The 72,089-nt window shown below is 34.6% G+C and overlaps 2 protein-coding genes across 9 annotated transcripts; one reads left to right on the plus strand and one right to left on the minus strand.

Moving 5' to 3' along the window:
• The first annotated feature begins 1,394 nt into the window (after positions 1-1,394).
• LOC101266880 (uncharacterized) lies at positions 1,395-8,124 on the plus strand. Its single transcript, XM_004231515.5, has 6 exons — positions 1,395-1,779; positions 4,255-4,407; positions 4,582-4,675; positions 4,836-4,918; positions 6,749-6,902; positions 7,568-8,124. The coding sequence occupies exons 1-6, from the start codon at positions 1,573-1,575 to the stop codon at positions 7,801-7,803; spliced, it is 927 nt and encodes a 308-aa protein (XP_004231563.2). The 5' UTR covers positions 1,395-1,572; the 3' UTR covers positions 7,804-8,124.
• A 12,591-nt stretch (positions 8,125-20,715) lies between these two features.
• LOC101267172 (WPP domain-associated protein-like) lies at positions 20,716-31,034 on the minus strand. 8 transcript variants are annotated; one of them, XR_003245163.2, is made up of 8 exons: positions 30,683-30,949; positions 27,738-30,158; positions 26,536-26,662; positions 25,906-26,007; positions 25,369-25,447; positions 25,094-25,132; positions 21,731-21,818; positions 20,716-21,045 (listed from the first exon to the last, which is right to left on the minus strand). XR_003245163.2 is itself a non-coding variant. In XM_004231516.5 (6 exons), exons 2-5 carry the CDS (start codon positions 30,143-30,145, stop codon positions 25,382-25,384), a joined length of 2,703 nt encoding a protein of 900 aa, XP_004231564.2. In that variant the 5' UTR covers positions 30,146-30,158; positions 30,683-30,949; the 3' UTR covers positions 20,716-21,045; positions 25,369-25,381. The 8 variants fall into 8 exon arrangements, 1 of the variants encoding a protein (XP_004231564.2); XR_003245162.2 differs by having other exon boundaries at positions 25,094-25,185; XR_011214542.1 differs by lacking the exon at positions 25,094-25,132 and adding an exon at positions 30,521-30,551 and having other exon boundaries at positions 30,683-30,877.
• Positions 31,035-72,089: the final 41,055 nt, after the last annotated feature.

The raw sequence follows: 72,089 nt of genomic DNA on the forward strand, positions 1-72,089 counted from the left end.
ACACTCATAGGCTTATCACAAAGTATGAGACAATTTAAACATTTCAGACATGCGAAGTATTACCCGAGCCGTTTCTTTAATCATGGACTTTGTTTAATGGGTCTCTTTGGCCTAAAACTTTAGTTTATTTCCTTACATTGCTACCTATTTGCAATCTTAATCTCTAATATACGATACAAAATCATATACACCTCATATAATCATACCACGCTACACCACATATACTATGCAAGAATAGAGAAAAGGTACGGGATCTTACATAAAACACCCCCCTCCCCCACCCCCAACCCCCCCAAAAAAAAAAGCTGCTAGAACTGGACCAATCTTTCACCTAGGCCAAAACCCACCCCTCATTACTATGGAAACTCGAATTCGACCTTCCTAACCTCAAATTTTGATTTGGTGAATAATATAATATTTCTAACATCAAAACTCAAAAATCCTTCCAAAATTCATTTAAATGCCTACCCATCCTCGCAAGTCACAAATACCAAATCAAAGTTGTAGAGAGAGTTAAACTAGGAAAAACATCGAAACAAACACGAAAATGACTTAGAGGATCGTTACAATTATTTTTAACAAATAAAACATAAGGGAAACCTCTGAAATTATTAGTAACACTCCTTAATTTACGTGATATTGTTTGTCTTTACACACAATTTAAGAAAGAAATGATTTCAAAAAACAAACCTCAAATATTTGTGTGACTATCAAAGTTAAATCGTTGTTAATTATAGAAATATGAATTACTCTCTCCGTTTCAAAAAGAATGATCTCCTTTCTTTTTTAGTCCGATTTAAAAAGAATGATTTTTTTTGTAACATTTTAATTTCGACTTTTCACATGACATGTTTAAGACCACAAGATTAAAGGGTTGTTTTATACATTTTACATAACTTCAATTTATGACCACAAGATTCAATTTTTTTTTAAAATTTGGTGCTATGTCAAACCATGTCTTTTTTTTAAAATGGGATAATGCCCAAGTACCCCCTCAATCTATGCCCGAAATCCCAGAGACACACTTATACTATACTAAGGTCCTATTACCCCCTGAACTTATTTTATTAATAATTTTTTACCCCTTTTCGGCCTACGTGGCACTATCTTGTGGGTCCAACGATGGTTGCCTTTTTTTCAAACTAGTGCCACGTAGGCAAAAAAGGGTAGAAAATTACTTATAAAATAAGTTCAGGGGTAATAGGACCTTAGTATAGTATAAGTGTGTCTCTGAGATTTTGGACATAGGTTGAGGGGTAGTTATGCATTATCCCTTTTAAAATAGAGAAAGTATTATTTTATTGAAAAGTTAAATCGTTTTTAATTATGAAAACATTAATTATTATTATTTTTTGAACAAAGTAAAATAGAACTTAAATTGAGACAGCTAGAGCCTACAATGTAAGCGTAAGGAATGAAGAAAGTAATTAAAATTATGGGCATCAATACAAATTAGACTGCCATAATTGCAATTTCCCGACTTTTTGCGACGTGGCTTATTTCTCTTCGCTAAAATTTTTGGTTTTGATACGCAGAAATAGTTGAAAGAAACTGAATTCACAAATTTCTCCTATGCATTTTTCAGTTGCATACGGAAAAGAGTGTGTGTCAGATTTGGGATTCAGTAACCAAAAGATGAAGCTGAATTTTGTTACTCAGCGGGCGAAGCGGCTATATCTGAGAAGAGGCTACACATTCTCTACTTTAGCTTCCGCTGTGAGATGGGAAGGAGGCGTCTCAATGGTTCAAGGAGCTTCCAGGGGCATTGGCTTGGAGTTTGTAAGTAGAATTTTTTTTTTGTTTTTCAGAGGTTCAACTTGAGTAATTTGAGAGACTCTTCTTATTCGCATAGTTGTATTCTACATTTGAAGGAGGACTCAATTGTAAAACACATATATGATGTGGTTTGTGTTTTTGCTGTGATGTGCGTTTCATTGATGTGGTATTATTGTTGATTTAAGGGATTAATTGTTTCGTTCGGTGATTCTTTTTGATTTCTAGTAGTTTCTTTATTTGGAAGTTACACGGACCATGATCCTGTCAATTGTGGTGAAAATGATATAACTGAGGTCCAATCAGTGCAGACAGCTATTTTGCCATGTATGAACTACAGCAATATAGACAGAGATTATGGGCATTGACTAATTTGTCTAACATATCACAACATGCTATTGCTGATTAAAGAGATAATTTGGACTATGCTACAAAAGGTTCTTCTGTATCTTTATTGGGGTTAATGGGCTATTAATGGAAAGTCTCTGTTTCATTCTGAATACAGTAGTAATGCTTATTGAAAAGGTGAAAAGGGATTTCCTGATTCTGGAGTCTTTAAGTTTTAGTCCTCTTTCTTTAATTGGTGTAGTCTTTGCTTATTACTAATCAAACAATTTTGCAGCTTAACAGCAGTAGATGGGGCCTGGCTATGTATATTACTTAAAATAGATGAACAGGGTGTAACAAAAAACCATAGCATGCAACAATATTTCTAATAGGCTTCAATAATACATGCTTATGAGTGGTAAATGAAAAAACTTGGGTATGATACTTCACACAAAAACGTTGTAGAAGTGATGCCTAAAATCTTGAAAATTTGATTATTCTGTTTAACTTATCGTTCACAATATGAAAAAGTGAAGACTATTAGAAATGAGCATAGGCCATTGCTGGTTGTTGGCATGAAATTGATGAGTGAAGGGGTGCCATCTGGTTTGATTGTTATCATCTTGTGTTGTTCCTGATTCTTTATTGGGTTCAAGAGCTTTTACTCCTCTTACCTTTCTATTAAGTTTTTAATTTGTTTTGCCTTTCCTTTTCTCCCTTTTATATATGAACAGTTTAACTAGCATGTTTTAACGAAGTTACGGGACTCTTCACTTCAGTACCGTACCCGTGTCGACATGCCATGGGTGTGGGATCCGTACTAGATATGGTCAATTGATTTTGGATAATTTGACCAAAAATCAATCGAGAAATTCAAGCTGGATACAATTTAGGCATATGATTTTTTTAAAGGTAAAAGATACTTGTGTTAGATAGTTATGGATCAAACATCATGATAGAATGTACAATGAACTCAAGAAGTCTATAACAGACCTCTATATCATTTGCAATAGCCATGTTCCACTAAAAAAGAAAGTAAAGAGATGCATTCATACGTAATAATAAGTACAGATTCAGACTTGCTCTCAGAAATTCGTGCGTTTCATTTCCTTTCAAATAGTCCACTATAATTTGGCATATTTTTTATAAATAAATATATTTGGATCCGTACCCCCAAATGTTAAATTTAGATCGTCAAGGATCCAACCTCAATAGTCCACCATAATAATGCATATTTTTATAATGATATTTAGATCAGTACCCCCAAATCTTACAATTTAGATCATAAAGGATCCAACATCTAGATCAACATTCGTATTGGACACCCGCACCTGAGTCTGGCACTTAGATTTTAAATGTAAATTAGATAGCCGATTGCCTATTTGTTTTTTAGCTTTGTGATGATTGTTAAACTTATGTTTATGTTATGCTTGAATGTAAGCAGGAAGTAGTTTGTCATCTGTTTTCTTTCTTTCTCTGTTATTGGGTTTAGATCAAACCTTTGATTGGGGAAATGACTGTAGGCGTCTGGAATGAATGCTCATAAAGGACCAAGTTCCTTACTGATCCAAGACATTGAGTGTAGTGCAACCTCATCTATACAGCTAATGAAAGTAGAGACAGGATTTCCAATTTCATTCTTTATCATCATCAGCCATTCATTTTCTCTTTTCCTTTTTGTTTTCCATACTCCTCCCTTGGCCATCTCATTTTTCTTGGTTCCCATGCCACTGCCAAAATTTGCACAAATGAAGTGCAAGTATTTGCACAAATGAAGTGCAAGTATGAAACAGGCAAACATCATGAAGTTCGAAATAAAGGAATAGAAAAAGTTTCTCTATGGCCTCATCTGGTATGGCTGGCATTCACATGGAGAAGTTGGCCAAACTAAACTAATGTTAGGTTTGTATAACTGCTTATTCAATATCTGACAACATGACCTTTTGTTTTTGATGGGCTGGTCTGACTGGATGAATTTAATTTTCTTGCATTTAGAATTTGCTTATACTTTCCTGTGCACGGGAAAACATCCTCTGGCAGGATATACTAGCCTTCTGTTTTTGGTCCAATCTTTAATAGACTATGATTGTAAATCAATTATCATATTCTTGAACTGCTCAGCCAAGGTTTCCCCTGAGTTTCTGACTTGTGCAGGTTAGACAATTGTTAGAGAAAAAGGACAAAGGCTACGTTGTTGCAACATGTCGTAATCCTAGTGGAGCAGCTGGGCTTCTGGAATTGAAGAATAAGTTTCCTGAGCGCCTTGACATTCACCCGTTAGATCTGACAGTAGAAAGCACTATCGAGGTATATTGTAGTACTTATTTCTTTGCGCACATTCTCCTTTACACTTTTTGTTCATAAGTGGGAATATTATATTTGCTTTACTTGCCAAAAGAATCATTTGCGTATTTCATGGTTTCTTGTTAGTCTTGTTGGTTCATGAACCTTTTTGGTTTTTATAACAATGCTAATTTTCAGGACTCGGTCAAATCGATCGGAGACAAATATGGCTCCGTAAACCTTTTAATTAATGCATCTGGTGTTCTTTCAATACCCAATGTTCTGCAACCAGGTAGATTGTTTCTTTGTATTATGTTCATAAATTTGTCAATTGTAGCTTGGACATTGTTGCAACTTATAATGATAATTAACGGGATAAATGGTCCTTTCCTTTCTTTTAATCATGGAATTGGTGAAGTGAATTATTTATCTTCTCACTTTTTTCAGTACAGAAACAACACTGAGTAAGGTGCAGAGATCATCCTTGCTTCTTGCTTATGATATCAATGCTGTTGGTCCCATTTTGGTCATCAAGGTGCAGTCTTTTATTTTCTCTCATGTTGTAGGCTAAAATAACTTATTTTGAATCATTTCTTTTTTAGCAGCAGCTATTTCTTAGCAATCAAGGTTTTGCTCAACAATGAATATCTTGTCCTGATACTTTGACCGACAAACAAGTAATTACCCTTGTTAATATGTACATGATCAGGAATTTCTGCTCTCTCCTTGAAGGGAAGGTGCAATACGTTTTTAATACTTGACTTTGAAAAAGCTAAACAACTTAATTCAAGCAAGAATTTGCCTCTCTTATACCGAACTTTGCCAACCAATCAGATAAGAATAGAGTAGTAAGTCCCTTTTCCAAGAGACAACATTTTCGATCTTTTTGCATCAACAGTCATAAACTAGGTCTCCAAGGCTTTGGTTCAAGTAAGAGTCCGGCACGTGATGAGTTGCTAGGCGCATATTCACGAGCTTGAACTCAATCACATACAAAAAGATTGGTATTGTGTGGGACTTTGAGTCTTTCTTAAAACTTATGAGCCTTAACACATCAATTTCTAGCTCTTTGTTAGTAGTAATGTTGTATAACCTGTTCTTAACAAACTGCAAATGACAATCTAAAAGAAGAAGTGGAGAAAAGATAACCAGATGTGTTATCTTTTAATAATCTATTCTTATCTGTCTGAGATGTCTCAGATTGTAGAAATTCCTTTCTGTCATGCTGGTAGATCTTAGTTCAGAGTCTTCTAGTTTCCATCTCAGAATTTTGAGCCTTCCCTCAGAAGGTTCAAAATATCTTGTCTAACTCTTGTTTGTTCATAGATGTTACTTGATACTTCCTCCGTCCCAATTTAAGTGTCTTAGTTTGACTAGGCACAAACGAAGGGAGATTGAATGTGGTCTTAAATCAAAGCTTTGTGTAGTTCTTTAAGTCATTGTGGTCTTAAACTTGCCATGTAGGATGCTGGAATTGCAATACTTACTAAATATAATATGAGGCACTCTCTTTGGGACAGACCGAAAAGGAAAGTAAGACACTTAAATTGGGATGGAGGGAGTAGAAGTTAAGATAGAGGATAGACATCTGCTTTAGGTTTCTATAAATTTTAAACTATAAAACAGACTTATCGGAATAAAATATTTTGTCCTATCTCAATTGTATTCAACCAGCAGCATCAGATGAAGTTGGATATTGGATTAACCTGGTGAGTTTAACAAAAACTAAACAAGGTGCATAAGGAACCTCATTGTCGGAGTCGCTGTCATGCTGCTAGATCTAAATCCCGAGTTTAAGGTTTCCATTTGAACATTTTTTAGCTAGTGCTTCTTCCGTCATAGGGTTGGATAATAGCTTGTCTAACTCTTTTTTGTTTGTAAAAGTAGCTTCGTAGAAGTTGAGAAAGAGTACTACCAGTTCTCTTTGGTTTCCTGTTAATTTTGAATAATAAGATAGACTTACTTATGTCAATTGTATTGGATCACCATCATCAAACGAAGTTGGATATTTGGATTATCCTGGTGAATTAAGGGGAAATCATCATGGAGCATATAGGAACCTGATTGTTGGACTTGCACATAGAAGATCTTGTCAAAGATAGACTTATCCCCAAAAAGGAAAAAAGATCTTGCTAAAGTTAGCCGTCTACTGGTTGCTATAACGAAACTTAGAAGAATGATCCCCAAATGCTGCATTGTAAATACAAATAAAAAATCTACAGGGATGTGTTGCCAAGAGATCCTTTTATAGTATATCATGTCGAAAGTTGAGGATTCTCAAAGTTCGATTTACCTTTTTCTTTTTCATATTGAATATCTCTTACTTTTGACAATGTAACGTTTAGTTCATGTTTTGCGTGAACAGCATATGTGGCCTTTGCTGAAATCTGGAGGTGGCTCTGGAACTGACAAGGATTTTGCTATTGTTGCCAACTTAAGTGCAAGGGTGGGATCGATAGGAGACAATGCTTTGGGAGGGTGGCACTCCTATCGTGCATCTAAGACTGCACTGAATCAGTGTATGCTCTTTTAAAAAAATCTATTTACCCAATTACATATTTAACTTCTGCTGATGGATGGTAAAGTTGAATGTCTCCATGAACCTTTTTGACCAAACAATATGCCATGTAGGATAACTGAAATATGGATATCAGATGTCTTATAAAGATATCTAGCATGATCATGGAACGCAAAAAAATGAAAGCTTTCTTAGTGTACAAGGATTGAGGATTTGTTGCATGGTTAGGAAGCAACTTCTTATTTTTAAGCCAAAAGGACAAAAATAAGCCAAAAGCTATAAGCCCATCCGAATAGACTCTAAGTTAAAACTGTAAGGAAAATGAGAAGCACTCTTAAATGATCATAGAATGACCATTCCGTTCAACCAATAGCCTTTCATACATTTTATATAAGTGGGATCTGGTGCATGTTAGTTGTTGGATCGTTGGATGGAGAGCAGTTGACCATTAAGGGCTGGGAAACAGGCAAGATGAATGTGAAGAGTGAACTGTCCCAAACACGTTAGTCTCCATCTTGGTCCGATTTCAACTTCTTATGTATCAGTCTGGAGAAAAAATTTTAATTGATTATTGTTTTTTTTTACATTTTCTTTTTTAACCTTTCATCTTTGCTCGAATAATCATAGGTGAGATTGGTCCATGCTAACCATGTCTTAATGTTGTAGTAACAAAGAATGTGTCGGTGGAATTTGCACGTAGGAAGGATCCAATTATATGCATTTTGCTGCACCCAGGCACGGTGGACACTGATCTGTCTCAACCATTTCAAAAAAATGTTCCAAAAGAAAAGCTTTTTACCAAAGAGTTCTCTGTTCAGAAGCTCTTGAGTATCATGAACAACACAAAGAGATGTGATAATGGGAAGTTCTTTGCCTGGGATGGTCAAGAAATTCCTTGGTGATTTTCTGCTAAAATCCATACATGACAACTGGCTATCTTGGTAACCATTGATGATATTCTTGATTTTCTTCTCGTTGATCTTATTTTTTAGTTAATTTTTTATATGGATATGCGGCAGTTGTTATAATTAAACCATTAAATAAGAAAGAAATTACAGTTTCATTTGTATCTATGGAAGAGATTCTACAAACTCTGAATCAGGTGAATCTCTGCGCCTATAAGTTGACTGAACCTATAGTGAAATTAGTTTCTGGGAACGTGTATTGTATGTTGATTTCTAATTTTTACTTTAATTTTATATCATAAAATAGTGAATCGCAAAGATATTTTGTAGTAGAGAAAATTTAGAAACAGATTATTGGTTTCACTTTAATGTGGTTGTTTACTTGTTTTCCAAATTTCAGTCGAAAATATATCAAAACGTCATGTCATATTGAGGTTCGCACGTAGTGCCTAAAGTTTGTGCCATTTTTCGTTTTTGCCTTGTATGGCATTTGATATATATATGCTTGTTCACATAATATTACTACTTCGTGTGTCATATATTAGATGGACTTCTTACTAAAAATAATTATTTCATATTATTTAATCACTTGTTGAATCAAAAAAGAATTAATTAAATTTTCTTATTTTACACCTACAATTAATGTCTCTTAAGTTGAACAATTATGGAGTGTGGAGTTAAAAGGGTAAAAAAAATTGTCAAAAATTCCAAAAGGGCATATCAATTTTTTTTTAAAACCAAAACGGTAAAATCGCTCACGATGTAGCGATTTGTACCTTTTGAAAAAGCGAAATCGCTGCAATAGCAGCGATTTCTTAAAATTGCCTTTTTTTATAAAAAAAAAAAAATTAAACAAATCGCTCCACACGGAGCGATTTTCAAAATAAAAATAAAAAATTCTATAAGTCGCTGCAGAAGCAGCGACTTCCATAAAAATTTTTTTTATTTTTTTATTTATTTTTTGCTTTATTTAAAAGAAAAATTGATTCAATTTTTTTTAAAAAAAAAATCATTGGCAACGATTTTTAATTAGTTTTTTTTAAAAAAAATCAAATCGCTGTAAAGGCAGTGATTTACACTAAATTTATATTTTTTTAAAAAAAATCAATTAAATGCTGCAAAAAAATTAACCGATTAAATTAAGTTTTCAAAAAAATAAAAATTTAAGTGTAAAGCAAAAAATGTGTTAATTAAGAATTCATAACATAATTAAGAATTCGTATCAATTATTACTAATTAGTATTCATTTGTTCTAGTTTCCGTTGATAACTTCTCAATATTAACTTTTCAGAAGATTAGTCCTGAAATTGAATTGCCATAAAATGCTCATTCATTTATGCATGTGAATGTTAATACGAGGGGGAGATAATTAAAAATAATTGAAAAACTTTTATAAAAAGTATAAAAAACTCATTCATTCATTTGATGGAAGTCGCTGCTTCTGCAGCGACTTATAGAATTTTTTTTTTTATTTTGAAAATCGCTCCGTGTGGAGCGATTTGTTTAATTTAATTTTTTTTTTTGAAAAAAGACAATTTTAAGAAATCGCTGCTATGGCAGCGATTTCGCTTTTTCAGAAGGTACAAGTCGCTAGCGTTTTTACCGTTTTGGTTTTAAAATAAATTGATATGCCCTTTTGGAATTTTTGACAATTTTTTTTACCCTTTTAACTCCGCACTCAACAATTATGTATACTTTCTAAAATACCTTTTATAGATATTGATATGAACAAAGGGGAAAGTATTAAAATTATCAATTTTCTTAACCATCACATAAAATAGAAAGTGTAGGAGTAAGTAACATTTTCCCAACTTCTTGTGAAAACTAGTTTAAGACAAAAAGAATGTTAAGTTATCCATCTTGATTAGTGGTGACAAATAAACGGCTTGAAATGGATACACATAAATAACTTTCAAACTATTCTAGTTACTGTTATACATTAACAAAAGATATCAGGTAGTTATGATGGAAGATACTTGTGATATACAATATCTAAAACACCTAACTGTCCATATCAACAAAGTCATCAAAGGTTTGATGTTTCAGATTTTATGATCTCTTTTAAAATTGACAAATTAGTATTGAAAATGAAAAAGAAAACCAACTATACGTGATGAGCGTTGTGTGATTACACTGATCATGCACTCTTTGTTCTTTGATATTTTAAAAATAATCTTAACAAAGTGCATCAATATCAATGACAATCAAGAAAATATCTATATGATTTGTCTCATTCCATACATATCAGAGGGAAGAATATAATAAAACAGAAAACATCTTTTAATTGCACCAACTGAAGTGATTTGTATATTCTATATTTCTATTTTTCTCTGCACAAGAAAAGTTGGTAAATACGTTGAAGAAAAGTTGGTAAATATGTAATTGCAGCTCCTCTCACGGACTTGCTGAAGAAGGATCGTGATTGGAATTGGTCGGAGGCCTGCCAAACTGCCTTCGAGAGGCTGAAGGCTGCTATGACGGAAGAGCCTGTGTTGGCCTTGCCGGACTTCTCTAAGGCATTCGAAGTCCACACTGATGCATCGGACTTTGCCATCGGTGGCGTCCTAATGCAAGAGGGCCACCCGATAGCCTATGAGAGCAGAAAATTGAATGAAGCATAGCGGCGGTATTCGGCGCATGAGAAGGAGATGACAGCCGTGGTTCACTGCCTGAGAACGTGGCGCCATTACTTGCTGGGTGCGCACTTTGTCGTCAAGACGGACAACGTCGCGACGACATATTTCCAATCCCAAAAGAAGTTGTCCGCCAAGCAAGCCCGATGGCAAGACTTCCTAGCAGAATTCGACTTCACTCTGGAGTACAAACCGGGGAAAGCGAATGTAGTTGCCGACGCCCTTAGTCGCAAGACTTCTTTAGCTGCCATTGTGAGCTCGAGCTGCAGCTCACTTGTTGAAGACATAAAGGAGGGATTACAGCATGATCCCATAGCCAAACAACTTTTCGCCTTGGCCCAGCAAGGCAAAACGAAGAAGTTTTGGGAAGAAGGTGGCCTGCTTTACACAACGGGCAGGCGTGTGTACGTTCCGAAGTGGGCTAACCTTCGGCGTACATTGATTAAGGAGGGCCACGACTCTGCTTGGGATGGCCACCCGGGACAGAAGAGAACCTTGGCCTTAATTGAAGCTTCCTACTACTGGCCTCAGATGCGGGATGACGTCGAGGCGTACGTGCGAACTTGTCTCATTTGTCAACAAGACAAAGTTGAGATGAAGGTGCCGGGCGAACTGTTGGAGCCGCTGCCCATTGCCGAAAAGCCTTGGGACAGCGTCATAATGGACTTTATCACTTGCTTGCCGAACTTGGAGGGGTTTGGGATGATAATGGTCGTGGTGGTTCGCTTCTCCAAATATGCAACATTCATTGCCACGACGGCTAGCTGCAAAGCCAAAGAAGCTGCCTGGATATTTTTGCGTGATGTTGTTAAATATTGGGGCATCCCCAAGCATATCATCAGCGATAGGGATCCTCGGTTTACTGGCTCATTCTGGAGGGAATTATTCAGCTTATTGGGGTCGGAGTTGCACTTCTCGACCATCTTTCACCCTCAAACAGACGGGCAAACTGAGAGGATCAACGCACTGTTGGAGTGCTACTTGCGGCACTATGTTAGTGCCAATCAGAAGGATTGGGCAAGGCTGATGGATACTGCCCAATTCTCGTACAATTTGCAGCGAAGTGAGGCGACGAGAAGGAGCCCGTTTGAGTTAGCAACGGGGCAGCAGCCTAATACGCCCCAATCCTTGCCCGTCGACGCCGGTTTCAAAAGTCCGGGTGCTTATCAGATGGCGAAAGCCTGGGAAGAACAAGTCGACCTTGCATGGTCGTACCTTGACAAGGCTGCCCGAAAGATGAAAAAATTTGCTGATCGTAAGCGACGTCCAGTGGAGTACAGAATTGGGGATCGAGTTATGGTGAAACTCAATCCCAGGCAATTCAAGTCGCTGCGAAGCGTGAATTAGAACTTGATTCGCAAATACAAGGGGCCATTCGAGATTATTGCCAAGGCTGGCAAAATTTCTTATCGGGTTGACATGCCTCATCACTTGAAGATTCACCCTGTCTTCCACGCAAGATAATTGAAACCTTATTTCGAAGACAAGGAAGACAAGGAGCGGGGGCTGTCCGAGAGGGCCAAAATCTTCATCACGCCGCCTACCGTGGACAAACAAATTGAGGCTATCATCGATCACCAGCTTGTTCGTGGAAAAGGCTGGAACAATTCTAGTTCACAGTTCCTAGTTCACTGGAAGGGAACGGCACCGGAGGAGGAGACTTGGGAAAAGTACGAGGACTTGTGGCAGTTTCGCGACAAAGTCCATCAGTACTTGCAGTTGTGTGGCGTCGGGTCGTCGCCAATTCAGGCGGGGGAGCATGTACCGCCACGCAAGGCGGCACATTAAAATCCAACGTCTCCAACAAAGCAGCAGCACCACCTCAAAGGTTGGAGGGTCAAAAGCCTTGCCAAACTCCCTCCCAACTTTGAATTACTCCCAATCGTCAATCTGGCAAACCCCCCTCTCCATATCTGCCTTCTTCCGTCGCCACCACAGCATGGCTGTATCCGTCAAGTACATAGATGTCGTTCTGATCTTGGCAGCTTCGTTGTGCATGTCAACGTGTTCAAAATAGGCATCCATCTGCCATATGAAGTTCTCCACGTCTTGAGCACTCCTTTCCCCACGAAATTCTTTGGGTTTAGGAGCCTCAATACGGGTTTCACGAACTGTAACGGGAGGAGCAACCCCCGTCTCGGCAGCCTCATCAACCTGTCGTCTTAACGCCTCCATCTCTCTTTGAAGGGAAGAGATGGCCTCGTTGAGCTTGAGTTCAAGGGTGGACAGACCCTCCTTTTGAACATCCTAAAGCTCAACAAGGTTATTTTTCACCTCGTCCAACCCTTCAATGGCTACGGACTCGAGGGAACTGAAGTTGTTTTCAACCACAACAATCCTTCTATTCAAGGCCGACAAACCCACCTCAACTCTGACGATTCTCCCATCGAGTTGGTTGTTGTCTGCACCTTCTTCTTCTTCACCAGCAGCTCTACCAACAAGAGAAGGGTTGCAAGAAGGTTCTCTTACCTTGCTCTTGTCACGTTTCTTGGAAGGTTCCTTCCGAACTTCAGGCTCCTTGTCTTGGACAGCCTCTTCATTACGTTGTGACTTCGATGTCATGCTTCAACTGCTGCTCTGATACCACTTGTCACGGGGTCAATTTTCGCACCTCGTGGGACAGTAAAGAAGGCTTGCACGGCTCTTCTAAACTCAGTCCAACCAAACACAAACGGAACGCTAAGCAGGACAGTCCACAATGCAGCCACAAACAATTAAAGAAAGCAAGAAAGAAACCAAGTCTTTGGGAGGCCAACAAGCCAATGTTCCAATAATTTTCCAAGTGCTTGTACAAGAGAGAAATATTCAAAGTAAGAGAGACACAAAGTATGCTAAGTATGCTATGTGATAATATGTCTAAGACAATGTAAAAAGCTTCTAATTAGCTGAAAAACGTGTGGCACCAACTCTTCAAAGAAAAGGCTCCATGTGGCAGATTTTCCAAGGCTGAAAAATAGGCAGCTTTGTCTTCCCTGCTTTACTGCCACATGGCAGACTGGCTGCACAGATTTTTGTCTTCATGCTCTTGGCTGACCTGGTGAGCGTGGCAATTTCCTCCATTCTTGCAAGGAACCTCCATCAGTTGCGAGGGAGTTTGGCAAGGCTTTTGACCTTCCAATCTTTGAGGTGGTGCTGCTGCTTTGTTGGAGACGTCGGATTTTAATGTGCCGCCTTGCGGGGCGGTACACGCTCCCCCGCCTGAATTGGTGACGACCCCGACGCCACATAACTGCAAGTACTGATGGGCTTTGTCGCGAAACTGCCACAAGTCCTCGTACTTTTCCCAAGTCGCCTCCTCCGGTGCCGTTCCCTTCCAGTGAACTAGGAACTGTAAACTAGAATTGTTCCAGCCTTTTCCACGAACAAGCTGGTGATCGATGATAACCTCAATCTGTTTGTCCACGGGCAAGGATTGGGGCGTATTAGGCTGCTGCCCGGTTGCTAACTCAAACGGACTCCTTCCCGTCGCCTCACTTTGCTGCAAATTGTACGTGAGTTGGGCAATATCCAGCAGCCTTGCCCAATCCTTCTGATTGGCACTAGCATAGTGCCGCAAGTAGCACTCCAACAGTGTGTTGATCCTCTCAGTTTGCCCGTCTGTCTGAGGGTGAAAGCTGGTCGAGAAGTGCAACTCCTTGAGCTGCTTCCTTAACTCCTCCAGTTCCAGGGGCGCCATACGATAAGGCGTCATGGCAGACGGCTTTGCCCCTGGAACCAGCTCAATTTGGTGATCAACTTCCCTTCGAGGTGGCAACCGTTGGGGAAGTTCTGTTGGCATAACGTCCCTATTGTTACTAAGGACTTGTTCAATGCAAGGCAGCAATGGAACGGCCTCTGTGCAGCTTTCGGCGTCTTCAATCAGGGTAGCAAGAAAGGTTGGCTCGCCTTTGTTGAAGCCCTTGATAATCTGCATTGCCGACAAATGCATCCCATTTTGTGGTACCCGAATAAGGGGTACCATGCAAGAACCACCGGGTGCCTATCAGATGGCCAAAGCCTGGGAAGAACAAGTCGACCTTGCACGGTCGTACCTTGACAAGGCTGCCCGGAAGATGAAGAAATTTGCCGATCGGAAGCGACGTCTGGTGGATTACAGAATTGGGGATCGAGTTATGGTGAAACTCAATCCAAGGCAATTCAAGTCGCTGCGAAGCGTGAATCAGAACTTGATTCGCAAATACGAGGGGCCATTCGAGATTATTGCTAAAGCAGGCAAAATTTCTTATCGGGTTGACATGCCTCATCACTTGAAGATTCACCTTGTCTTCCATGCTAGTCAACTGAAGCCTTATTTTGAAGACAAAGAAGACAAAGACCGGGGGCAGTCCGAGAGGGCCAGAATCTTTATCACGCCACCTACCGTGGTCAAACAAATTGAGGCTATCATCGATCACCAGCTTGTTCGTGGAAAAGGCTGGAACAATTCTAGTTCACAGTTCCTAGTTCACTGGAAGGGAACGGCACCGGAGGAGACAACTTGGGAGAAATACGAGGACTTGTGGCAGTTTTGCGACAAAGTCCATCAGTACTTGCAGTTGTGTGGCGTCGGGGTCGTCGCCAATTCAGGCGGGGGAGCGTGTACCGCCCCGCAAGGTGGCACATTAAAATCCAACGTCTCCAACAAAGCAGCAGCACCACCTCAAAGATTGGAGGGTCAAAAGCCTTGCCAAACTCTCTCCCAACTGATGGAGGTTCCTTGCAAGAATAGAGGAAATTGCCACGCTCACCAGGCCAGCCAAGAGCATGAAGACCAAAATCTGTGCAGCCAGTCTGCCATGTGGCAGTAAAGTAGGGAAAACAAAGCTGCCTATTTTTCAGCCTTGGAAAATCTGCCATATGTAGCCTTTTCTTTGAAGAGTTGGTGCCACACGTTTTTTAGCTTACTTAGAAGCTTTTTACATTGTCTTAGACATATTATCACATAGCATACTTAGCATACTTTGTGTCTTTCTTACTTTGAATATTTCTCTCTTGTACAAGCACTTGGACGATTATTGGAAAATTGGCTTGTTGGCCTCCCAAAGACTTGGCTTCTTTCTTGCTTTCTTTAATTGTTTGTGGCTGCATTGTGGACTGTCCTGCTTAGCGTTCCGTTTGTGTTTGGTTGGACTGAGTTTAGAAGAGCCGTGCAAGCCTTCTCTACTATCCCACGAGGTGCGAAAATTGACCCCGTGACAAGTGGTATCAGAGCAGCAGTTGAAGCATGACATCGAAGTCACAACGTAATGAAGAGGCTGTCCAAGACAAGGAGCCTGAAGTTCGGAAGGAACCTTCCAAGAAATGTGACAAGAGCAAGGTAAGAGAACCTTCTTGCAACCCTTCTCTTGTTGGTAGAGCTGCTGGTGAAGAAGAAGAAGGTGCAGACAACAACCAACTCAATGAGAGAATCGTCGGAGTTGAGGTATGGATTGTTGTGGTTGAAAACAACTTCAGTTCCCTCGAGTCCGTAGCCATTGAAGGGCTGGACGAGGTGAAAAATAACCTTGTTGAACTTGAGGATGTTCAAAAGGAGGGTCTGTCCACCCTTGAACTCAAGCTCAATGAGGCCATCTCTTCCCTTCAAAGAGAGGTGGAGGCGTTAAGACGACAGGTTGATGAGGCTGCCGAGACGGGGGTTTCTCCTCCCGTTACAGTCCGTGAAACCCGTATTGAGGCTCCTAAACCCAAAAAATTTCGTGGGGAAAGGAGTGCTCAAGACGTGGAGAACTTCATATGGCAGATGGATGCCTATTTTGAACACGTTGACATGCACAACGAAGCTTCCAAGATCAGAACGACAGCTATGTACTTGACGGATACAGCCATGCTGTGGTGGTGACGGAAGAAGGCAGACATGGAGAGGGGGGTTTGCCAGATTGACGATTGAGAGCAGTTCAAAGTTGAGCTCAAACGGCAATTCTACCCTCAAAACGTTGTCCACGAAGCCCGTCGGAGGTTGAGGGAGTTGAAGCAGACCTCGTCCATTCGAGACTATGTTAAGGAATTTACGAAGTTAACACTTCAAATTCCAAGCCTGACGAGTGAGGACTTACTGTTTTACTTTCTAGATGGCCTTCAAAATTGGGCTAAGCAAGAGCTGCAAAGACGTCAAGTGCATGACGTAGATGAGGCGATTGTAGTGGCGGAATCGCTCAACGATTTCCGTGATGATGCGGCAAAGGTGAGGGATAACAGGAGCAAAACTATTCCTCCTAAGGTCGACAACAGCAACAGGAGCAGGAGCAGACCAAATCCCAACCGAGGCAGCGATACGAGGGGCAACTCTCGTGACCAACCTTCAAATTTTCGGAAAAATTATGAGGACCGCAAGAGGGGTGCTCCTCATCGGGAAGGTTGTTACATCTGTGGGGAGACAACCCGTGCTGCTCGGTACTGTCCGTCATTGAGAAAGCTGAGCGCTATGGTGGTTGCCGAAAAGCAGCAAGAAAAGGCTGCAACGCAAGCCGGAAGTTCTGCCGGTGAGCAACGTGGGCAAAGTAGCGGGTCAGACAAAGGCAAGAACGTTGCCGTTGGCATGTTCAATCACATGGCGCTGATCAACCACATTTCCATTACTGCTTTGGCTGCCAAACCAGCTAGCGTCAGGCCGCGAGAATCTCTATTCGTCAATGCCAAGCTAAACAGCAAAGACGTGCGGATCATGGTGGATACTAGGGCAACTCACAATTTTGTGACTGAGCAGAAGGCCAAGGAGCTTGGCCTAAGTTATGTTGCCAGCAACACAAAGTTGAAGACAGTCAACGCCACTCCTACTACCGTCCATGGCTTTGCGCCTAAAGTTCCAATTGAGTTAGGAGATTGGATGGGGCAGACTGACTTCACAATTGCCCCTATGGATGTGTTTGATGTTATTTTGGGGCTTGACTTTTGGTATGAAGTCAATGCGTTCATCTCGCCGCGTCACAACCAGCTGCACATCAGTGACACCGGTGGTTCTTGCGTGGTACCCCTTATTCGGGTACCACAAAATGGGATGCATTTGTCGGCAATGCAGATTATCAAGGGCTTCAAGAGAGGCGAGCCAACCTTTCTTGCTACCCTGATTGAAGACGCCGAAAGCTGCACAGAGGCCGTTTCATTGCCGCCTTGCATCGAACAAGACTTTAGTAACAATAGGGACGTTATGCCAACAGAACTTCCCCAACGGCTGCCACCCCGAAGGGAAGTTGATCACCAAATTGAGCTGGTTCCAGAGGCAAAGCCGCCTGCCATGACGCCTTATCGTATGGCGCCCCCGGAACTGGAGGAGTTAAGGAAGCAGCTCAAGGAGTTGCACTTCTCGACCAGCTTTCACCCTCAGACAGACGGGCAAACTGAGAGGATCAACACACTGTTGGGAGTGCTACTTACGGCACTATGTTAGTGCCAATCCGAAGGATTGGGCAAGGCTGCTGGATACTGCCCAATTCTCGTACAATTTGCAGCAAAGTGAGGCGACGGGAAGGAGTCCGTTTGAGTTAGCAACGGGGCAGCAGCCTAATACGCCCCAATCCTTGCCCGTCGATGCTGGTTTCAAAAGTCCGGGTGCCTATCAGATGGCAGTAAAGCAGGGAAGACAAAGCTACCTATTTTTCAGCCTTGGAAAATCTGCCACATGGAGCCTTTTCTTTGAAGAGTTGGTGCCACACGTTTTTTCAGCTTACTTAGAAGCCTTGCACATTGTCTTAGACAGATTATCACAAAGCATACTTAGCATACTTTGTGTCTCTCTTACTTTGAATATTTCTCTCTTGTACAAGCACTTGGAAGATTATTAGAAAATTGGCTTGTTGGCCTCCCAAAGACTTGACTTCTTTCTTGCTTTCTTTAATTGTTTGTGGCTGCATTGTGGACTGTCCGATCATATCATATTATATTATAAGTGAGAAGCTTCAAGATGTAAAGTTGAATTACCATTTTATCCCTATACTAAATAAAAATGTTATATTCATATTCGATTATTTTATTTTTGAAAAATATTGAGCAGTAAACTTTTTTTATTATTAATGAATTGAGAATTATTTGAACAGTTATGAAAATTAAATAATCTATACCATTAAAGAAAATGAAGAAACAAATGTTAGTTAATGAGAGCAAATAGGTAGAGATTTAAGTTGCACATTAACTAAAATATAGAAGCAGTTACCTTTACATTGTTAGAATCGTAAAAGTTGTAGATTTCAATACAATGAATCTCATAGTTAATATATTAATATATGTTATTTTCAATGATAAATACATGAAAAGAAGCTAAAGAGACTAATTAATCATTTAAAGTGAAAGTATTACATAAAGCCAAGAACAGTTTTAATTTTCCTCAAGTCCCCTCTCCATTTTTATGGGCTCTAAAGAAGAGTATATTATTTCTCTGAGCAGTTTATTCTCAATCAGCTATGGATGTTGTTGGATTCGTCAAAGATATTTCTTAGTGAAGAATACGCTCATGACACTTATTATTTAATTTCCTTGCTAGGGCTTAATATGTGCACAAAGCACAACATTAATTTTACTGTAAAAGATTTCTATATGTTATTGGTTTTACACATATTTCATTAACGTAGCACATAACATTTCACTTATTCATTTAAATATTGTAGTTGTATAGTTTTTTGGATTTTGGATCTTAGAAACAAAAACGCCATATAGGATGCTTATCAATTTTAAGAACATGTAATTTGCATTTTCTATTTTATAACACATAATATAACTTTAAAATATTGTTAATATACAATCTTCACAAAAAAAAATATATTTATATGGCCACACGCGGTGGCGCGTACCCAGAAACTAGTATTATTATAAGTGGAAAGAACTTAATCCCAAAGTTAATTTATTGTTTTGACCCTATAGTATTAGTTACTTATTAATTTATTAGTTAAGTATTAATTTTATTAGTTAAATATTAATTTATTAAAAAAATAAATTTGGCATAATTAAATTCTGCAGAAACGTAAAGGTTCTCCTCTACCTCCCTCGATCAGTGTAACAGTTGTATTAAATATTAAATTTTGCAGAATGATTTTAGGAGATGTGGAAGCAAGTGTAACAGCAACAGTTTGCTAGATTGATATTCCAACATGTTGTTGCATCTTCTTATGGGATTGTAGAAATATTTGTATTCATTCTCATGTGTTGCCTTGCTCTTGTATTCAATACACCAACTTGTACATCAAATATCTTAAATTTATGGGTCAAAATCTGCTAAGGAATGCCCTCCTTCTTATTTGGCAGTTTTGCTCCTGACTCGGAAGTAGATATATTAATATGTATTTTGCTGGCTACAATATCAATCATTGATTTTGCAATTTTATTTTTTAGTTTTATTCACCATTCAAAAAAAAGTATCTTGGGCAATCATACAACGTTTTGATCTTTCATTCAAACAGATACTAATTACTTCATAAAATGGAAACTCAATCAACCCCAAAAAAACAATTTATACACACACATTAATGGAATGACCCAATTGAGGAAATAACAAGTACCTGGATCTTCCATAACTCTTCTTTACTCATATCTCCAATCTAATGAACAAAAAGGGTAATCTTGAAATGAGACAAGATGAGATTTTATAGCTAACAGATCTGGAAATAAACCAAAGACAACTAAAAATCAACACAAGTGAATTTACACGCCTTTCTTCATTCTTTTTTGTTTTTCCTCATATGGGTTCTACCAAAAAAAAATACAAAGCGCAAAAATGTGAATGAAAAAAAAGATCTTGATTAGAAAGAAAAGAAAACTGAAGTGATTTAGAGAATTTAGTTCATTTTTTCAGTACATTTACAATCTCTTCGTGTTGTAATACTTTTAATAGGTTTCTTCCTTTCAACAGCAACAAAATTGGTAACGTTTCTCCAACTTGAATATATTTGCTTCAATTAACACGATATTTATACTATTGTTAGTTGAAGTTGCTTGCTTTTAAAAGTAAAAAAAAAAAGAAGAATTAGCATATGTCTGGTGAATATTATTTTCTTCAGCATCTTTATTGTTCGACCAAAAGAACACTAACTAGATAGAAAAAAATTAACATTTACGACACAAATATATATTGTATTAATATCCTAACTACTACAACCTTACAATGACAACTGTGAAAGAGCTCGAGAATCAATGCCTACCTATTAGCCAGTTGATGATATTAATTGGCAACTGATATTCGTCGACAAAGAGGTAACTCTATTTTAATATTTTATTATATTCATTACATAATATATGTAGCCCTTATTTTATCTTACAAGATAAAATTGTCACATTAATTTGATGTCTACTCATTGGTAAAAGCAATATCATATCTATACAAGTATATATATATAAAACTCATGAATGTATCTCGAGAAAGAATGTTACAACTTAGCATGGCTTGCACGTGTACATGTCTAGTATCTAAAATGCACAGCAGCAGCTATTTGGTGTTTGGTCTTCTCACCTAATTTGCACAGCAAAAAAAAATGGAGCAATATACAAGCAAAGTAAAAATGCTCTCCCCTATTCAAATTCCTATAGAAGTAACACTTGTCTTTGTTACCAACAGGATCTTCTGGCTTTACAGTGGACTTCAAATAGTGGCCAAAATTCATCTATCAGTACCAAGAAAAACAAAAATGCCCACTTTTGAACTTACCTGTTCAACAAAAGAAACAGGAACCACCACGAGGTTATTTTTTTTTTTAATTAGAAACAGTCGCAGGAAAATTAAGATATGTTTATACAGCAATATCTTTCTTAGTTCCACGGGTACCCTCTCTTAAAGTTGTACAAGTTAAACAAAGATGGACAGTCTAACATAGGTCCCCGAAAGGATCTCAGAGACTCAACAAAGTACAAAAGAAAGGTACTTTCAGAAAACGGATTCATATTCAAAGAGTGCATAACCACATGCTGAATACCCCTATCTGTAAAAAGACCTCAAGTTTCCATTAACTAAAATATGTTGATGATTGATTAATTGACTGGCAGCAGGAACAGTTGAAGCCATACCCGATCGAAAAAGGATGTTATTTATCCGTAACATATTTCAAGTAATTGTAGTAAAACTTGACAGGTTGACCTCGCAGATACTACTGCTCCTTTCAGCAGTAACGAGGGATCAATTGTGATCGCTTCAAATTGGACATAATCTTTGGGTTTTGTCATGTTATTCGATGGTATATGCATACAAAAGATACTTGATTATCAAAAGAAAGAAGAATACTACAACAACTACTAATTGCTATGCCTTTGTCTAAAACAATTGATGTGATTGGAAGGGAAGAAAAGATGTACTTTATTCTTTCCATCCAAATTCAAAGGGACTGAAAAAAGCTAACCTGGAGCAATTGAGCTTTAATCTTCCCTCTTTTTTCCCCCCTCCTCATATCCTCCTTTCACCAAACATAGCATAGAACTCACCAGCACCTACTTTTGATTTAATTTGAAAGAAAAGAGAGTTTAATGAGCTACCATATATGAGCTAAAGATATCTGTAAGCACGAATGCAGTGATGCTACAGAAAAGTGATATATTCCTATAATGACTCACTTCAAGAGTTCAATGGTAAAACTGATGGTCTTTTTTTTTTTTGAACAAGTAACATTTGTATCATAACTCAGCAAGTCAAAGTATGGCAATATAACAAAGAACCTAATCCTAGCATGACTCTTTACACTTCTAGGATATTTTCTGCATCTATAGGATGTTTTTATTTTCTGTACTTTTCTACTCCTGTCTTCGAAACACCTAGCATTTATTTCCTTCCAGATGGTCCACCATAAACAAGCTGGTATGGTTCGCCAGTAGCTCCTGTTTTTAAGCTCCTTCCCAGCTTCTTCCCAACTAGATATAGTGTTAACAATCTTGCTAGGCATTGTCCATTGTATGCCTCTATGATTAATGAAGATCTTCCATAGTTGGTCAGTTATTCAGCAATGCAAAAACAATTGGCCCAGCGTCTAAGCTGCCACACCACAAGTCAGCTTCTTTTGCTAACAACCATGAGAAACATGCCACCTTCAAAGGTTCTTTCGTTCTCTAGATCTGTTTCCATGGCCATATGAAGTTCTGGTGCCACTGTCAAGTTCAAAAGTTTGTACCCTGAACTTACTCCCCCTTGTTGTGCTCATTCCACCATAGTCTATCCATCCAATTCTTTAGACTTTGAAAAGCTTCAAGAATTTCGAAGACAATTAGTCTAGGCATTTCCCAATCATTCAAGTTTCTACTGAAATTTAACTCCCAGCCTTGGAATGCCCACATGTCAGCTACTGTTATGCGTTGGTGGATAACTAAATCAAACAGATCAGGGAACTTCTCTGCAAGATTCCAATTACCTAACCACCTATTTTTCCAGAAGATGGTTTTATACCATCACATACACTAACGGTAGAGTAATTACGTAAATCAAGCCACCAGTTTCTAATAGATCTCTAAACAGTGACATCATAAGGATAGTTTGCTTCTTCAGTCATCCACCCATCCAATTCTCCATACTTTGTTCTGATCCCCTGTTTCTTGCTTGAGATGAGTCCTTCCACCTGACTAAGTGATAACCTTCCCTGGTATTATTTTCTTGCCAAAAAAGGATCCCCTGATCTGGTCTAGACTCTAGCCTCAGTACTACCCCTGCTGGATGAGGATTGGGGAAAAGGGTAATCATGTAGGTTGAGAGAGCATATAACAAAACATTGATCAAAGTGAGTCTCCCCCCCCCCCCCCCCCCAAACACACACACAAATAGACAAGACAAGTATTGCCTCTCATATCTTTCCAGAACATCATCTCCTTGGACCTTGATTTGGTCCCCATTCTTTCTCCTTTTCTATAGTTAAATGTTTTTGTTGTGTGTGCAATGGCTCAGCTCTTCAACCTCCCTTAAATGGAGGACACTAATTTCTACTCTAGTGTAGTGCATGCAACTTCTTCTACATTTACGACTTTGGATCCTCCGTGAGATCCTTTTCTTACCAATAGGTAAGGTGATGCTTGAGTAATGTTGAAGCTACTGTAAATACAACAAGAAGCAAGACATGGAGGTGCCGGCACACGGAGGCTTCTAGATTTTGTATGAGATATTTGTGTTTTGTTGCCTGATCCTGGAGATGGGGCAATTTTTGGGGCTTTCTTTTGTCGATATATTATTAGACCTTGGTCAAAACTTCTTTTTTTTGATGATTTATATTAGGGAAAAAGGGTCAAGAATGCCCCTAACCTATTGGAAATGGTTTAAAAATACCGTCCTTTCCACCTTTTGGTCTGAAGTTACCTCATCTTTGTTTTCGGTTCAAAGATACCCTCCTTCCACCTTTTTGTTTAAAAATACTTCAACCCAAATTTAATTGAAATGAATTCTTTTACTAATTTGTTAGTTCTTTTACATAACAAAAAGACAATTATTAATTTTGTTCAAATTCTTGATATTAGCTCATTCTAAAATATTTCAAATATTTAAGTCTATCTCTTTTTCAAAAAAAAAAACATAAAATAAAATAAAAAATTTATTGTATAAAAATAAAGAATAAAATTCTTATTATTATTATCAAAATAATACAATACTAATAGAACTCATTCTTTTTTAGTCATTAAATCGTCATCACCTCTTATCATAGTCATAGTCAATGTAGCTTTTCCCCTTCAAGGATTGTAAAATAACGCTACAACATGTTGCTACACTACTGCATCTACCTCAAGTGTAAAAACTGTGTAATATCTAGTGTAGTTTAGTATATAATCTTTTCTACCGAAAAAAGGGCTTGTCAACAATCATTAATTCTTTATGTTAAAATTTAATTATATCAATAATTTATTATTATTATACATTATTTATTTAGTAAAAGTAAATTAAAGAAAAAATTAATTATTGATATGATTAAAATTTAACATGATAATATAAATATAATAAAAAAGATCAATCTAAATAAATCAAAAAAATCATTCAACAAATTAAAACATAAAAAAATAATGTATAAAACGTAAATAAGATAAAATAAAATTATCCTCTAAAAATGTATCATAAGATTTTTATTGTGTTATGTTAATAATAAAAATAAGAGTTTCATATTTCATTTGAAAACAATAAATTCTATGTTTTATTTTACGTTAGGCTTAAATATTTTGAGATGAGCTAATAATAAGAATTTGTATAAATTAAAAATTGTCTTTTAAACAAATAAAAGAATTAATTAGTAAAAGAATTCGTTATCATTAAATTTGGGATGGGAGTATTTTTAGACCAAAAGGTTGAAGGAGCGGTATCTTTGAACAAAAAACAAAGGTGGAGGATATATATTTTTTTGATGACAACGGAAGACGCTACTCTTTGGGTGCGCGTACAGGGTAAAAGCCCACTCCTAAGCAATAGCTCGCGAACCTATGAGAGGTAACCCGCACTAAGCAAGCCTGGTGCAACCAGCTCGACCCAAAAGGCAAACCCCTTGCTTTCGCTGGCAAGGGGTTTCGAACTTGAGACCTCCAACATGAAAGTCTCAAGTCCAAGCCAACCCCCGAAGGGTAAAGGTGAAGGATATTTTTAGACCAAAAGGTGGAAGGGGGTATTTTTGAACCATTTCCAATAGGTTAAGGGCATTCTTGGCCCTTTCCCCTTTATATTATGGCCTTTTGGCTAATTGTAATTTATTTATTTATTTTTAAAAAATAAAGATATAACATAAGAAGTAGCATAACTCAACAATGCTTACCAATATATAGAAGTGAATGCTCGACAAATGTTGAAGTTACTGCAGATATAATAAGCAGCACATAACTATACTTGTTTCCTTTTTCCTTACTCCTTGTGTTTGAAAGATGAAAGCAATAACTAATCAGACAACAAAAGTACAGATATGTACCCTTTTTTAATAGAAATTTCAAAATCCAGTGTTCTGATGGTCTAATTGACTGAGAGCAACCAAGCAATATTTTCTACTGCTTCCAATAACAACATACAGATTTAAATAATACTAAAAGAAATTACCTTATGTAGAAGATTACTTCACTGGTTTAGCAGAATCTCCCCACAATTCCTTTCTGATCAGCTTAAGAATTTCAATAATCTGTATTGAATGAAAGGGATATGTAAACAACATACAATGTATACCTCTTACAAAATAGGCTTCAGGGGGAACTGCAATTCGTCAAACTATTTACATCCCTAAACCCCCAATTCCTCCACCCATCCCCTGAAATTTGTTCACTAGCGGCGGGAGAAAGTCTTTTATCCTATTTGTCATTTAAATGCAGCTACTAATAGTCACCACATTGTTAACTACTACATATTTTTTCTTAATTTCTCTTCCTTGAAACCTTTGAGGCAAAAAAATCTGTCTTCAGATGCAAAGGTCAGTTTCTCAATCTTGAAAACCTTATTTGGAAATATTTGTCGTATTAGTAAACCTTAGAGATGATAATTGAACAGATTACTTACTCAAAAGTTAAATCAAGAAAACCCAAAAACACTTGTATTGAAAGGTGAAGTTAAATAAGATTTCTTCGAATAGAAGATTTGACTTACTCCAGGATAATGCTGCAAAACTGGCAAGTAGTGATCAAGTGCAATGTATATTTTTTCAAGTAGGCGCAGAAGTGTATCAACCTCATCTCCCAAAAGATCAACCTGAATATTGAGCAAAAAAATAAAAGGCTAAGTATAGAAGGATGGATGAATCAAAGCACGTTCTTAGTTATGTAATAAGCTTGTAGCTTACCCTTGATATCATTGCAGAGCTCACTAATATGAAAATGCTTTTATCAGATACTACTACGAAGATGCATAACCAAAGAGATATGCAGGAAAAACACAATATAAATGTTTCTATATCTTCATAGCTATCCAAGTGAAATGGTATGAATATACTGATTAAATAGATAACCAACTAGTTTGGGATTATGACCTAGTTGTTGTTGTATAGCATGTAAATAGTTAGAAATTGATGGAAATGGAATTTTTATCTGGATGTCCATACAATTGCTTATTTTTTCTCTGTATAATTTGATCACTTTGGCATGGATCATAACGACTAATGAGAGTTGGATTTTCAATTAACCTAACTCAGCCATCTCTTCATTAGTCTGCAGGCTACACGTACATATAACATACTCAAACTAGTCATATTCCATATACATAATCAATGCAGATCATTACCTCAGCCTCGGCCATTTGAAGGTCCGAACACCTTTTTTCAAGCCTCTGTCGGTACAATAGCACTGTTCTTCTAAGAGAATTGGTCTTCTTGACGAGAGAATTCAACTGATTTGATGAATGCTTCCACCTGAAAGTATTGGAACGATCTATTATGCTGTAGGTAAATCAACAGAGTATAACTTCAAGAATTTATCTTCTGGCTTGACCTAGGTTTATGAATAAGTTGTGCACACGTGCACACTTGTCTGTTACTTAAATAAGAATTATACATGTAGCAGTGTTTCACTGTACATCACTGTTAGTTGTTTTTTGAAACTGGTAAAGCACCGTGCATTCCACTTGTATTTGTATGTAATGATTAAGCCAATCTAAAATTAAAACATGGTGTTAATGCTTAATCAAGTTGAATATACTCCCCATTACTATACAAACCTAAGCCAGATATAATGTCTCTATACCTGATATCTGATGCCTCGAAATAAGTCAGGAGCTTAGTTGCGCGGACTCTTCACTTTTGATGCCGCACCCGTGTCAGATTCTCCAAAAATACACTACTTTTGGCGAATCCGACACGCACCCTTTGACATTTTTGAAGAGTCCGAGCAACATAATTCAGGAGCCATGAATGGAAAGTAGGATTGTAAACCACAATAAAGAAAAGCATGATGTGTTAGTGCTGAAATTACTTTGGGCACATGTTGGTGCAGTAAGCAGGTCAGTAAAGCTTGGCACAATGGGACTTAGGCATCATGTTGTAACTTGTAAGTGTTGTTCCAGTCATCAGTAAGCTCTTATTATGTTTTACATATTCAGGCTAGTTGGCTTTTTCCCCAGTTCAGACATCCACTATTTTTAGCTTCCGCATAGTACATGTTTTACTTAGTTATTTTCAGTATGTTTGATATATGCCAGACTCAGGGTTAGTTTGGGGCCACTTGTGATCCTCGGTTCCGTGCTACGTCTAGGGGTAGCCTCGGGGCGTGACATAACCATTTTGGGGTATAGGATTATTTCAAGAATCATTCATCTCTTATGACATTATAGTTATTAATATTTTAATAAGGCTTTTACCCATTTTGGAATTCTAGTATTCAGATAGAACTTTTTGGTATCTAAAAATTTTGGTAGTACATGCAAGTCCATACATGGAAAAATATTGTGTCTTAAAAAGTAATCATAAACCACCATTATGAAACACATACCTAGCATGATTTGCTTCTAGACTGCCACTCGCCTTGCATTCAAAATCTGCAAGCATTTTTGACAACTCGTGTACCCTACAAATTACTGCTTCCATATGCTTTCTTAGCTCAATTTCTTTGGTTTTATTTATTGCCAAAATGTACTGCCTCTCTTCAGAAACAGCAAGGACCATCTTTGCTTTGTCATCAGTTACTTTCAACTCCTCCTCCTTCTCTACAAGCTTTTGATTTAACTGGTGGATCGCCTCCTTCATTGCTTCAATTTGCTCCAATGCTTCTTCTAATTGACCCTTTATCACCTCTAATTCCATATTGCTCTCAGAAACTAATCTTTGCTGCGTACTTGCATGTTCTCTCACAGAATTAAGCTCTTGAGTTACCAGCTCAAATTGTTCCTTCTCCTTTGCCAGAGCAGTTGATGCATCACTTGCTAATTTTTCCTTTTCACCCACTGATCTTTCAAGCCGATAAATTATTTGTTTTAGTTTTTCCTTCTCTTCAACCTCTAATGTTAAGTCATATTCCTTCTGAATAGCTTTCATCTCAAGAAATATACGATTTTCATTTTCATTTGAATAATTGTGGTACAATTCCTTGAGCTTGTCCTGAGCATCCTTTATTCCTTCACTGAAAATCACTCCATAAAGATCTTGCATTATCAGACACTCCAACTCTGAATCTTCGAGTTCAGAATCGTAAGTACTTTCAGCAGTGATGTAAGCTTCCGTCAAAATAATACTATAAATGTCATTCATAATATGGAACTCCATGTTTGACTCATCAGCTTTACTACCTTTCTCTCTAATAAGATCCCTTAGAAAACATTTATACACTTCTTCCCTGATTGAAGCTGCTATTTGTGAATCTTCCACCACTAAATTGATATCTCCTATCTGCTTCTGCATATTTTCTTCATCCAAAGTGTGTTGCAGACTCTTCTCAGCAGCAGCAGAGACTTCGGACAACAGAAACCTAACTTCATTTTTCTTATCTCTAAGCAAGTCTCTTAGCTGACGATTTTCAGAAAGAATGGTGTCAATTCTATCCTTCAAACTATCCAAATTTGTAGGTCTTTGAGTAAATTCAGGACACTTTTCCGTCTCTACAGAGATATCTTCTAATTTCATAATAACTTCTGGGATCTTCTTTCTAAGAAAATCAAATTCCCCCTGATCCTTCTTATGCTGCACAACAGACCCCCTTCCTATAAGAGTTAGATATTCAGCTCTTAGAGAAAAGTAGTCATCAGTTTTCTTTTCCAGAACGGATTCATGTTCTCTCTTCATCTTTGTCATCATATTATTAAAATAGTCCACCATTTCCTCGTGTGACATGTGTTTCAATGTGGCAGCTTCAAACTTTTCAGGTATATCACTCTTTGAATCCTCCCACTTCCCATTTCCCTCCAAAATAGATTTTGAAGATGTCGCATGCTCACTTGACATCATGCGATGAAAGTGGTCAACATCCTGCGACCCATGTGAAGTCAGACTCTGTGTTTCTATACTAGACAATGACTTCAAAATAACCTCTAAGTCATTTTGAAGATTAGAGATCTCAGTCAGTTTCTCAATTCGAGCATCACAAGACTGACTATACTGATCCCACAATTTGTCCTCAAAACCTTCCTGCATACTCTGGATCAGATTCCGCATCACCATGGCCTCAACCTCCGCCTCAATTAAATGCTCCTCCTGCCACCACTCAACTGATGCCTTGGACAACTGTACCATTCCATCCATACGTGTAAAAATTGTATCCATGATCATTTTCAGATGCTTCACTGTTTTGTCCACATGAACCCAACTTTCAGATTCTCGCTCTCGCAAAATGCCACCGAGACCCACCAACTCTGAACCAGAGCAGATCCTCCTGATAGAACTGGAACCTCTAATCCTATCGATGCCCTTCTTCAGCTTCTTGAGTTCATCTGTAGCTAAATTTCTTAGTCCACCTAAAATCTCTCTCGTCTTTTCATGTTCCCGGAAAACATCTGATAAAGTGAAATGCTTCTGAAAATTAAAACCTTCTAGCGCATCCTGCAAGACCGGTGTCCCCAAAGATTCAGTTTTACTGAGACCCACATCATGAAATTGCAAATACTCCTTAAATTTGGTCAATTCCATCTCCTTAGTCATTATTCTCTCAGACGCCTCCTGTTCCACAGCACTTACCATTCCCTTAATAACTGAGTCACTCACCATCCTTGAAACCGTTAAGCGTTCGTTTATATCTTCCCAATACAACTCAAAGTCCTCTAAAATCTCATCACTCAATTTCTCAATTCTTTTGCCACCATTCAGTGTTCTCTCAGACCCACCATTCATTGTTCCCACATTAGCATTATCACAACATGAAGTTATACCATACTCAACTCCTCCATTCTCTAACACCTCTACAGTACCCATAATTTAAACATACCTGCACACAGCATGCAAAATTTACTCATTTCCTGTATATATTGAGCTATTGACATAATCAATGCAACTATCAGAGAAGAGAGGCTATACTATATTAGCAAGAAGCAAACCTTTTCGCTATCATTTCCAAAATATTTAGACATAAATACCAATTATAATATCTAAGACGAAACAGAAAGCAATTGATCAAATTTTAAACTTATTTACATGTAAAAAACGATTTTTTTTAAAAAAAAATAATGAGTAATTTTTTTCTACTTCACAAGTGCATATAGGGATCACATTGAGTATGTTGTCATGACATGTAAGAGAATAAAAGTAAAAAAGGAAACTAATGATGAATCATAAGAAGAAGAAAAATACCAAATTGGTTTCAGAAATAATACATACATACCTACAAAACAAAATTAGATTCCTCAGCTCTATTAACTGAAGATTGAGCTAAACAAAGATAAGGCAAGGGTGTTCACATTTTCACAAATACTAAACCAAACATACAGAAATCAAGTAATGCATAAAACTTACAAAGGAAAGATAAAGAATTTGCAAATTTTGATGGCTCGAAAATGGGATTATTGAAGAAAAAATTCCCAATTCGACCGTTTAATGCTGAATTTTGGCAACTGGTTTAGCTTTTCAGAGTCATTGATTTTTTTTTTTTAGGGTTTTTAAGGAGAGAGATAAGCGAGCTGGAGTGAAGAGAAAAGTAATTATTTAGACTGAAAAAAGACGTTATATGCAGAATTACCAGTCCTTAATTAAGGGTTTTATTCCCTTAATTAAAAAGTGGGTGAGGTTTGATAGAAACTAGAAACACTTTTTGTTCCCGAAATTGTTACGTATATTTTATAATATATCGTATTATATTATATTTTATATTATAAAATATCATGTTTAAATTATTAATATAGTATAAAGCATAACAATTGATGTGTAATACGTCAATTAATAAAAGCAGTTGTTTAGTGTAGATAAATAAAATAATGCAAATGGGGACAGTCACACTCTGGTCTCTGGGGTCTACGTATATATTATTTGTTTCCATGCAAAAATTAAATAATATTATTTCATCTCTCCTCTGTTTTGTTTTTTTTTTTTTTTAAATAAAGAAATAAATCCAAAGTTTCTAGAAATTATTAATTAGATCAATTGAGTAGGCAAGCCACTGGCCTATTCTTTGGGCGTGTTGCTAGTGAGTCGCTAGTCAAAGATCATTAATCATGAGATTAGTTATTTTGAGATAATTGATCTCATGAAATAATTTATTTTAATAAAATTTTAACTTAAAATTATTTATTCTTGTTCGTCATATTAAACAATCCCTAAATGACTTCCAAGTAGGTTTAAATATTCTCTCAAGACCAATTAGTGACATAAAATGGCGATGACTGCTGCGTCACTCAACTATAATGGATTTGTTTCCTGAATTGATTGCCTCAATATGTTTGTCCATAGCCGGTTGCGCGATGAAAATTTGAGCACGGCTGGACTGTCCTCACTTTTGCCTTTAATGTCTTCAAAGTATTATTTTAAAAAATGTTATCTAAACGAGTCTCTAAATGGGGTATATAAAAAAATGATGTGGAGTGCAAATTGAAGCCCCAGATCCGTTGGGGGTAAATCATAGAAATTGAAGCGTAAACTTTGAGAGTAAAAATGTAAGTCGTAGGCGTGAAAATGTATCTTCATTGTTAATTAATTATTATTTTTTCTGTTTGAAGCCATTTTTGCTATATATTTTTTATTATTATTATTACTAATGTAATGATATATATATTTTATGCTTCATGCATTTTCTGGTTCTAATGATATTTTCTAAAATGTATAAATAAATTATTATAGAAAATGACATTATTATAAATATTTTTGTAGATAATCATATTTGAAATTAATAGGGTAGAGTTTCCATAGCACTATGTTCATGTGATTATAATCGATAGGTCTAACTCATCGATAGCATTCTAAAGTTGACATTAATTTTTACTTTGACATTTTAAGTAGATTTTGTTCATATTAGATACTTTATTTAAGGTTCTATTGTGTCATTTTGACACTTTCTTTACAATCAACAAAAAGATATAAAGTATGTGTAATGCACTCGCGAATAACGTGTAAAGTATCCAATTAAATGATGACATTTGTCATTTGTGTCTGAAATCATTCTTAAATAATAAAATTGAGAAAATTAAAATGTAGCCAATAAGTCGATAACATGGCATTTTTGCCCACATAATTTAAAAAAGAAAAACATTTAACCAATTAACAAAAAAAAAATTGCAAACTTCTCATTGTCCTCTCCAAAATAACAATTTTGTTAAAACGTTGCGTCTCCCCCCTCCAACAAACCATTTCTCAATCATACACCAACCTTTTTATATAGAAGTATAAAGTTAAGTCATGGATTCATATTCTTCTTAATCAATAAAAAAAACAGTAAAATTGAATAGAAATAATTAAAGTTAAGTGAAAACAATGAGAAAGCACTAACAGTGGAAGCAAAGTATGAAGATCAGTAAAGAAAAAGAAAAAATCAAATCGACTTCAATATTATAAAAGTAAATTCATCCAAAAAAGAATTGCATGACTATTGCAATATTTAAATTTTGAAATAGGTCATTTCTTAAAATTTTAAAATATTCGTCATGGATAGAGTTGAACTTGAAAATTGGAGGCTAAAAATGGGGAAGAAGAAGAAGAAAAAATAATTAAAAATTGATTTAAAAAGTTTTTCACACGCAATAAACGAGTGGATCACACTCTCTTTGACATTTTTGCAAAATATCAAAATGACACAATAAAAATTTATGTAGGAATCTAAAATAAACAAAATCTAAGTAAAATGCCTAAGTGAAAATTTGTGATTACTTTTACATTGTATAATGTGTATCCTTCTTCTTCTTTAAAATATATTGAAAATAATTAGTGCAAAAATTAATTGAGGTTGGAAAGGACTAATAAATATAAAGATGGATGATGATTTCATTTTTAAAGATTATATTGGTAATATTATCATTTTTGTGTTGTTAGTTGCTAGTAGTTATCTTTCTCAAATAGTAATTATTTTTTTTTTCTATATTATTAATTATTAGTAAATTTCTCAAACAATAATTAATATTTTTCTATAGTATTGATTATTTATCAAAAATTATTATTAAAATCATTGAAAGCCTTACTTTAATCTATTTTTTAGTAATAAAATTATAAAAGTGAATTACATGAGATGTATTCCCCATATGGGACTTACTTTGTGTTTTGAGACTTACTCCTTACTTTGTACGGTACAAAATGTATTGTTTCACATTTTCATTTTTTAATCATCAAAATTTAAATTCGGCACAACTCAATAAAATAAAATAAATTTATCCTCTAAAAGATTTCTTTAGAGTAATTACTAAAGACGCAATCTAAATACTCTAGGTATATTCTTTGTGAAATTAAACTATATCATCTGACTAGTGTTGTGTCCGAGCACCCACTCATCTAGTTATTCATTCAAGAAAAGGAGAACATATTTACCCTACATATTGTGTTTATATACAATATTTATACACTGTTGTACACTTCTATACAAGGTTGATTCTTAGGTAAAATGTTTCCCTCCATGCACAATGGTATACAATATTATAATTAAGCTACGTGATGTAATGTTATATGTTGGGTCATATCTTTTTTAAAATTTTCCATTTAAGATTTAAGATTTATAAGCGTATACATTATAACAAAAATAACTTTCAGTAATAATAAATATACACATAAATAAAAAGTAATAAAATGTTTAAAAATATTATCTAATTGTCATTGAATTCAGTATCGTTATAAACTTTATAGACATTTATAAAGGATGTCAAATATCGCTAAAAATATATTTAACAATAATTAAGCTATTATTATTAATTAATTATCTCTAAACATTATTTTTATTTAGTGATAGGCACCTTCAGTTGTTGATGAATAGAATATAACATTGAATTACGAAAACACATGTACAATAATATATTGGTAATTTGTGTTGTCTTTATACCTTACTTGCTCCATTTCATATTAATTCAAACTATATTAAAAATAGTTATCTTTTGTTTATCTTATTAAATCAAGGAAACATTAATTTTACAATTACTTATTATTTAAAAGTATTCACATTTATTGTAAAATTCACAAATAATATTTTAAGGAATGAATAAGTAAATTTATTTTTTTATTCATAATTTCTTAAATATAGTACAAAATTAAAAGTTGAATTAACATTAATTATTCTTCGACGAAGACTTGCATTTAAAAAAGAAGAAAAAAGAGTAATCTATTTAATGATTATGCTCATTATGATTTATGACTCATGATGACCCACATGCTGGAAAAAAGTAAAGCCCCTTGTAATTAACACAAAATAGTACAACTAATGATTTATATATTTCTTTATTCTTTAACCCTTTTTTAGAGTGCCAGTTTAGCTGCTGACCATTAAAATAAAGCAAATTACAGCTCATATATGATTTTTAGTTTCAAATATTCTATTAATATCCCCAAAAATAAAATGCATTTACATTAAATAATTATTTGGTCAACAACGTTATCTTCTCCTTGAGTGAGTTGTCTTCAAATTGCCCAAATAAATTGTCATTACTCCTAAATCTTCATTCCTTTTTATTTAAAAAGTTGGTAAACATCATTATATTTGGACTATAAACATGTCTCATCTTATGCTCTTGTTTTATACTCCACATTGTGGACAATAGAGGGAAAAATATTTTTTTATTCTGCCTAGAGATGGTAATAGGGTGGAAAGGGACAATTATGGGACAGATTGAGTTTAATCTATAAAATTTATTCTGTTTAGCGCTCTCTCTCTCTCTCTCTCTCTCTCTCTCTCTATATATATATATATATATATATATTGTCACGATCCAAAAATGGGCGTGATGACACTCGTCTTATTCCACCAAGACAAGTCAGCCTAAAACTCAACCATTACAATAAAGTGCGGAAGTAAAATATAAGTAACTTAATAAGAACCCCAATACCTCGTAGTCACGTGTACAAGCCTCTAAGTATTACAATTGATTCAAAAGAAAACTCAAGTCTCCGATGAAGTTGTTTCTAGAATAGAACAAGATCATAATTAAGGAGAAGAAAGTCTGCTGCGATGGAAACAACTACCTGACAAATCTCCAAGAAGCCTCGGAAAAGAAGAGAATGACAAGTACAACAAAAATCCAGGCTCATAACCTACAAAAATTTGTAGAAGCAAGGGGTGAGTACCAAACTACACGGTACTCAGCAATTAAACGTCTAAACACAAGCTAAGGGGATGAAATACGGGTACCCCTACCTCCCCAACCGAACCTCCACAACTACAACCTGCATAAAATTCAGTCTAACCTAACAGTTCATATTTACATAGCACGTAACTCTACAAAAACACTTATACAAATTGCATATATATCCTCCACAACCACACTTTATCAAATTACATATCCTCAATAACAACCTCAGTATTATCAATCACAAATTCCGCAGAAAGGCAATCACAAGATCAGCAAAACACAATATCAAGTTCACCAATGATAAGTATGTGTAATGCAATGTCAAGTATAATGATGCATGTCTGACCTAGTGATACACACCCGCTGTCTCTCAGTCCGGGACACATGGGGGACATATCTGTCCATGCATCTGTCGCGGCGCGCGACACGACCCTCGATAATAGTAACCATCGCGGCGCGCGATACGTCCCTCGAAATATAGTATCCATCGCGGCGCGCGATACGTCCCTCAAAATGGTACATCCTCTTTAAGTTCTCATTCTTTCTCAATGCACATAACACTTTTCACAATCATGTCATCAAAATAATGCAATGACATGTTCATACAAAAATAAAGAGGATATCACTATTTTAATAACATTGCACAATTCACAACAACATCAACAATGATTCAACAAGCCTTTCAAATCATTCTCCATTATCAACACATCACACACAACCCATTATTCACATTGCCTTTTATTACCCTTTTGTTTTCCTCATTAGAATTAATCAATGTGGACAAGTCAACCCATCACCAAGTCCCATTACTCCCAAACATATAGTATAAGGAAATACACGCATTCCATACACTTAACAAGAGTTTAGAAATTCACTTGCCTCAAATAGTTGAACCATCACTCTGTGACTTGAGTCTTCCTCTTTTCGTTGGACTTCCAACTCAAAGCAATCTATTCATATTATTAGTCATGATAAGATTTCAAACCTAACAATACTCAAATTACTATAGGTCTAGTCTAAACACAAAAACTCACTCAGATATGTAATCAAACTCGTAATATTGATGTCAATTAACATGTCAACTCTTTTTCTTTTTTTTTTCTTTTTTAATTTCCTTCAAGTTTCAAGTCTAGGTTTAAGTTCCAATTTCTCCAACACCATAATTCTAATATTATTCATATACTATAATACACTTAATATTTAATTGTTTATCTTAACATATCAAAAGCTTAGATTATAATGTAACAATAAGCAAATAATTAAAACTAGAATCGACTGATTACGAAGAATGTTTACTAGATGTTATTCACGTATCCCAATTTCAAATTGCTAAGGCATACTGACAAATTTCTCTAATGACACTCATTGTCAATTAATACTTTTGACAGTAACAAGAATTGATGAAATAGTTTATAATATTAAAGTTGATGCATTAATTCTTAACTTTAAGTTGGAACTTCCTTTTATTTCTATCCATCATCACATACTAATTAATATATCTATATGTATAAAAAAATATTGAGTACTCAAGCATTAAACAATCAAGTTTACGAACAAAGTTCTTTTTTTTTAATGTATGAGAATTGATTACCTGTAGTTTGTTTGTTTGCCGCCGCTGCCTCACGCATGAGAGGTTAGGTTCTTCCTCTTCTTTATTTTATTTTCTGAATTAATTAGGTTCTAAAAGTGATATATTATATTAATTTTTATTTAATATATTTAAATAAAATAGTATAGAGTTTTAAATAAATTTCAGATTGCCCATTATTATTAATTAAATTAATTATTTTATAAATACTCGTCAATTAACTAATCGTAGTTAAATAAATAGTTCAAAATTTTCAAATCAACTTTATCAATTGATCAAAAGTAACTCGAGGCAACTATCGAGAGGGGTAAAAATACTTATTTTTTAAAATATTAAAAAAAATTACCTTCCGAGTCATTACATTATCCACCACTAAAAATCATGTTCGTCCTCGAACATAAACAAGAAGAAGAATATTAGCCAACGTTACCAAAACTGGGCTCATCTTCAAGACCATTCCATCAGAGTAATTATTAAGAACTAAACTTTGGAAATCAAAATTTGAAAGATTCATTAATCACGAGTGATCATAAAGCAACAAACTAACTCATGAACCCAATATAAACTGAAACCCGCTTGACCATAATCAACCATCATGACGAATCTTTTCGCACATAACTAAGAGACATTTTGACTAAATACCTACTACAATTAGATATGAACCTGAACTAACTACCACACACTCATATTGTACAAGTCATCATATATCTTATCAAAATTTTCTTTTCACAACACAATTCTTTAACGAGCTTAAGTTATATAAATCCGATCTTTAGATATTGGGTACTCATCAAGGAGAATCAAATTTATTTAAACCAAAAAAAATAATAATTAAGTAACCACCTAACGAGTGATTCTAAGCAACCATTAGGAATGGTACAACTAGACCAAATGGTCCACACACTCCATCACACATAATCATAAATACTTAATTCATCAACTCCCACATACTTCTCACAGTATCTCACTGAAGCTAACACTCTAAATACTAACAACATCATAACTACACTATCAAAGTCTTTCTTGTAAATCCATTATCATCTCTAAAAATTTCAAAATATGACTCTAAGTCACACCCAAGACTGATAGCACTAATTTCAAATCTAAAGTACTTTTCCATTGAGGTACTATAATTGAATCACACTAAATGTCAACTTCACGCAAATTTTCAAATACTATTTCGCAGCTACCATTCATACCATCATGTACCTCTCTCATGCCAAAACTCAAAGAAATTCTTGATCACCCCAATAATTCTGTATAGTATAAGCTCAAAATTCCTACTCACCATCAAATATGACACATCATAACAGTTTATGTTAAAAAAAAAATAGTAGTTTCAATCTCCTAAAAAAATCGCGATAACCCTGTAATATTATAGGCACATACTATCGCATATCCATAAAAAGTCATCTACCACTAAATAATTTAGCCCCACATAACAACACATAATCTTACAGACCTCACATTTTTTTTCACCCAAATCAAAAACCCAATATTCATAAAAATGTTGATAAATTCCTAGTGAGTCCATACTGAACCAGTTCACATCCATAGTATTATTATAACTTATATATGAAAACTCTTACATCCTTTAACTTCAAACCAAGAGTCTATATTATAGGTCTTATTCCTTCACATCTCTTAAATTCTTCCCATGACACAAATTTTATACCTTAAACTCTTCACTACACTAGATTTTTGTTCTTTCACTGACTTGCTTATCAATCTTATCATTTGATCAACATCCCATATACTGTAAACCAAATCCTTCAGAGAAATACTTTCTTCGGCCTTTAACAATCAAAATTGACAAATTCTACAGTCCAAACCTTGTACATGTTCTTTTAAATTCTCAATAACTGATGCAATCGATCAATTCTTACCTTACTTATTCATACTTCGACAAAGCACACTACCAAAAACCTAAAATCACCATGAAAAACTTGAAATTTGAACCCAACTATGTATCTATCAACATTAACTCATACCTTGAAATATTTTTTTCACCTATGAATTCACGTATCTTAGCTTATCATTGGTTGTCTCTCTATCGATCTTATGATATGCTCTACTAAAAAAATTCAACCCTACTCGTTATCAAACTCAAAATCACAAAAGAATTTATAATCATACTCGAGTTGAACATATGTACACTGCTTTCTCAAGTGTTATCCAATAGTTTTTAACCATTCTAATGAATTTGCGACACTGTTATCATAAGTAGAGCAAAATAGATTAAACCATGAGTCTCTGAACTCAATTCCCCAAATTCCCTGAAGACACATCTCTAACCCTTGTAATCAAAGTAAATATCCTACTTATCTCCTCGCTCTAAAAGTAAAACTATATACCACTAATTCTTTCCATTATGGATCTATCCCCTCTCAATTCTATTCGAGTGGTGTATCAACATCTCATACAACTTTTCACAAAAACCACACTATTTCCCTAATAGTATCTAACCATAACATAATATACTCAAAAGTCATCATTACTATACAAAATCCTTTTAACCAACAAACCTTATCATATAGTCTTATACCAACCATAATTTATCATAAAACCTTATTACCATCATGTTTAGTTAACCCTTGCCATCACCACAATTAAACCTCGTCATCGACATGACTTACCAAACCTAGCTATGTCGACCATTTAATGGATTCACTCAATTTAAATGCACTTTCTTACTAAAATTTTCAGTTAACTTGTAAAAATTATACTCGTTGGGATTTCTTTTACCTATAAACTGGTCATCCTAATTTCAATCCACTTCCATGGAGCTAACAATGAAATCACCACTCATTTTTAAATCCTCAAGATACACTTTATAACCTAATCACAGTAATATTGTACCAAAGGTCCACCACTAAAAGTTTCCTTATAAATAATGCTTAACTCAAGCGTCCACAGTAACAAACTAGTTAGTCTCTCAAATATGAATTTAACATCGAATCTCATTATACGAGCATGTGATACAACTGTTAACTCCGTAACTAGAACATATTCACGCTTATAATCAATGTATTCATTTTCATATAAATGTAGTACCACATCATTACATATTGTTAGATCCACCACCAGAACACATCATACCTATCGAGAAAATCATACCCAAATAGCCCGCAAATTCCTACCTATCGAATAACTCTAGAATATTACTAAATTCGTTCCATATCTAGCCCAAGCTATATGTATTCTTTCATACATCAGGTCGATAACAAGAGTAACACACTCCATAATTCTAACCAAGTATCTATCAGTACCATTGTGTTAGTCTTATCATGACCTTCTTTAATATACACACTCTATAAAATCGTAGCAGTTTTAACCTCAATTGGTAATCATTATTCCATCATTTTCTAAGCAACCCATTCATGTTATGATAACCTTACTAATTGTAGTTTTCAAAATTACATGTTCATTATCTAGTCATCCCTTTAATCATTTCATTTTCAATTGTTAAATCACTATAATTATGGTATTTACCACACAAGTATATTCATTTTACTAGGGCAACTAACCTTAGACAATACCTTCAATATGTTAAACATTCTAAATCTAACCACACATTTTTTTCCAAAAGTATATCACTCTAACCCTAGTACCATATCTGACATCCAAGCCATACGCAACACCAACTACCGACATGAGGAACTACGCACGAATCACCACATAATGAGAGGGAATGGAATGAAGCGATGTGATTCAAAATCAGACAAAGGATGCACGAGAGAGATTCAAAAAGTGAAGATTTTTCTTAAAAGTCACTATAGCCTCTCGAAGATAAGTACAGACGTCTCAGTACAGATCCTCGAGACTCTACATAGACTCGACTTGTACACACGTGAGACCTATGAACCTGGAGCTCTGATACCATTTTGTCACGACCCAAAAATGGGCGTGATGGCACTCGTCTTATCCCACCAAGACAAGTCAGCCTAAAATTCAACCATTACAATAAAGTGCGGAAGTAAAATATAAGTAACTTAATAAACCCCCAAAACCTGGTAGTCACGTGTACAAGCCTCTAAAGTATTACAATTGATTCAAAAGAAAACTCAAGTCTCCAATGAAGTTGTTTCTAGAATAAAACAAGATCATAATTAAGGAGAAGAAAGTCTGTTGCGATGGAAGCAACTACCTGACAAATCTCCAAGAAGCCTCGGAAAAGAAGAGAATGACAAGCACAACAAAAATCCAGGCTCATAACCTACAAAAATTTGTAGAAGCAAGGGGTGAGTACCAAACCACACTGTACTCAGCAATTAAACGTCTAAACACAAGCTAAGGGGATGAAATACGGGTACCCCTACCTCCCCAACCGAACCTCCACAACTACAACCTGCATAAAATTCAGTCTAACCTAACAGTTCATATTTACATAGCACGTAACTCTACAAAAACACTTATACAAATTACATATATATCCTCCACAACCACACTTTATCAAATTACATATCCTCAATAACAACCTCAGTATTATCAATCACAAATTCCGCAGAAAGGCAATCACAAGATCAGCAAACCACAATATCAAGTTCACCAATGATAAGTATGTGTAATGCAATGTCAATTATAATGATGCATGTCTGACCTAGTGATACACACCCGCTGTCTCTCAGTCCGGGACACATGGGGGACATATCTGTCCATGCATCTGTCGCGGCGCGCGACACGACCCTCGATAATAGTAACCATCGCGGCGCGCGATACGTTCCTCGAAATATATTATCCATCGCGGTGCGCGATACGTCCCTCGAAATGGTACATCCTCTTTAAATTCTCATTCTTTCTCAATGCACATAACACTTTTCACAATCATGTCATCAAAATAATGCAATGACATGTTCATACAAAAATAAAGAGGATATCACTATTTTAATAACATTGCACAATTCACAACAACATCAACAATGATTCAACAAGCCTTTCAAATCATTCTCCATTATCAACACATCACACACAACCCATTATTCACATTGCCTTTTATTACCCTTTTGTTTTCCTCATTAGAATTAATCAATGTGGACAAGTCAACCCATCACCAAGTCCCATTACTCCCAAACATATAGTATAAGGAAATACACGCATTCCATACACTTAACAAGAGTTTAGAAATTCACTTGCCTCAAATAGTTGAACCATCACTCTGTGACTTGAGTCTTCCTCTTTTCGTTGGGCTTCTAACTCAAAGCAATCTATTCATATTATTAGTCATGATAAGATTTCAAACCTAACAATACTCAAATTACTATAGGTCTAGTCTAAACACAAAAACTCACTCAAATATGTAATCAAACTCGTAATATTGATGTCAATTAACATGTCAACTCTTTTTCTTTTTTTTCTTTTTTAATTTCCTTCAAGTTACACACACACACACACACACACACGCACACACACACACGCACACGCACACGCACACGCACATGCACACGCACGCGCGCACACACACACGCACACACGCACACGCACACGCACACGCACACGCACACGCACACACACGCACACGCACACACACAAGCACACGCACAAGCACACGCACACGCACACGCACACGCACACGCACACGCACACGCACACACACACGCACACACACACACACGCACACGCACACGCACACGCACACGCGCACACACATACACACACACATTTTGGTTTTCAATTCATTCTATTCTATTCCGCATAATTTATTTATTTTTATTAAGTTTGATATTAAAAATATAAATCATAAGAATAAATTTATTTTTACATTAAATTATATTAATTTATGAGATAAATTTATTTTTACATTAAATTATATTAATTTATGAGATAATGACTTAAAAAAATTTTAAAAGTCAATTTGAGAAGCATATAAGAAATCATATTAGTTTTGATTGAATTACTTTCATTTGCTTCGATAAGCTATATTAAAATTACTATTGTATTGGTTTTATTTCATGTTTAACAACTTTGAGGAATAGCAATGGCCATTACCAAATGATCATACAATCTTTTGTGAAAATTTAAAATAAAATCAAATTCATAAAACTCAATATTTCAACATTCTTTTTAAATTAGAAAGCATTGATTTAATTGATATAATAAAAGACAAAAATCGATCAGTATCACTCTTATTTGAAAATACTTTTTTAAAATATTGATTCAACAGAAACACTAAAATGTGTTTATCAATATGAATATATATTTAAAAAAACTTTCAATTGATATTAGTTTTGAATTAAAAAAATAATGATTTTGTCATGAGATTTGTTATTTTTATCCATAAAGAATATTTCATCACTCTTATTACATGTAAAAAGTTAAAATTAAGTTTGAATCTGCATAGATCCGCAAACCGCCTTACCCCATCTCGCACAACTTTAAAATCGCTCCGCCCTGCATAGCCTTGACATATTTGTGTGAATATATATATATATATATATATATATATATATATAATTTCTTAAAACTTTTAATGTTGTAAAATCCTACTCAGTTTTCCTTCACTCTCTTGTTCTATTATGTAATTATCATATTAGGTTCTAGTTTTAACTTCCTTTTTTTTATGGACTCTGTCCATTCATGAATCTAATATTACTATTCATCTCTTTCTCTTAGCTTTTATTCTTAAAAGTAATCTTCTTTAACCACACCCGGGATTTGGTTATTCATAGTTCCTTTCTCAAAACATTTAACCTGACAATGTCCTAGGAATTTACAGGTTAATCCATCGATACAAATAAGAAGCTAAGAGACTAACCATATACTACGTAATGTAGATTCATGATAATATTCATAAATTTACATGAATTTACAAGATTAATGTTTTATAAACACACATAATTTAACACACATAATTTACATATATGGGAAGTTTACTAGAAGCTTAAATATGAAAACTTACATTATTTAGAATAGAGTGAAGTTTCCCTTTCGGGAAACCCGAAAAGCTCCCAAACTTTACTTAAACAAACTTACTAAAATAAAGCACTAAAGAACTGAAAACTTTTTTACAAACCAAAAATAACTTATGGTAAAGAGGTGGTATGAGGATTTTTAGAGCTTTTTTGTAGTGATTGTCTTTTCTTTTTCTCGCCTTCTATTTCTTCTTGTCTTGATAACGTCTGCTTTTATAGATGTCTTCGGACTTCAAACTCCGGATTTCAAATGAAAAGGGAATCTTATTATCTCAGCCGGGTACACATCTGGGCCCCATCGTCACGTGAAATAATGTCCCTCTTCTTACATTATTGTCCTTGGAATCTGATATTGGAAACTGATATCTGTCTATCTTATCTCTTCTTACATTATTGTCCTTGGAATCTGATATATCTGTCTATCTTATCTCTTTCCTGAATAAGACGCGTCCCAACAGTTTTTCCACATGTGTGGTAGTGAGTAAAGTGGGACTCACATTTTTGACAAAAGAGGCATTCCTCTTTTAAGACTATTGTAATAATATGTATTTATATATATATATACATATACATACATACAATATATATATATATATATATATATATATATATATATATATATATATATATATATATATATATGACAAAAGAGGCATTCCTCTTTTAAGACTATAGTAATAATATGTATTTATATATGTATATATATATATATATATATATATATATATATATATATATATATATATATATATATATATATATATATATATATATATATATTATGTGTCTAAATTATGTAATGCAATTGAATCAAAACTCATTCCGGAATCATCATCATTTGGGTCTTGGGCAAATTGCATCGAGTCTAAAAAATTATCAGAATTATTTGGGCTTGGAGTAGAATCTTGTCTTGGGCTTTGTATTGGGCTTGGGTTTATATGTTTGTCTTTTTCTTGTTTTTGTTTAAGTAGTTTTTCTACAGTTTGGGTTATTAGAAATTCTAAGTCTTTATTTTTTTGGGATTTTTTAATTTTCTGTCTAATTGTCTGGTTGAATGAAAGTGGTAATCTTCTTCTGGAAGATGAACCTTCATCTTTTTCACTTTTTGGTAAAGTGACAGCCATTAACGGGTTTGAGAAGTCTTTACCGGCCACCGTTTGAATCGGACTAGCTGTATCTTCATCCGATACAGTGGATTTCTTAGCATTCAGTGGGGAATGCACACCCATCTCATCCATTTTTGTTTGGGATGGAGAGCCCTGAGTATCTGTCTGATTTTTTACATTCTTACCTTTGCTTTCCATTTTGTTAAGTCTTTCCCTGAGCTTGGCATTTTCTTGCATTAAGGCCTCATTTTTCAAGTTTAGCCTCTTGAATGCTTCGGTCATGGATGAACAATGGTCACAAAATATAACTTTGTCTGTGTCTTTCTGGATGTTGTATTGTGGAATTTTATCTAGGTTTTGTCTGAGAGCTGGAGAAATATAATAATTTGGTCCTAGTATTCCTCTAGCATAATCTAAGGCTTCTGTAAAATCATTAAAACCTTTGAAAAGAGGTTTTTGAAATTTTTTGATTGAATCTAAAACTTCTATCCATGTTTGAAAAACACCATTAGTCTTACCATGAATTACTACATAATATTTAAATCTATTTTCTTTATTTTTATTAGTAAAATAATATCCTAAAGCATTTAAGACTGCAATTACATATTTAGTGTCTTTTTTATTATGTGCTATCCATATGTTGTCTATAAGACATGTCTGCTGTTTGTCTAATTGACAGTCAGCTAAATGTCTAAATGTCCAATTGGACGGCCCATATGCAATTAAATTTTGTTGTCCAAATTGCAACCTTTCTATTCTAACATCATCGATTTTGTCTAATGATTTAAAATGTAAATTAGCTAGCATTGTCTGTTTATAAGAGTCTGCCAAACCTGAGGTTGAAGGTTGAACCTTTTTACCTTTGTCTGGTAGTAGAGGTCTCATTCTGTAAAATTTAAACTTTGACTAGTAATCTACTTAATGGATCTGGAATATTATTATCATTTCCTTTTATATGTTCAAAGATTATAGAATGATAAATAGATATAGTATCTAAAAAATTTAACCATCTTCTACTACTACTAGTTTTATCATTAATTTTTTGATGGAATTTTACTATGGCTTCACAATCTGTTCTTATTAATATTTCTGGTTTATTTAGAACACAAATTCTAAAACTATTTAAACCATATATTACGGCTAAAATTTCAACATCTATACTAGCTTTATTACCTTTTTCTTTAAATTTTTCACTTTGATAGGCGCATATTTTTTCTTCCTGTTTAGAACTATATTTATGTGGTCGTGATTTTAATACTGCACCCCAACCTTCAAAGCTTCCATCTGTTTCTATTATTAAATAGTCTGTTTCTAGTGACATATTAAGATCAGGAATATTTTTTATTCTTTCTTTTATTTTTTGTACTAATTTTATATCTTCAATATTGAAGTTTCTTTGTCCTTTAGTTCCTGTCTTAGAATATAAAGGTCCTGCTATTTTTCCTAAGTCTTTTAATAAAAGGTCTAGCATAATTTATTATTCCTAAGAATTTTTGCAAATCCTTTAAATTATTTAATTTTTCTGGCATATCTAGAGCTTTTCTAGCTATATGAGGTTGTAATTTGACTTTTCCTTCTCCTAAAATAATTCCTAAAAAATTTATATAGTTTTTACATAGTTCCATTTTCTTTTTGCTAATTATTATCCCATTATTAACAAATAATCTAAAAACTGTTTGTAAATGTCCTAAGTGTTCTTTTATATTTTTACTAAATACTAGGATATCATCTACATATACTAAAACAAATCTTTGATATTCTCCAAATTTTTTATCCATTTTTCTTTGGAAAATTGGAGGTGCTGTTTTTAGCCCAATGTAACGACGTGTTTAGTCGTTTTGAGCAGCAGATTTTATTTCTGGAAAAACTGGCTGAGACGACGGAACCCACGACGGACCGTCATGGGCACGACGGACCGTCGAGGGGGTCTCGTTCCAAAACACTTAGAATTTTGAAAATTGGGTACTGAAATCGACTCTCTGAACTTCGTAACGGAATGGAAGGACGGACCGTCGTGGGCACGACGGACCGTCACAGACCCTTTAATGGAATGTAGTCTCTGAACTCTGTGACGGAGCAGCAGGACGGACCGTCGCAGGCACGACGGCCCGTCACAGGCTGCGTAATCCCAGGCTGGGTCGGATTTTTGTAATTATTTTAAGGGGCGTTTTGGACTATCCCGGCTTATAATTATAAAGTTAGTGGTTTAATATTAATAATTCAATTTCTTGAGGGATAAAAGAGATAACCTTGAATTAATTAATGGGTTAATTCACCATCTTATATACTTAATTATATGCTAATTAGGGTAAAAGAAAGAGGGTTTGAATAAGAAAAAGAAAAGAACAGAAAGAGAGAGAGGATCGAACGAGAAAGAGGAGAAACGAAGAAGAAAGCAAAGATTTTGAGGATTAGCTTGCTTGATCACAATTCTTCGGTGGAGGTAGGTTATGGTTTTTATACTATTCGTAGTTAACTCTTAATAGCGAATGATATGTGTTGGGTTGTATTGTAACGTCTTCTATATGCTTAATTATATGCTTGCATGAATATGATTATATAATTGTGATGAAATAAGCATGACGAAGCTATTGAATCCCAAATCTTGGAAACTCCAATCTTGAAAACCCCTTGTTAATGATGATGCCTTGGTATAAAAGAAGGCTTGATGAACTAAAGTATTGAGATTGATGATGCCTTGGTATAAGGAAGGCTTGATGAACTAAAGTAAAGAGATTGATGATGTCTTGGTATAAAAGAAGGCTTGATGAACTAAAGTAATGAGATTGATGATGCCTTGGTATAAAAGAAGGCTTGATGAATTAATAGAATGAGATTAGCTAAGTCCAAGGTATATTGGACCATTTGAAGTACTTAAGCGAGTAGGGGAGGTGGCTTATGAACTTATTCGTGTTTCTACCTCGGTGGGTGAGTCTGTGATAGTTGAAAAAATATATAGGTCTGGTCTGGTGACTTTTGTGGGGAGCAATACTTATGTAGACTTGGTTATCTTAGAAATGGTTGATTTTGATGTAATTCTGGGTATGACTTGGCTTTCTCTGAATTTTGCGATCTTGGACTGTAATGCTAAAACTGTGACGTTAGCCAAGCCTGGGACAGATCCATTAGTGTGGGAGGGTGACTCCACTTCCAATCCGGTTCGTATCATCTCCTTTCTTCGTGCTAAGAAAATGGTTAGTAAGGGTTGTTTAGCGTTCTTGGGACATCTCAGGGATGATACTACCCAAGTACCTCCAATTGAGTCGGTTTCGATAGTTTGTGAGTTTTTAGATGTGTTTCCTGCAGACCTTCCGGGTATGCCACCGGATAGAGATATTGACTTCTGCATTGATCTTGAACCGGGTACTCGCCCCATTTCTATACCCCCTTATAGAATGGGTTCCGCGGAGTTAAGAGAGTTAAAGGCCCAACTTCAAGAGTTGTTGAGCAAAGGATTCATTAGACCAAGTGCATCTCCTTGGGGTGCTCCGGTGTTATTTGTAAAGAAGAAGGATGGGAGTTTTCGGATGTGCATAGACTACAGACAACTGAACAAGGTAACTATTAAGAACAAGTATCCCATTCCTCGCATTGATGACTTGTTCGATCAGTTACAAGGTGATTGTGTCTTCTCTAAGATTGACTTGAGATTCGGTTATCATCAATTAAAAATACGGGCAACGGATGTGCCAAAGACTACTTTTCGGACCAGGTATGGGCATTACGAGTTTGTAGTGATGTCTTTTGGTCTTACGAATGCCCCTGCTGCTTTCATGAGCTTGATGAACGGGATTTTTAAGCCATATCTGGATCTCTTTGTGATCGTATTTATTGATGATATATTGGTATACTCAAAGAGCAAGAAGGAACATGAGGAGCACTTGAGAATGGTATTGGAAATGTTGAGGGAGAAAAAGCTTTATGCCAAATTCTCCAAGTGTGAGTTTTGGCTAGATGCAGTGTCCTTCTTGGGGCATGTGGTTTCTAAGGATGGGGTGATGGTGGATCCTTCTAAGATTGAGACAGTAAAGAATTGGGTAAGACCTACTAATGTGTCAGAAATAAGGAGCTTTGTTGGTTTAGCTAGTTATTACCGTTGATTTGTCAAGGGATTCTCTTCCATTGCTTCCCAATTGACGAACTTGACTAAGCAGAATGTTCCATTTGTATGGTCGGACGAGTGTGAAGAAAGCTTTTTCAGAAGCTCAAGACTTTGTTGACTACCGCACCAATCCTTACCTTGCCAGTGGAAGGTAAGAATTTCATTGTCTATTGTGATGCATCCTATTCGGGTTTAGGTGCAGTGCTAATGCAAGAGAAGAACGTAATTGCTTATGCTTCAAGGCAATTAAAGGTGCACGAACGTAATTATCGACCCATGATTTGGAATTGGCTGCGGTAGTGTTTGCCTTAAAGCAATGGAGACACTATCTATATGGGGTTAAGTGTGAAGTATACACGGATCATTGTAGCCTACAGTATGTCTTTACTCAAAAAGATTTGAATTTGAGACAGAGGAGATGGATGGAACTACTGAAGGACTACGATATCACTATCTTGTATCATCTGGGAAAGGCTAATGTTGTGGCAGACGCCTTAAGTAGAAAGGCAGGGAGCATGGGAAGTCTAGCTCACTTGCAAGTTTCTAGACGTCCATTGGCTAGAGAGGTTCAAACTCTGGGTAACGACTTTATGAGGTTAGAAGAAAATGAGAAAGGAGGATTGTTGGCTTGTGTGGAGGCGAGATCTTCTTTTCTTGACAAGATCAAGGGAAAACAGTTTGATGATGAGAAACTAAGCCGAATTCGGGATATGGTTTTGCGAGGAGAGGCTAAAGAAGTAATAATGGATGAGGAAGGTGTTTTGAGAATTAAGGGAAGGGTATGTGTGCATGATTTGATCCACACTATTCTTACAGAGGCTCATAGCTCCGGATATTCTATACATCCTGGTGCAACCAAGATGTATCCTGACCTAAAGCAACATTTTTGGTGGAGTAGGATGAAGCGTGACATTGTGGAGTTTGTTGCCAAATGTCCAAATTGTCAGCAAGTAAAATATGAACACCAGAGGCCCAGAGGAACACTTCAGAGAATGCCCATTCCTGAATGGAAGTGGGAAAGGATTGCAATGGACTTCGTGGTTGGTCTTCCAAAGACATTGGGGAAGTTTGACTCCATTTGGGTAATCGTTGATAGGTTAACTAAGTCTGCTCACTTCATTCCGGTCAAGGTGACCTACAATGCAGAGAAGTTACCCAGAATCTATATCTCAGAAATCGTTCGATTGCATGGAGTTCCACTCTCCATCATATCAGATAGAGGTACGCAGTTTACTTCTAAGTTTTGGAGAACATTGCATGTTGAATTAGGTACTAGGTTGGACCTTAGTACTGCGTTCCATCCTTAGACCGACGGTCAGTCTGAGCGAACGATTCAAGTGTTGGAGGATATGCTTCGTGCATGTGTGATAGAATTTGGTGGTCATTGGGATAACTTCTTACCCTTAGCGGAGTTTTCATACAATAATAACTATCACTCAAGTATTGATATGGCTCCATTCGAAGCATTGTATGGGAGAAGATTAGGTCTCCCATTGGTTGGTTTGATGCATTTGAGGTTAGACCTTGGGGTACTGACCTTTTGAGGGATTCATTGAAGAAAGTGAAATCTATTCAAGAAAAGCTTCTAGCAGCTCAAAGCAGGCAGAAAGAATATGCGGATCGAAAGGTTAGGGACATGGAGTTTATGGAGGGTGAGCAAGTCTTGCTGAAGGTGTCGCCCATGAAAGGGGTGATGCGGTTTGGTACAAGAGGTAAGCTAAGTCCAAGGTATATTGGACTATTTGAAGTACTTAAGCGAGTAGGGGAGGTGGCTTATGAATTAGCATTGACTCCAGGTTTGTCCGGAGTACATCCGGTATTTCATGTGTCTATGTTGAAAAGATACCATGGGGATGGAAACTACATCATTCGTTGGGATTCAGTTCTGCTTGATGAAAATTTGTCTTATGAGGAGGAGCCTGTTGCTATTTTAGATAGAGAAGTTCGCTAGTTGAGGTCAAGGGAGATTGCATCCATCAAAGTTCAATGGAAGAATCGACCCGTTGAAGAAGCCACTTGGGAGAAAGAGACTGACATGCAAGAAAGATACCCACACATGTTTACAGATTCAGGTACTCCTTTTCGCCCTTGTTTTTCTTCTTACGATCGTTCGGGGACGAACGATGGGTAAATTGATATCTATTGTAACGACGTGTTTAGTCGTTTTGAGCAGCATATTTTATTTCTGGAAAAACTGGCAGAGACGACGGAACCCACGACGGACCGTCATGGGCACGACGGACCGTCGAGGGGTCCCATTCCAAAACACTTAGAAATGAAAATTGGGTACTGAAATCGACTCTCTGAACTTTGTAACGGAATGGCAGGACGGACCGTCGTGGGCACGACGGACCGTCACAGACCCTTTAATGGAATGGAGTCTCTGAACTCTGTGATGGAGCAACAGGACGGAACGTCGCAGGCACGACGGCCCGTCACAGGCTGCGTAATCCCAGGCTGGGTCGGATTTCTGTAATTATTTTAAGGGGCGTTTTGGACTATTCCGGCTTATAATTATAAAGTTAGTGGTTTAATATTAATAATCCAATTTCTGAGGGATAAAAGAGATAACCTTGAATTAATTAATGGGTTATTCACCATCTTTTATACTTAATTATATGCTAATTAGGGTAAAAGAAAGAGGGTTTGAATAAGAAAAAGAAAAGAACAGAAAGAGAGAGAGGATCGAACGAGAAAGAGGAGAAACAAAGAAGAAAGCAAAGATTTTTAGGATTAGCTTGATCACAATTCTTCGGTAGAGGTAGGTTATGGTTTTTATACTATTCATAGTTAACTCTTAATAGCGAATGATATGTGTTGGGTTGTATTGTAACTTCTATATGCTTAATTATATGCTTGCATGAATATGATTATATAATTGTGATGAAATAAGCATGATGAAGCTATTGAATCCCAAATCTTGAAAACTCCAATCTTGAAAACCCCTTGTTAATGATGATGCCTTGGTATAAAAGAAGGCTTGATGAGCTAAAGTATTGAGATTGATGATGCCTTGGTATAAGGAAGGCTTGATGAACTAAAGTAAAGAGATTGATGATGCCTTGGTATAAAAGAAGGCTTGATGAACTAAAGTAATGAGATTGATGATGCCTTGGTATAAAAGAAGGCTTGATGAATTAATAGAATGAGATTAGTGGAGCGGGTGTCACGAACCGACACGTAGAATTAGGGGATCAGGTGTCACAAACCGACACGTAGAATTAGGGGATCGGGTGTCACGAACTGACACGTAGAATTAGGGGATCGGGTGTCACGAACCGACACGTAGAATTAGGAGATCGGGTGTCACGAACCGGCACGTAGAATTAGGGGATCGGGTGTCACGAACCGACACGTAGAATTAGGGGATCGGGTGTCACGAACCAACATGTAGAATTAGGGGATCGGGAGTCACGAACCGACACGTAGAATTAGGGGATCGGGTGTCACGAACCGACACGTAGAATTAGGGGATCGGAGTGTCACGTTCCGACACATAGTAGTAGGGGAGCAGAGTGTCACGTGCCGACACAAGAGGAATAAAGATAATGAATCTTGGAATTATGTTAATAAATTCGAATTAAAAGAACCTAGTTCCCAAATGAGCATGATATGGAGGCTTGAGTCCTCATGAGTGTACTTGACGTTATTTATCAAAGATTCTTGTACATGTTGTTGCTACAGATTGAGTATTGTAGTTGATTTATGATATGATCTGATATATATTGTTTTCTATTTTGAGTTGGCCGATGATATCTACTCAGTACCCGTGTTTTGTACTGACCCCTACTTGTATGTTTCTTTCCTTGTTATATGTGGAGTGCAGAAAACATACCGTCGTCTTCAACTCAACCGCAACTCTAGCCAGTCTTCATTACTCCGGATTTCAGGGTGAGCTAATGCTTCTAGCTTGGACTGGATCTTCCTCTTCATGTCTCGATGCCTTGAAGTTCCGGCATGGACTAGCTTCTTTATGTATTTTAGCTTCTTAGATACTCTTAGATTAGTAATTTGAGGATAGATGTTCTTGTGATTATGACTTCCAAATTTTGGGGATAATGATAAGTTTGAGTTTTAGAAGTTGATTATTGATTTTCATTAATGAGTTTAAGTCTTCCGCATTATATTGTGTTATTATATTCGAAATGTTGGGTTTTGTATTGATTGGTTCGCTCACATAGGAGGGTAAGTGTGGGTGCCAGTCGCGGCCCGATTTGGGTCGTGACACCCAAATGACATGACTAGCCATTCAAAATGTCCTTCAGGGCAGTTAAAAGCTGTCCATTCTATACTGTCTGGATGCATTTTTATCTGCCAGTATCTTGATTTACAATCGAATTTACTAAAAATTGTTTTTCCTTGTATTCTATTTATTAATTCTGTTTTATCAGGTAATTTATATCCGTCTGTTCTAGTATTATCAATTAGTCTTTTATAGTTTATAAGCGTTCTAGCTTTTCCTCTAATTATTACACTATGATTCCTTACCATAAAGGTTGCTGATCTATGTTTTGAAGTAGATCTCCTTATTACTCCTAATTCTAATAATTCTTTAATTTGTATTCTAAAATCTTCTAGATCCTGATTTGTAGCTTCTATTGAGGCTGTCTTTATTATATATTCTGGGTTTATTATATCTAACTTACATACTTCATGATTATTTTCCCAATATTTTAAAGGCTTTTCTCCTATTATTTCTATTTGATCTAAAATTTTTACTATATTATCTAGATCTTGCTGATTTTTTATTTCTCCTATTTTTTGAAATTCTGTCTTAAAGTTATATAGCTCTGTTTTCATTTCTATTAAAACATAGTTTTTATCAATTATTTCGTCTTCTTTTTCTATTTCTAGTATATTTTCATATAATATATTACAATTATTTTTAGTACATTCTGTATTATTTTCACAATTTTCACAACATTTTTCTTTATGTCTTACTTTAGTATCAATTTTATTAGTCAAAACTGAAGTATATGTAATATTTATTATAAAAAGTATTCCATCTTTGGTTATTAAAGTTCCTCCTTTATTACTTAATATAAAATCTAACCCTAACACAAAATCTACTCTTATATCTAAATCTCTTACCCATATTTTATCTATTTTATAGGTAGGTTTATAGAATCTTGAGCAAGTATTTAGAAAACTTATTTGTGCTTTGTCTATGTAGTGTTTGTATATGTTATGTGTTCCATCCATTTGCATAGCTGCAAGTGGTTTTTCTAAAGTCTTTATTAATTCTGGAGGTACAATTTTTTTATTTAAAATACTTTTAGTACATCCTGAATCTATTAATGCTAATGTCTCTATTTCATATTTTCCAATTTGGAGTTTTGCTAATATTTTAACAGTATTAATATTTTTATCTTCATTACATATTAAAGTATTAGATTCTTCATTCATTAACTCTTGATTGTCTAGTTGTAGCTCTTGTTCAACATTCTTTCCTTTTTCTAATCTTACTATTCTTTCTTCTAATTCTTTAAATTTTGCTTCTAATACTAATATTTTTAAATTCATTAATGGTTCATTTGCTTGTAACTCCTTCTTTTTCTGAGTTATTATTCTTAATTGTGTTTCTATACAGCTTATACATCCTTCTATAAAACATTTATTACATTTAGCTCTTTTGTATTTACTTGGATATCATCTACACCAATTACATGGATTACTATCTAATCCTGTATTTTTTTCAAAATTATGTTCACATTTTATTATATTCATCAAATTTATCTTTAAGTCATCTATGTCTAAGTTTTCTATTCCTATTTCATTAATTAATTCTTCTCCTTCTGAGTTAGAAGAGTCTTCCTCTTTGTTACCTTCATCTATATCAATACTTACTATAGAATAAATACTTTCATTATCTGACATATATTCATCTACATTTAATAATACTTCATTGAATTCTTCTACTAATTGAGCGTTTCTAGTCTTAGCATTATATCTTTTAGGACATGTATTTGCTAAATGTTCTATACTTCCACATGTAAAACATTCTAATTTGTTTTTGTAATTTCTATCTGTTCTATATTTTCTAACATGTCTATCCCTATTCAAATATGGTTTTCTAGCTGAAGATTTTCTAAGAAAATATCCTTTTTATTATATCTCTTATTATTTTGTGGGTTATATTTTTTATACTTTTTCTTTTTATATTGACTTCTATCATAATTTTGGGTTGTATATATTATGTCTTTACAGAAATTCATTTCATTCTGCTATAATTGTTTTTGTATTTGTAGATTAGTACATTTTTCTTGTAATATTTCCATTATATGTTGTATTCTATGTCCTATTGACCATTTAGCTTGAGGGTTTTGTGCAACTCCTTCTCTTTTAATCCATCTTTCTTCTATTTCCCTTCCTAATGCTCCTGGTAGTTTGTTAAATAATTTTTTACCTAGGTCTTGGTCAAAGGCGTTTCCACTAATTGTACAATAATAGAAATAATCATTTAAGAATTTCTTTATATAATACCAATTATTTATACTTAATTGTTCTAATTTTATTACTGCATTTCGTTGTAGAGCTACTAATCCACTATTTGGGTCTTCTCCTGTTATTAATGTATGTATTTTATTTGTAAAATTATATGGGTTTGGTCCTAAGGATACTAAATACTGAAATTCTGATGGGAATTCTACTTTATAAGCTTCCCATAGAGCTTTAGTTGATTCTCCTAAGAATGTTTCTACGTATTTATACATAGTTTCAGCATCGGTCTCTGTATAATTTTTTATAAAGTCTGCTACTACTATTCCTTTCCATAAGTCTATTACTGAATTCCATCTTTGTGGATCATGTGCTGCTATGTTTAGAATTTTTCCTTTGCTTCCTCCTTCTTGGAGTATTATTGGTTCTTCTATAGGCATTCTTTTTCCCATTGGTTTAACTTCTGTTATTGGAGTATCTCCTTGTCTATATACTCTTCTACGTGGTATATTTCCTGTGCTATTATCTGCAGTATATCCTTGTTCATTTGTTCTTTGGAATGGACTACTAGAACTTGTTGTTTCCATTAATTCTTTTCGACTTAGTATAGATTCTAACTCAGATATTTCACTATTATTATCTTGTATTTGTGTCATTATATTATTACTTTTTTCTAATTTATCTTGTAAACTCTTTTCTAATCTATATCCTTTATTATCAGTTCTTTGTTCACATAGTTTAAAATGAGATATTGTTTGTTCTAAATTTAAATCTTTTAATTTACATCCTTTACATGTAAATAGTCTATTCTTATTATCTTTACTTATTTCTTTAGCTTTTTCTATAGCTAAATCTACTGCAAAATCTTCTTCTAATATTATTTCTATATTCATTCCTTCTAAAGGTATTTCTTCTACCATACTTTCTTCTTCAAAGTCTTTTTGAGCTTCATAATTATAATCTGTAAATCTAATTGAAGGTTCTCCCTTGGAATTTGTATATATTAAATGAGCATCTGGTATTAATGCTTCTTTTTCTTTAAAATCTACTAATTTCCATTCTAATCCTGCATATTCTTCAGGACTTATTTTTATAGGTTTTATTAGTTTTATCCCTTTATTTTCCATTAATTCTACTACATCTTTTATTTTTAATTTAAATCTAGTATTACTATTATCTGTCATATTTCCTAAAAATCCTACACACATTAATAAATTCTTTCCACTATGCATTTCTTCGTATCCTTTAGTTTGTATTCCTATTCTTATTTGGTTTCCGAATTCTTTTAAATTCATCATAAAATCTGGACTTATATAGAAAATTCCTCCATTATTAGTCATATCTACTTCTGTTAGTCCTATAATTGCATTTTTTATGTCTGACCATCTATTATCATATATTGTAATTAATGTCTTTGTTCCTAAGTTTTTTCTGGTTAATCCTTTAATTCCTATTACAATTAATCCTAAATGCATTAAATCTTTTTTAACATGTCTTATTTCTTTTACAGATTCAGAGTTTATAAGTGGTAGAGATACAAAAGTTTTCCCTAGTACTGATAATTGTTCTTCTCTATAATGTCTATATAGTTGAGATTTTGAGTTTGTATTATATAGAACTTTTGGTTTTAATAAATTTAATTGATTTTGTTGAAAGATTTGTATATCTTTATCTGCATCTATTATTTCTTCTAGTTGTTGATTATTTTCTTCTTTTGTCTTTTTATTTAATATTCTTGATAAAAAATTATTACCTATCATATTCCTAGAGTAACTTGGTCTTGGTCTTTCTTCTCTTGATCTAGTTGGAAAAATGTCCATTTTTTCTGTTTTTTAATTATTTTTTCTCTTTGAGGAGTAATTTCTATTTTATTTAATTTTTCTATTAATTCTTCTATTCCAGTTGTATCTATATTCTTACTTTCTAATTTTTCTTTAATGTTTTTATCGATCTTATTATTTAGTGTCACGACCCAAACCGGGTTGCGACTGGCACCCACACTTACCCTCCTATGTGAGCGAACCAACCAATCTAAACCTTAACATTTCAATATAATATAAACAGAAAGTAATGCGGAAGACTTAAACTCATTAATAAAAGCCAATTCAATAACTATCAATATTCAACATCTATTATCCCCAAAACCTGGAAGTCATCATCACAAGAACATCTACTTTAAACTACTAATTCTAAGAGTTTCTAAGAAGCTAAAAATACATAAGAAGCTAGTCCATGCCGGAAGTTCAAGGCATCAAGACATGAAGGAGAAGATCCAGTCCAAGCTAGAAGCGTTAGCTCACCCTGAAGATCCGGTGTGACGAAGACTGGCTTGAATTACTGTTGAGTCGAAAATGACGGCACGTTTGCTGCACTCCACAATTAAACAAGAAGAAAACAATAAAAGTAGGGGTCAGTACAAAGCACGGGTACTGAGTAGATATCATCGGCCAACTCAAAATAGAAAACAGTATATATCAAATATTATCGTAAATAAACTATAAAACTCAACATGTAGCAACAACAAGTACTATAATCATCAATAAGTACCATCAAATTCATCCATGAGGGCTCAAGCCTCAACACCATACTCATTTGGGAATTAAGTTTATTAAGTTGAGTATATTATCATCTTTCAAGATTCATTATCTTTCCTCCTCTTGTGTCGGTGCGTGACACTCCGATCCCCTACTACTATGTGTCGGTACGTGACACTCCGATCCCCTAATTCTATGTGTCGGAACGTGACACTCCGATCCCCTACATGTGTCGGAACGTGACACTCCGATCCCCTACATGTGTCGGTACGTGACACTCCGATCCCCTACATGTGTCGGAACGTGACACTCCGATCCCCTACATGTGTCGGTACGTGACACTCCGATCCCCTACATGTGTCGGAACGTGACACTCCGATCCCCTACATGTGTCGGTACGTGACACTCCGATCCACTAAATCTATGTGTCGGAACGTGACACTCCGATCCACTAAATCTATGTGTCGGAACGTGACACTCCGATCCACTAAATCTATGTGTCGGAACGTGACACTCCGATCCACTAATATCATTCTGTAAATCATCAAGCCTTCTCTATACCAAGACATCCTCAATCCCATTACTTTAATTCATCAAGCCTTCTTCTATACCAAGGCATCATCAATCTCATTACTTTAATTCATCAAGCCTTCTTCTATACCAAGGCATCATCATTAATAATGTATATTAAAGTTTCTTTTCAAGATTTGGGATTCAATATTTTCATCATGCTTATCTTATCACAATCACATAATCATATTCATGCAAACATACAATTAAGCATATAGTAGGGTTTACAATACTACCAATACGTATCATTCTCTATTAAGAGTTTACTTATGAAGCATGAAAACCATAACCTACCTCCACCGAAGAATTGAAATCAAGCAAGTTAATCCTCAAAGCTTGGTGCTTTCCCCTTCTCTCGATCGTTTCTCTCTCTCCCTCCTTGTTCTTTCTATTTTCTTATTCAAACCCTCTTTCTTTTACCCTAATTAGTATATAATTAAGAATAAAAGATGGCAATAATACCCCACTAATTAACTTAGGGTTACCTCTTTTAACCCCCAAGTAATTAGACTTATTAACCTTAACCCTCTAACTTTATAATTAAGGCAAGAATAGTCAAAAACGTCCCTTAAAACTTAACCAGAAATCCGATTCTGCCTGGGATTTGCGCAACCTGTGACGGGCCGTCGTGCCTGCGACGGTCCGTCCTGCAGGTCGTCGCAAGGGTCAGAGACTCAGTTTCCACTGAATTATCTGTGACGGTCCGTCACGCCTGTGATGGTCCGTCCTGTCATTCCGTTACGAAGTTCAGAGAGTCGATTTTCAGTACCCAATTTCAGATTTTCTAAGTGTTTTGAAACGAGACCCTGCGACGGTCCGTCGTGCCCATGACGGTCCGTCGTGGGGTCCGTCGCTTCTGCCAGTTTTTCCAGAAATAAAGTCTGCTGCTCAAAACGACTAAACAGGTCGTTACATTTAGTTGTAATAAAAGCGTTATTATTATATTATTCTGTTGTATAATAATTTGATCTGATTTTGATTGTGGATTAAATTCTTTATAATCTACTTTTTCTATTAATTTTATTGCTTCTCTATGTGTTTCTGATTCTATTAACTATCATGAAAGAACTATCTCTTTTATTGATGCTAATTCTGTCTTTATTTCTTGTATTTTTATTATTAATGTATTACTAATTTCTTCTTTAGATCTATTTTTTAACTCGTTTAATTTTTTGTTTAAATCTATTCCTTGTTCCTTAAGGTAGTCTAAGTTGTTTTCTATCTTACTAAAGAGTTGTTTTTGTTTAATTTGTGTTTCTTCTTGTTCGCTTAATATTTTTGTAATTCTATTGTTTGATTCTTTTATCTTTTCACTAAGATTGATTATCAAATCTATTAAAGTATTATATTGAGCATCTTCTGTATGTAGGCTATGATTTCCGTTCTCAAAATTACACTTAATAATATTGTCTGGTTTTACTCTTTGAAATCTTTTTTCTATACGGATTTGTAAGTCTAAATATTCTATACTTTTTAATGAAGCTATTTTTACTTATTATTTTTATCCTAAAGTTGTTGGTTTGTAATATTCATAAAAAAATCTTATTCTTTCATTTACGTAGCTTATTTCACTTTCAAGTCCTTGTAACTCCCACTTTAAAGCATTTATATATTCTTTATTGTCTATAGTTTTTTCAAAGTAAAAAGCGTTTGGTATAAAAAAATTCATTTTCGTATATATATATATGTAAGCTTCTATAGATATTTTTATTCTTATTAATCTTTTTTTATCTTCTATGTGTCTATATCTTATCCAGTTATGATATCTTATACTCCAAGCAAATGGGTGTTTTCTCATAAAGTATGTTTTATTGGGATATTTCTTAATCTGAGATGTTTTATTAATTTCTGTTCTAAGCCCCTAGCTTCGAAAAATATATGATCTAATTTATTGGTTATTTCTTTTTTAAAACTAGTTGTTTTTAGGTCTTTAAGTAATATATCTGCTTTTACATATAATTCTTGTAATTCTTTTTTAACTTTTTTATATTCTTTAGTATTTTTACGTGGTATTCTCATATATTATCCTATAGAATTATAATAATATGGATTATTTTTAATTATTTTTATTCTTTCTATTACTTCTTTTATCTCAAATTCTACTTGACTTAGTTCTTCACTAATTTGTTTCTGGTTTTGTCTAATAATTTCTCTAAGCGTTTTTACAGAATTCTTATATGTATATGTTAAAGATAATCTTAATTTTAAAGTAAATAAATGACTTTCTAGAGATTTTTTTATATAATTTAACTATTTTAAAATGTTGTCTATTATAAAACAGTGTTCTATGGTAGGCAGATGTTTTCTTAAAATAATAATCTTTTTTCTACTCAGTACTCCTTCACTCTCTTGTTCTATTATGTAATTATCATATTAGGTTCTAGTTTTAACTTCCTTTTATTTTTTATTTTTTTTATGAACTCTGTCCATTCATGAATCTAATATTAATGTTCATCTCTTTCTCTTAGCTTTTATTCTTAAAAGTAATATTCTTTAACAACACCCTCGATTTGGTTATTCATAGTTCCTTTCTCAGAACATTTAACCTGACAATGTCCTAGGAATTTACAGGTTAATCCATCAATACAAATAAGAAGCTAAGAGACTAACCATATACTACGTAATATAGATTCATGATAATATTCATAAATTTACATGAATTTACAAGATTAATGTTTTATAAACACACATAATTTACATATATGGGAAGTTTACTAGAAGCTTAAATATGAAAACTTACATTATTTAGAATAGAGTGAAGTTTCCCTTTCGGGAAACCCGAAAAGCTCCCAAGCTTTACTTAAACAAACTTACTAAAATAAAGCACTAAAGAACTGAAAACTTTTTTACAAACCAAAAATAACTTATGGTAAAGAGGTTGATATGAGGATTTTTAGAGCTTTTTTGTAGTGATTGTCTTTTCTTTTTCTCGCCTTCTATCTCTTCTTGTCTTGATAACGTCTGCTTTTATAGATGTCTTCGGACTTCAAACTCCGGATTTCAAATGAAAAGGGAATCTTATTATCTCAGCCGGGTACACATCTGGGCCCCATCGTCACGTGAAATAATGTCCCTCTTCTTACATTATTGTCCTTGGAATCTGATATTGGAACCTGATATTTGTCTATCTTATCTCTTCTTACATTATTGTCCTTGGAATCTGATATATCTGTCTATCTTATCTCTTACCTGAATAAGACGCGTCCCAACAGTTTTTCCACATGTGTGTTAGTGAGTAAAGTGGGACTCACATTTTTGACAAAAGAGGCATTCCTCTTTTAAGACTATAGTAATAATATGTATGTGTATATATATATATATATATATATATTATGTGTCTAAATTATGTAATGCAATTGAATCAAAACTCATTCCGGAATCATCACCATTTGGGTCTAGGGCAAATTGCATCGAGTCTAAAAAATTATCGGAATTATTTGGGCTTGGAGTAGAATCTTGTCTTGGGCTTTGTATTGGGCTTGGGTTTATATGTTTGTCTTTTTCTTGTTTTTGTTTAAGTAGTTTTTCTACAGTTTGGGTTATTAGAAATTCTAAGTCTTTATTTTTTTGGGATTTTTTAATTTTCTGTCTAATTGTCTGGTTGAATGAAAGTGGTAATCTTCTTCTGGAAGATGAACCTTCATCTTTTTCACTTTTTTGCAAAGTGACAGCAATTAACGGGTTTGAGAAGTCTTTACCGGCCACCGTTTGAACTGGACTAGCTGTATCTTCATCCGATACAGTGGATTTCTTAGCATTCAGTGGGGAATGCACACCCATCTCATCCATTTTTGTTTGGGATGGAGAACCCTGAGTATATGTCTGATTTTTTACATTCTTACCTTTGCTTTCCATTTTGTTAAGTCCTTCCCTGAGCTTGGCATTTTCTTGCATTAAGGCCTCATTTTTCAAGTTTAGCCTCTTGAATGCTTCGGTCATGGATGAACAATGATCACAAAATATAACTTTGTCTGTGTCTTTTTGGATGTTGTATTGTGGAATTTTATCTGGGTTTTGTCTGAGAGCTGGAGAAATATAATAATTTGGTCCTAGTATTCCTCTAGCATAATCTAAGGCTTCTGTAAAATCATTAAAACCTTTGAAAAGAGGTTTTTGAAATTTTTTGATTGAATCTAAAACTTCTATCCATGTTTGAAAAACACCATTAGTCTTACCATGAATTACTACATAATATTTAAATCTATTTTCTTTATTTTTATTAGTAAAATAATATCCTAAAGCATTTTAGACTGCAATTACATATTTAGTGTCTTTTTTATTATGTGCTATCCATATGTTGTCTATAAGACATGTCTGCTGTTTGTCTAATTGACAGTCAGCTAAATGTCTAAATGTCCAATTGGACGGCCCATATGCAATTAAATTTTGTTGTCCAAATTGCAACCTTTCTATTCTAACATCATCGATTTTGTCTAATAATTTAAAATGTAAATTAGCTAGCATTGTCTGTTTATAAAAGTCTGCCAAACCTGAGGTTGAAGGTTGAACCTTTTTACCTTTGTCTGGTAGTAGAGGTCTCATTCTGTAAAATTTAAACTTTGATTAGTAATCTACTTAATTGATCTGCAATATTATTATCATTTCCTTTTATATGTTCAAAGATTATAGAATGATAAATAGATATAGTATCTAAAAAATTTAACCATCTTCTTCTACTACTAGTTTTATCATTAATTTTTTGATGGAATTTTACTATGGCTTCACAATCTGTTCTTATTAATATTTCTGGTTTATTTAGAACATAAATTCTAAAACTATTTAAACCATATATTACGGCTAAAATTTCAACATCTATACTAGCTTTATTACCTTTTTCTTTAAATTTTCCACTTTGATAGGCGCATATTTTTTCTTCCTGTTTAGAACTATATTTATGTGGTCGTGATTTTAATACTGCATCCCAACCTTCAAAGCTTCCATATGTTTCTATTATTAAATAGTCTGTTTCTAGTGGCATATTAAGATCAGGAATATTTTTTATTCTTTCTTTTATTTCTTGTACTAATTTTATATGTTCAATATTGAAGTTTCTTTGTCCTTTAGTTCCTGTCTTAGAATATAAAGGTCCTGCTATTTTTCCTAAGTCTTTAATAAAAGGTCTAGCATAATTTATTATTCCTAAGAATTTTCGCAAATCCTTTAAAGTATTTAATTTGTCTGGCATATCTAGAGCTTTTCTAGTTATATGAGGTTGTAATTTGACTTTTCCTTCTCCTAAAATAATTCCAAAAAAATTTATATAGTTTTTACATAGTTCCATTTATATATATATTTATTTATTTATTTATTTTTTATTTTTTTGATTTACAACCAAGTCAATGGAGGAGGAGGCTTTATTTTTCTTGGTGATTGAAGAATTACTTAAATTATTGAAGAAATTTTTCTCTCAAACTCACATGAGAAAAAGTATTGACTTTAACTGAGGTTCCATCAATTTGGTTGATGTGGAATTATTAGAAAATATTGGAGAAAAAGTTTCTTTTGAGGATATTATGAGTGGTTTAATTAAGATTATTTTTTTTGGCAAAAGATTTACAATCATGATTTAGTTGATTTAAAAGTTTTAGTCATGAATGAAAATGCAAGTAACTTACTTGATTGATTTCTTTGTTTTATGACATACTAAATAAGTTTATTTTATATGATGAGAGTTTTATCTTTAAGTAGAAAACTAATCCTATAAAATGATGTTTGAGAAGAGTAGATTCGATAGACACAATAAATTTATTTTGCGTTATAATTTTTGTGAAAATATATCAATGGAGTAGTAGAAAGAAAAATACTTTTTAAAAATGTGCATTGTTGTTTGTTAGCTCTTGCGCATCCAATAATTTTTTTGGAGAAGCTATTTTCTATGCTTGCAAGATACATTAGAGTGCCTTATTTACAAGAAAATTGAATCAATTTCTTATGATTTGTAGAAAAATTATTCATATTATAATGAACTATTTAGTAGGTGTGTGGTCATGTTATATCGTATCGGTGATATGGTATCGTGAGATGAAATCAGCGTTTGAATATATGATTTTACCCTAATTTCATCTCATGATTTCATAACATGAGATGTGATTCCATATTCTCAAAAATCATGATATGAAATTATATGGGAATTGCATATCATGATTTGTGATTTTTTAAACACAAAATCCACAAGTTTATATTTTTTAAAACAACCCACGGACTTTTGGAGCTTGAAAAATTAGATTCAAAATACTGAAACAAGGCATGAACATTATGATATTGACACACAAGTGAAAATTGTCATAGTTTGTGCAGTGTTACATAATTATTTGCGAAAAAGAGTGATGAAATATTTATGATCTATGATATTGAAAATATAGTTGCGGATGATATTGACAAAAAACTGACTCAAAGAAACAATGTTAGTTCTTCTTCTCGGTCACATGATCGAGAAATGCAAGTTCAACGTGAGGAAATTGTCATTATTATCTGGGAGGATTATATTAAACACTAGTTTACTACAATTTATGTTCAATTTTTTCATTGAATTAAAGTTTGATAAAGCAGTTCCTTAAGTGAAAAATAGATAGCTTTGTAATAATTTAATATGCGATTTTATAATTTTTTGTTTATTCGGTAAGATTAAAAAAAATAATTGGGGCTATTTTAATAGTTTTACAACTTATGAGATTCTTATGTTTATGAGAAAATATATTAAATAAAAATTTCATATCGCATGTCCAAACAAAACTCAATTTTATCTCATGATTTCATATTATGATACCATATCATGATTTCATATCACGATACTATATCGTATGGCCAAACGGAAGTGTGGGATTACTTGGTAAGATTGTGTTACTTGATTTTAAATGAAGAAAAAAGGAAGAAAGATAAAATATTTATATCGTATGGCCAAACGGAAGTGTGGGATGACTTGGTAAGATTGTGTTACTTGATTTTGAATGAAGAAAAAAGAAGAAAGGTAAAATATTTATATCGTATGTTTATGCTAATTATAATTAACTGTTGTATATTAATTTTATATGTTTGTTAATAATGATGATTAATTGGGGGTAACATTATAGTGAAGAAAAATAATTTTGAGGAATTTTTTCGTTGATAAGTCAAAATACCTTAAGTGGTTCTGTTATTCAAGATGATTTTTTAAAATGAAAATTTGAGGAGAAGAAACTAATAATTACAGAGAAGTAATTTTGGTGAATCCTTAAAATAGTTATCTTGTTATTAGTGATTCTTAATATATTATGTTATGGTTGGATATATATTATTAATCAAGATATTTATATTATTTACTATGCGTTTAGATATAGATTCTTTTATTGAAAATTTTCTTATTCAATTTTAATAGAAGATTTAATAGATCATATATTTATTTATGTCTCTATTTACTTACATGGGAGATGATTAAGTGTATAGAATTTTAATTTCTACATATAGAATTAAATCATCGGTTCTTATAAGTATAAAGTTATTTGATCACAATTTAAGATGAAAATTGGACAAGCCATTGGTATGATTGTAACACAAGATTAAATATTATTTATCTTGATTATGGAAACGGTGTAGTTCCAACTTCTTATGTTAGTACATTTTGATTGAATGAGACCAAGTAGGGATAGATGTTTTAGATTGTTTGACAAAAATTATCACACCTCGAGCCTACACCTTGGACATGACCGGCACTCTAGAATCATCATTGGTCCCCAAACGAACCTTAAGCCTGACTCACTACTTAGCGGAAGACTTACTTAAACAAAATAGGAACTTCAATTGCATAATTTGAAGTTTAAAGTCTAAATCAAAACTCAACTCAAATGAACATCTGGAAATACTTATCAAGTTACAATCAACTGTCTAAAGATCTCATAACATCTCAACAAGAAGGGGAAATAATAATAGATTCCTCAACAACTACCTATCTATGAAGCCTCTAGTACTATAATAAATGTTGGGACAGAACTCACGACAACTTAACAAAAAACAAGAAATAAGTATGAAGCCATTCGAAAAGTAAGGAGGCTCACCAAAGCTAAATAGAGTGCAAACAGTATCAACGAAATGTCTACTCATAACCCTGAACACTCTACATCATAATAAGATGCAAGTCGAATGACATCAACACATGAAATGTACAAACATGCAAGGGAAATGAAAGCATAAGAAACTGAACTAATCAAACAGACAGAGTACTCACCTTAACTCAACACAAAGCAATAACAAAAGATAAAATGTGTAAGCTTCACCATAAACAAATACTAACTCTAGTATGTATACGAAAATACAATAGTTTACTCTTATTTGAGATATTGTCTAACCGACAACCATCACCATTAGCTATGTGATGATACAATGTCTCACTCATCAGAACTGTCCTATACCTTTCTGGCAGTATAGAACACCTCAATTAATGGATCACCTAAGATATGCTTAAAACCAATAAGGAGTCATCTAAAAAGTTTGATCACTTACCCATGTTGGCTACATGGTTTATGAGGAATGTGAGTTGTTTGGACTCATCCTCATATCGGTGTTCAATGCTACTCCCAATAAATATATACTCATTCTCAATGTTAAAACATTCTCTTTTTAAATTTGAGGTAATTACTCAAAATATTCCTTTCAAAAGAGGTAATTCTTTGAAATATCTCTGAAACTATAAACTCATGTAAAAATAAATGTTTCTCGCTTTTAAATGTAAACGAATTACTTTTGGAAATACAAAATTTCATTATATCATTTCTCAAACATGAATACAACTCTTCTCGTTACTTTCTCAAAACTTAGTTCAAAACATTGGTTACAAAATATTCTCAAAACAACTCAAAAGAACTTGTTTGAATTTTCCTCTTAAACTCAGTTTAGATTTTATTTGTAAATTAAGATAGGTAACTAGAACATGTAAGAAATCTCAAGGATGAGTAAATTCGTAAGGAGCTATTACAAAAAAGGTAACATAGTTACGACTCAAAGGAACACATTCGGAATGAAACATGAAAGGAAAAAGACCAAGCAACACTTGGTGCATTAATGGCACGGGATGCCACGCACCAAACATTTGGCAAAATTTTGGGGCACACTGTTGGCGTGGTCTATAGCATCACGAATGGGGAGCACCCCCTAAAAGTAACATAGCGTACTTGACCTATCAGAGGTCTTATACAAGCCCATAGTTATCATTCATCGCACTGTCATAGTAAATTTAGCAAAAAATTTAATACTTTTCATAGCACATCATATGCTAGAAACATCACTTCATATATATATAAAATATAATTCATAATACATATTTAGACTCTAAGTCTCTTTTGTCACCGTAGACTCGACATCGTAGAATAGAATAGGGACACGACCCTTTAACAACATAACGTAATATCTAAACCATTACATAATTTTAGTTAAGAACATAACATAGGAAATCCTTGAAAGATAAGGATCACTTTTCTTGAACTTGGGGAAGATATCCAATCCCTTCACATTAAGAGACATCCTCTAGTCATTAACACCTACGCTTTTTGTAAAAAGATGAAGAAGAATGGTATTAGTACAAGAATTTACTAAGCATGACAACCATGCAAAAACATACATTTAAAGAGGACATTTGGTTAGAAAATCATGCATCATGCCTTTTTGTAAAACTTCATTGAACCTTAGCACAATAAGTACAAAATAGCTCATATACTTCACATATACATGGACAATATTCATAACATCACATAAAGTCACGTAAGTCATTTAGAGTACATATATCATTTCATAACTTTATCTTATCTTTTAGATTAGTTCACTTACCCCCAAGTAACCCTTTAGTAATACTTGGTGCAATGCATGAATAGTGTCCTATTCCACTATCCACACTCAAGCATCACCTTAAGACCACCAAGGTAGACATTCATCAAACCTTCTTTTACTTAAACATAGGCATTCATAGGAACATAGAATATCCTAAGACACTTACTTCACATATGAACCAACATGTTACATGAACCACATATAATACTCTCTTCAAGCCCACATACGAGTCAACACTACCAATAACATCATAAGAGGCAACAGTCAACAATAGCATACTTGGACTTCACTTCATAAGGACAACATATGACCTTACTCACAATTCCAATCTAAGCCTACTAGTGCAATATACATGTGAAATCCCATAAATCTCACGTACTAAGTAACTCACAAAGATACCAAAAACATCATCTACTTCCTATATCAACATGACAAGTATAGTCAACTACATACATGCCAAGCAACACCTTCTTCATATAGTCAATAAGATCAACATTATGCATATAAGATAAGACCATATCAAATAGACATCATAGGACTCATACTATGCATATTATGATAACAAGTAGGTTAATACCATAATGTCATGCATAAGAGACATATACATATACATATAGAACACCTTCCTAGAACTCCCCTCAAGAGCTACTTGTGCAATGCATAAGTAAAGTCACATACCCTCACCTACACTAAGAAACTTTCCTTAGGTTATCCTTGTTAGGGTTTATTACTTTACTTCCATCGTCTATTTTACTTTATGGAAATTCTGGCCTTAACCGACAATAAGACCATATAAGCCAAATATGGAGTTTAGTGTCATTTCCTCACACCAATAGAGGGTATGTTACTTGCCAAGGTAAGACATGAATATCATTTTAGCATTTTAGGTGGATCCACTAGTAAGACATGAATATCATTTTAGCGTTTTAGGTGGATCCACTAGCTAGGTTCCAAAGGGCAACATAGTTATGGAAACTTGGAGGTATATGTGGAAACCCTCTTTATGCCTTTTGGGCAATGTAGTTATCCACCTTGTGAGGACTATGGTGAACAATATTTCCCATATTGGGAAAGGGAACCCCTCATCATCAATCTCACTCAGTGCTAATCTAACTTCCCTTCATAAAAAGTATTAATTAACTTTACTTCATGAAAATGGCTTTAGGAGGTCTAATTCCTTATATGCTTAGCTCATAGGTTATAGATGATAGTGTCGTTTCATCAACCTAATTCATATGAGAAAACCTTTCACATGGACATAGTATATCCAAGCACAATCTAGTTTAGAGTACAACTAAAAATACCTCTCAAGAGACTCCCTCTTTACTAGATCATCATGTATGCTTCATTTTAAACATTCATGTGTATGTATGTGTACTTACAGGAGAAGACCTTTCACATAAACACATTTAGACACTACATGCTCATACTTCATCATATCATATTCTTGACATCATAATGTATATACTTTCATGTTCATGACTTAGGCATGCATTCATATTCATGTACATAGAGTAATCACCCTAGGAATTATTCTGTCAAGGTAGACATGTGCAATGTATAGGCAAAGTCCTATACCCTTACCTATACTAGTACGCCTATCAAGTCATCCTAGTTAAGATACATGTCATGCTTCTTGGACATATACTTTACATGAATAGTAGCAGAGATTAATGCATATGAGAATTATCTTTTCATTAGACACCATGCATCTATACTACTTATAAGTATGCATTAGGTGTGTGTACATTGGACGACATGACCACATAACGAAAACAACAGAGTATTGAGGAAGTCACCCTCTAAAGACCACAACACGATTACAACATTCACCAAGTCTTAAGTCACCCACATATAGAGTATTAAGGACTATAAACTACACACACTCACCTTACATCGTAGGAGACAAGAACATATCCAACATTTGAATAGAAGACTCTTAACCATGCATATAAACCACACAACCAAAGATGGATACATATGAAAGGGGTCATTCATCAGGAGTATATTGTCAATGATAAACATATAGAACACACCTTAACAACCTCATTCAATTATCATAACATCATAAATACACCCATGATTATGAATTAGAAAGGAAGACTAGACATATAGCTTCACATTTGTGATCATCATAACCATACTTCACCGCATAAATTTGCCTTCAATTCCATGATCATAACATATAGATATGTAACAAGAAGGTAAACACCACCACTATAAGTGGACCATACCAATCAATGCCATTAAAGGCCAATTCTACTACCATAGGCTAGGGATTATGAGAACTCACCGATTATCAAAGCTTTAATCACCATTGATCAATTACCTACAATTCATCATCAATTGACATAAAGGAATATAAAACTAAGTAATTCATTACAATTTAAACATAATTCAATCATAAATCCACATTATATCATAATTTGAGAATTTGGAAAGATCATGGGTTCTTCATAGAATTGGATTGAATTTCATCTTAAAATTAGTCATGTATTCATCAATAGAATGCTTTTGAAATCAATTTTACAAGGAACTCATGGCTAGATTGAAAGATAACAATTTTGATCATGAATTCTCTTTGAAAAACCTTTGAAGGAATTCCTTAGATGAATGGCTAACTATTTATGAAGTATCACATACCTTACTACATGAGAATCCCACAAAAAAATGAAGAAGAAACCATGAAAATCAACCGCTAGCTTGAACCTTGAGTTTTCCCTCCAATGGAGGTTTGAGAGGATTTGGAAGACAAGAGAGATTTGAGATTTTGATTTCTTAATGGGTGTTGGGGTTTTGGTTTGGGGAAGGGGATAAATAAGTCATAAAAATAGTTTATAACCGTCTCCCCAAGTTACCAAAAAACCCCCATACTTATTGAGACTTTTAGACATGTCAAACTTGACTTTGAAATGACGCAACAGAATCTGAGAAGTGGTTGTGCGTCGTGGAGGCAACCTTTGATTTTACCTCACATAATTTATGAGGCAGTGAAACTTGTGTAGGGCGCGCGACGCGTGGCTGGTTCCCAATCTTTCTGTTGCACGCTGCCTTGGGCAACTTCCTTGTCCAACGTTTAGGTGTTCCTTTAGGGCCCTTAGGGTGGTCCTTGGGTAATTGTACCTGAATGTTTTGAACCTTAACATGTCTATTAGGATGATAGGGTCACCCCTACTGTTTTTGTACATCAAACAACACATAAAAAGATGACAAACATACAAGGACACACTAGCACGACTAAAGACCAACTTTCGAATGTATTGGACGTTCTTGGACGTTTGACCTCCAAATGACCTCAAATAAAATATGCATACTATAAAACACTTAAGTAACCTATTTTAAGCATTTTTAAACACATGTGATTATCTAAGCACCTTAGTCCATTTTGAGGATCCTTATTTATAAGCCCTAAACTACTAACTAGAAGTCATGACACCTTGCTGAGTGACATTGCTTGAGTGAAAAGTTGTAATAAATAACTTAAACAAGTGAGGGCATCCATGGTATGTAAAAGAGTATATAATTGATGTGTTGTTATGAGTTTGAATTAGCGCAAAAAATAATAAAAGAGTCATTCTTTGAGCATGTGTTGTACTTGGCATATATGTGGAAAATTGTTGCATCCAATGT

The sequence above is a fragment of the Solanum lycopersicum genome, chromosome 2 (genome assembly GCF_036512215.1).
Source record: "Solanum lycopersicum chromosome 2, SLM_r2.1".
Classification (NCBI taxonomy): Eukaryota; Viridiplantae; Streptophyta; class Magnoliopsida; order Solanales; family Solanaceae; genus Solanum; species Solanum lycopersicum.

Excerpts from the sequence above, each read along its gene's own strand:
- LOC101266880 (XM_004231515.5), top strand. The coding sequence starts at position 1,573 with ATGCATTTTTCAGTTGCATACGGAAAAGAGTGTGTGTCAGATTTGGGA. Across the intron at positions 4,408-4,581 it reads CAGTAGAAAGCACTATCGAG|GACTCGGTCAAATCGATCGG; the intron begins GTATATTGTAGT and ends GCTAATTTTCAG. Across the intron at positions 6,903-7,567 it reads TAAGACTGCACTGAATCAGT|TAACAAAGAATGTGTCGGTG; the intron begins GTATGCTCTTTT and ends TTAATGTTGTAG.
- LOC101267172 (XM_004231516.5), bottom strand. The coding sequence starts at position 30,145 with ATGGGTACTGTAGAGGTGTTAGAGAATGGAGGAGTTGAGTATGGTATA. Across the intron at positions 26,008-26,535 it reads TTCAAATGGCCGAGGCTGAG|GTTGATCTTTTGGGAGATGA; the intron begins GTAATGATCTGC and ends CTCAATATTCAG. Across the intron at positions 25,448-25,905 it reads TTTTGCAGCATTATCCTGGA|ATTATTGAAATTCTTAAGCT; the intron begins GTAAGTCAAATC and ends CATTCAATACAG.